A 71,903-nucleotide genomic window follows, 5' to 3' on the forward strand; every position below is an offset into this window, starting at 1 on the left:
GATCTGACACTGGACAGCCCCGGCACCGCCACGACCACGGCCACGCCCTTTGCCGCGACCACGGCCGCGGTTGCCGCCTCCACGCTGCTGCCCGCCCGAACGGCCTCCACCTCGCTGAGCCGCCATGGCGACCGGAGCAGCAGCAACATCACCAGCTTCATCGGCACATATAAAAGCCTGCGAAACAAGAAAATCGGATAGCTCGGGCAGAGACACCGGAGCACCCCTTGTGAGCGACGCCACCAAAGGACGATATTCGGACCGCAAGCCTCGGAATATATACATATTCTGATCCTCTAGCGTCACCGGACGGCCGGCAAGCGCTAAATCCTCGATAAGCACCTGCGCACGGCCAAGATAGTCCGGGATCGAAGCATCCCCCTACCGTAATCCTTGCAACTCGCCCACCAAGGGCACGAGCCCGTGTAGTCGAACCAAGAACCTGTTCGATTGCCAACCACAAATGCCGAGAAGTGGACTTACCGATTGCGAGGTGCATCATCTCGTCGGACAAGGATGAGATTAATAAGGAGAGCACGGCCTTATCTTGACGGAGCCATGCACTCCGAGCAGCGGAAGACGAAGCCGACGAAGGCACGGCAGGAACAGCTCCCTCGGCAGGCGGCACGGCAAGCGCGGTGATCGGCGGACATACCGAAGTACCATCGACAAAACCCAACAACCCTTGGCCATCCAAGAACGGAAGAAGCTGAGTACGCCAAAACAAAAAATTGCGGGATGTCAACTTGATGGAGACGAAGTGATGCGCCAAAGAGAAAGACACCCCCGACTGCAGCGGTGCAACAAGCGCGGCCTCGAAAACGGTCCGTTCAGAACTACCAACAGAGCCGTCATCAGATCCGAGGTGCGCCATTAGAGAGAGGAGAGAGAAACCTGCTGATACCAGATGAGGATACGATATATCTGAATGAATAATAATGAGTCTGTACAGGAGTATATATAGTAGTGAATAGTAAACCTATTACAAGACGAATACTAATAATAATAGGTAACGAACACTAATTACTAATAATAATAGGTAACGAACACTAATGATGATAGAGTCCTAATAAGGAATAATAAATAGTTAAAGAAATATTCCGTTACTAAAATTTACACTGACGGAATGCATGGTATTTAAGAAAAGTAAATGATAAAACAAAGAATAAATTATGAAAAATAATTTTAAAAAAATAATAAAATCAAAATACTATAAACCATTTATTTCAACCAATAAGTCTAACTCTCTTTTAAGTCTAACTTTATTGGCTCTTTTAAAATTATTATGTATATATAAACAACTATTATACTATTTATACGCTATTACTACATTTTCTATTTATAGTCACATATATGACATTTTTCTGACATTATAAAAATTTCTTTAAAACTAATTAAATATAGAGTTTATTGTAGAGTCGGTAGTACTCAAAAGGGGTGTTAGTGAACAGAGCTTTCGGCAAATTACTCGTGTTTGTGTTCGGTAAGCATTCGTTTATGTTCGTTTGTTAAGGTAAACGAACATTAACAAACAAAATTTAGAGCTCGGTTAATAAACGAACAGAGCTTGAACAGTTGTAAGCTCGTTTGCTAAGAGATCGTGAACAAGCTCGTTTGTGTTCGTTTATCAATGTTCGTGAACAAGCTCATTTATGTTCGTTTAATATTGTTCGTAAACAAGCTCGTTTGTGTTCGTTTAATCATGTTCGCGAACGTGTTCACAAACATATATATTATAGTATATTATATTAGTTATGTAGTTGTGTTGTTTGTTTGATTATTGTTCGTGATCGTAGATTATTTATTGTTCATAAACGAATTGTGATCATAAACATGTGCATGTGTTTGTTTATTAAGTGTTTATGAACGTAAATAAATATGTTCGTGAACGTGCTTGTTAATGAACATGTTTGTGAACGTGTTTGTTAACGTTAACGAACACGTTTGCGAACGTGTTCACGATCGAACGTTAACAAACACGTTCGCGAACATGTTCATTAACGTTAACGAACACGTTCGTGAACGTTAATGAACGCTTAACAAACGAACACGAACAGGATTTTCAAAAACCTTAACAAACGAACACGAACATAAACACTCCAAATTCCTTAACAAACGAACACAAATAACCTCCGTTCGTTTATGTTCGGTTCGTTAACAGTCCTAATACTCAAAAAAAAAAAAAAAAATGCAGAGTTAAAAGATATGGAGTGGCTACTAACTACTTGAGCCATGTGGACCATGTGGTATGTAATATTGATGCGTCGCGGTTACGTGATGTTTTAGAAAGTAGTTCAATGTCAACATTAGTATTTAGTAATATGTAATCAAACATAATGAATGTGATGACCCTATACGAGGTTGATGGGGCATGCGTGTATGTTGGGTCAGAGACGTTGTATTACGACGGATCGATCTTTGGAGGGTAATTGTGTAATTTCAGGGAAATATGGGGAGAGGAGGAATTAAATTTGGGTTGTTCAGACAAGGGTGGCACTGTCTTTACAACCATTAATTATAATCAAATAAATGCCATAGTAATTGAGGCGGCTGAGTATAGTGAATGAATGCCATAGGAGTTCAATGCCCATTGTATCTCTCTTTGTTAAATTCAATTTTTGGAAAATCTTCACAATATTATTAAACTTAGTCTAAAACGACATTCAGATTATACACCTACAGCTAACACATTATGTATATTCAGTTATTTCATAAACCTAAGAGTATGATATCTTATAGCTTCACAGTTACAAGTCATTTTAATAAATATGTACCTATTACAATTAACATAATATATACATATTACAATTAACATATTATGTACATTCAATTTATTTATAGTTACATAAAATGTTAACTGCAAATATATAATTTAAATATCATTTTAAACTAAGACCTCTCATTGGCAATACTTCTCTAACCCCAAGTGACATATGAGATAAGGGCAACCCTATTTCTTGATTTTGGAAGAGTTTTTTCAAAAGAAAAAAATTGAGATAGGTTTTTGAATAAATGGGGATAGTGGTTTTTTTGGGTATTTTTTTCCAGCAAATATAGGTTCTTTGTGAGACTCATTAATTGAGAAATAAGAGAACAAAACGTGCAATTTGCGTGTGTCTGGACGCGTAAATGCTGCCTTTTTTCTCTTTTCTTTTCTTTTTTTTTTCCTCCCTCCCATTTTCTCTTTCTCCGTTGGTCTTGTAAAAATCAAAATAAAAAATTTCACTGATGTTGCTCTAAAGGCAATCAAGAAATTATCATCTCGAACGTATTTATTATACTTGACTAAACTCGTAAGTTTTCAAATAAGAAAATATTTGTCAAGCCAACTTAACGAAGAGGGGTGATTATAAGTCTCTTACCATCCTTAAGCCTATACTCCCTTTATCCAGTCGTTATATGGTGGACTATGATCCAAAAACGGCGCCGTTTCTTTAAGTAAAGAAATTCAACTATCGTTACACCTTAACAGATCCCATATTTTTTGTGTGTTAATTACAAAATGCAACTATAGTGTATCTAAAATGAAACTATCTCACATATTGTTTTTATATTATCAAATGAAATGTAATTGAATTGAAATGAAACTGTGGTGTATATAAAATGAAACCAAATAATAGTTTTACATATTTGAGTGTATATTGTCCAATGAAATTGTAGTTATATCGAAATGATATTGTAGTTGTGTTGTATGAAACTAGAGTATATATAAAATGAAACTGAATAATAGTTGAACATATTTAAGTGTAAAATGTCGAGTGAAACTGTAGTTATATCGAAATGAAACTGAATATGTTATACAAATAGAGCTACTTTATGCGGAACGAGTGTTGTTTCTTTTCATTAAAAGATACGGCACAGTTTTGGACCATGGTCCACGGTATAATTTGCCCCCTTTATCGGCAAATTATTGTGTGGACCGCGGTTCAAAACGACATCGTTTTGATGTTTAAAAAAATTCTTTGTTCCGCACGCGTGTTAGAATAATAAACATTTTGGGATAAGATAATGTATTTTATGAGTTAAAATAATGTACTTTATATGCTAGAATAATATATTATGAGTTAGAATAATGTATAATATACTTTATGTGTTAGAATAATAAAATTTCTAGAATAAGATAATGTATTTTATGAGTTAAAATAATATAATTTATGTATTTTTTTTACTGTGATCAACGGTCCATGCAATAATGATTGCCCTTTATCCATCAAGGAGTAAACCTTCTTCCAATTAATTAGATGGATTCTCTTTTTACCCTACCCATCTCTACGTACATAAGAAATCCATATAGTGTTCCCAAAATCCATACATATTTTGTCAATGCCATTACAAACACCAACCAGGACATTGGAACGATTGCTATATTCAATAATAAAAAATCTTGTCAGACTAAGGTACACTTCCGCAAATTATGTTGTGCAATTGTGTGCACTATGCAATTGCAAAAACAACGTCGTTTGACGTCCGACATTTAAAAAAAAAAAAAAAAATCAGTTTCGATTGCCGTTAACAGCGTTATGTTGTGCACAATTTGAATTATATAGTAAATTCATTCTAAATATATAATTCATTCATTCTGGATATATAGTTCAAATTATGTACAACATAACGCCGTTAACGGCAATCGAAACTGAATTTTTTCTTTAAAGTCGGACATCAAAACGACGTCGTTTTTGCAACCGTGTGCACCATGCATGGTGCACACGGTTGCACAGCATAACACTTCGTACAATCGTACACTTCGAAGGCAAATTATATCGTGCACCACGATGCATAATCGATTATGCACCGCGCATCAAAATGACGTCATTTTGTTTAATGAAAAGAAACGACATCTGTTTCCCGTCGTTCCGCACCCTTCCGCAAAAAGTAAATCTGTTATTCAGTTTCATTTTGTATACACTGCAGTTTCGGTTCAACACAACTACAGTTTCATTTCGATATAATTACAATTTCATTTCGATATAACTACAATTTCATTCGATATTTATAGACTCAAATATGTGAAACTGTTATTTAATTTTATTTTATATACACTATAGTTTTATTAAAACACAACTACATGATCATTTTAATATAATTACAGCTTCATTGTACAATATACACTCAAATATGTGAAATGTTATTCAGTTTCATTTTATATACACTGCAAATTCATTTTACCACAACTACAGTACCATTTTGATATAACTGCAGTTTCATTTGATAATATATAAAAATAATACGTGAGGCAGTGTCAATTTAGATATACTGTAGTGTCAATTGATAATAAACATATACAAAATGCGCGCTCCATTAAAACTAATGGTGCCGTTTTGACCGCGATGCACATACACCACGGTCCACGATATAACGACCCACTTCGAACCAAATCTGTTCCAACAAGCTCAATAAAAATTTCAATAATATGAGCCCACCACATTGTAATAGGTCCAATTAAAATCCCATTATAAGAAACTGCACCGCAGAAAGCCCAATCCTTTGCGTTTAATTAATTGTTCTCATTTTATATATATGGATATATTAACAAAATTTTACTAAAATTATTTGTAATTTAATTTTGAGTTTAGTATTAATATATAAAATTTATATATTTAGAAATTATATTAAAATTATTATTACACACAAAAATAAAAGATTAAAAATAATAAGAAAATATTAACAAATAAATAAAGTATAAAGATTCATTTGACCAATGGATAGTAAATATAAAATGTAAACTGTGACAAAGGAGGTAACATTTAACAAAAAATTAAAAATACAACAATAATTTCGTTTTCAACGAAGACCACATACATAGAAAATTCATTTTTTAAAAATTAATTCGTGATTTAATTCCTCAATTTATAATATAAGACTATAAATAGGTTAAGTCTTTACATAGTTGACACGTGTATTTTTAAAATATTTTTTATTTTTGATTTTTTTATAAATTTATTTAATTATTTATTAATATATACAATATTATATATAAAAAAATTAAATAAATAAACACAACCACCGGCTGTCCGATGAAGACAGCTGGTGCCTGAGACGGCCACGACCGTCTTTCAGATTTGGATGGAGGGCGACCATGGTCATCGCCCTCTGGAACGAGGGCAATCTAGTGCTAGGCGCCAGTTTTGTAGTGTTGGATTGCCCAGCACTAGATTGCCCTCGTTCCAAAGGGTGGCGGCCATGGCCTCTCTCCTTCCTAATCTGAAAGACGGCTATGGCCGTCGCAGAATTGACTGTCCGACGAGGACAGTCGGTGGCTATATATATATATATATATATATATATATATATATATATATATTTATTTATTTATTTATTTATTTATTTATAAAAAAATAATTTAAATCTTCTCAAAAAAATATTTAAAAAAGACACGTGTCAACCATGTGAAAATTTGACCTGTTAAACAAGTCACTTGGGACTTAATTCAATAATTTTATAGGTTTTTGGAGATCTGAATGGAGTTTTTTTAGTTAGGTGACCTAATTGCACTATCCGATCAACTTAGGATGCCAATTTAACCTTTTTTTCGTTTCTATATTTGGATAGAAATCATGTATATTTGTTTGATAAGGTTATTAATCGTGTGTATATGCTAACTTTTGTATTTGTGAGATTGTTAATCAAGATTGCCGTTAAATAGGGAAATGATGCATTAAATAAAAATAATAAAAATAATAAAAGTCATTTAAAATTGTGGATATGAATCATCTGTATTTATTTAATTTACTCTTATACATAAAAATATAAAAAGTAGAAATTATATCATATTCCCTTCTTCAAATACCTCTTCATCCTATTTTTTCTTGTCATGTCTTGTCTCCTTCGTCTTCGTGACCCACTTACTCAGAAATTAAAATCTTGTATTGCATGTTACGCTGTTGAAGTACTGTCAAACATTAATTTCTGCTAAAAGCTCTGGTCTCCAACACAAGCAGATCCGGTTTCAAGATTTGGTTGCCATTGAAACTATACTATCATTTTCTCCTGGATCGGAATGGGAAAGAAGAAGATGATGAAGTTCGCTTTTCTGACCAAAACCTCGGAGAAATGGCGGCCATGGCCAAGCTGCGCCATGTCTGGTCATTTAAAAACCCAGTCTTTTCGAGGAGATGGAGATAATGGAATCTTCAAGATCCTGAACTCTGCTTATAACCTAGATTCCACCGGAGACCACGATTCTTCTTCGGTGAATAGTGGGAAGGGTGGAGGGTGTTTGTCAATGGCGTCGTATGAGCAGTTGGGTAGTGATTGCGTAGAGAAGGTGATCCGAGGGTTGAGGTCGGAGAGGCTGGTTTTTAAGCCGGAAGAAACCAGCTCCATGGTGGTGGAAAGCGCCGCCGGCGGCGGCGGCGGCGGGGAGAAGTTTCCGTTGAAGGAAAGCGTGGCGATGGCGATGGACTCGACGGACCCGATTATGGATTTCAAGAGATCAATGGAGGAGATGGTGGAAGCTCACGATGGGGTCAAAGATTGGGAGTTTCTTGAAGAGCTTTTGATTTGCTATTTGAGAATAAACGGGAAGAGCACTCATGGGTATATCGTCGGAGCCTTTGTTGACTTGCTGGTCGGCCTTTCCATCGACGCCGCCGCCGCCACTGACGCTGAGACCACCGCCGCCGCCACCACCGTTGCTTCTTCTTCGTCTTCATCCTCTAGCGGCGATGAACATTGTTTGCTGTCTTCATCAACTATTGACCATAATTCATTCACTTCTCAATTCTCTTTTACTTCCTCTGCCACTTGTTCAACTGGTCCTTATTTTTCTCTGCAAGAAAAATCTCATGAAGATGAGATAATGGAGAAGTCTGCTTCCATAGACCATGCCTCTTCTTCTTCTTCATCACATCTAAGTTAGATTATTCCATCTCCATATGAATACAATGCTAGACAATATATGTACATTCTTTACTTCAATTCACTTTATTTTTTGGGATGGACTAACATTTTTTTTTTTTTTTCCTTCTATTTTATTTTATTATTATTTTTTATCAAAAATCACTGTCAGACAAATTAAATTTATCAATAAAAAACTTTGTAGATAAATTACCGAAATCCATAAGAGCATCCACACTAGTGGATAATAGGGAGATATTTTAGTTTGCATTCTTTCCTACAAGAGATAATAGCTAATGTGGAGGGGAGATAATTGGGAAATATTTATCCTGCAAATGAAGGCATATTGTCAGAAAAATAAAAAAAAAAATTAAAAAAGAAGCAAAGTTGTGCGCGAAACACAGCCTTGGGCAAAAGCCGGGCGCGTGCAGTTGCATCAGGCGCGCCTGACAGCATTAATTTTTTTCTTTTTTTAAAAAAAATCAATTTTCTCTATTTTTTTTCTTTTTTTTTTTTTCTTTCCCCTCCCCCATTCTCTTTCCTAATCACTCTTACATTATCTCCACATTCTTCCCAACTAATGTGGATGCTCTAAGTACTTAAATTTTCATTGAATTTCTATCGTAAAACACGAAAATTCATAAGCATTTAAGTTATAAATTAATGTACTTAATTTTCCATTGAGTAACTCGTAAGCATTTAAGTTTCTTGTAGTAAATGTTATTTTGAAAAAACTTACCCTTGAAATACCTAATCCTATTTCTATAACATACTAAGACAGAGACTAAAATCAGATTGCCAATAACCTTGTGGTCTAGTGGTATGAAGTGGTTCTTCGATATTAACTTTTTATGCTTTAGGTTGAGAAAATAGATACTACATTATAACATATTCAGGAGTATTAGAAGAAAAAGAACTAAAACTAAATTAAAGTGTTTGTTTGAAATTCGATGGAATATTAATTTGGGGCAACATTATATTGAATTATTGACTATATTAATGCTGCAGCGTTATTTCATTGGAATGAGTAAATGAAAAGGAGGTTGCTTCAACGGCATTTGGTTATGACTGCAATGCTGAATTCTTAATTGCTGTTTTTTTTTTTTTTTTTTTTTTTTTTTTTTTTTTTTTTAAGCAATTGAATTTATTATTTAGAATCCAACAGAAAAATAATCAATATGACACTTGTTTATACGTGACTGTGCAACATCACCTGCAACAATGCATACTAACGTTGGGCCATTTAATGAGAGAATCGAAACACATGGCCACCTTCGCAGGAAACATAAATGTTGTGCGATGATGAATGATCACAGCCCTCCCTGGCTAGATCCATTTCAAAATATTGGCCTGCCTGGGTGGTCACTTTCACTTGACACCAACCATTCTGGCATGGGGTGGTTTTTGTTGAGTTATCATGATTTACATCCTCTCAAATGCTCTGTCGAGTCGGGATGTGGGGGGCCCTTAGGGTTGAGGTTCAGCCTTTTGGAAGAATATAATATATATAAACATAAATGTACAGTCCAACTATCAGCTTAGACTTTTAGTTGAGATGGAGCACATGTTTCAATTTGGTAAGAGCCAGACCAAAGGTCCTGGGTTTGAATTTTCACTGTCACCCGATAAAAAAAGATACTACGATGCATGTGCCGGTGACATAAATGTGCAGTCCAACTATCAGCTTAGGCTTTTAGTTGAGATGTAGCACATGCTTCAATTGTTTTAATCTAATATTTTTTGTATGGTTTTTTTTTTTTTTTTTTTTTTGAAATTTGGGTGGTCCAACTGTTTGGCTATTGTTGTCGATCTGAATCTCTGCTAAAACATGATCATACATATAAAACCTAGATTTTGATATAAAAATGAGAAAAAGGTGTATATTATGTTTTATTTCCCTATCACTTTTTACTTTTTTAGGGTACTTCGCTTTCGTAGTCTGTGTATAAAAGAGCCTAGTTTCTTCAAATGTTCGTCTGATCCATGTTTTGATACCATTAAATGGGTTTAATTTATTTAGAGGGAAAATGAGCCCTATGGCGTTTGATTGGGAAGAAGGAACTAGAAAAGAAAGAAATTGTAATTTTGTAGAAAAATAATAAGGTGGAAATAAAGTATGAATTCAAATTACATTATTTGGTATGAATGAATAAAATTATTAGGAATGGAAATGGAAGAAATGATATAAAAACTAAAATGCCCTTGTGGTGTAATAATAATAATAATTGAGGACAAATATGTCAATTTCCCGTTTATGTCGTTAACTTCTAAATATTAAAAAAACAATAAAAAACTCTCTATTTCGGATGTACTAATTGTATAGTAGAATACACATAAACTCCTAACGTAATATACATAATTTAACATAATAAATAATACACATAAACTCTTAACATAATACACATAAACTCTTAACAGAATACACATAATAAACACAAGTGTTAAAAAAAAAAAAAAAAAAAAAAAAACTGTAACGGGATTGGACAGATGGAACGGTGTCCGTCGCGTCAACTCCCCGCACAACTTATAAAACCAACGTCATTTTAGGCCTGGACATATAATGCATTATGCGCCCTGGTACAGAATATAAAAATTGATAACATAATGGAGTGAGATAGTGGGCCCTGGCGTGGGCAAGAGCCCAACTTGCCTACAGCCCGGCCTACAAGCCACCAGAAAGGAAGATTCCTATAAGTTGTAAGTGAGTCTATAGGCTTAAAGACAAGGTAGGGAAATTCCTATAAGTTGTAAGTGAGTCTATAGGCTTAAATACAAGTTAGATGGTTCAATAAAACGATACAAAGCAAAGCTAGTTGCTAAGAATTACAATAGTTATGTTGTGCAATCCTGTGCACCATGTATAGTGCACACGGTTACAAAACAACGTTGTTTTGACTAAAAACGCGCCTCATTTAAAAAAAAAAAAAAATCAGTTTCGATTCCCCTCAAAAACATTATGTTGTTCATTTATTGTGAATATTTAGTTCATTCATTGTGGATATTGTGTTATTCATTCACTGTGGATATATAGTTATGAATTTGTGGATATACAATTCAAATTATGTACAATAAAATGCTATTGCCGGGAATCGATTTTTTTTTTTTTTTTTTTTTAAGTGGGATACACGTTTTTAGTCAAAACGACGTCGTTTTTGCAACCGTGTACACCATACATGGTGCACACGATTGCAGAGCATAATTTGCGTAAGAATTACGTTACAATAGTTTGGTGTGGATTACTTGAAAACTTTTTCACAAACTACTAATGTGTAGATTATATCATTGTTTAGTAAGTGTACACGCATATATCTAGAATTTAGTAATAGTAATATTTTAGTTGTGATATTAAGGGGATTTAGAGGCTTAGAGCAAGGAAAACTGATAGATATTGGCAAATTATATCATGCAGCGCGGTGCATAATAGATTATGAACCAAGCTTCTAATTAAACGACCTCGTTTTGTTTAATGAAATGAAACGGCGCCCATTTTACGTCATTCCGCAAAAAGTAACTCTGTTATTCAGTTTCATTTTGTATACACTGCAATTTTATTTTGATATAACTACAGTTTCATTCGCTATTTGTACACTCAAATATGTGAAATGTTATTTAATTTTATTTTATATACACTATAGTTTCATTAAAACACAACTACATGATCATTTCGATATAACTACAGATTCATTGCACAATATACACTCAAATATGTGAAATGTTATTCAATTTCATTTTATATACAATGCATTTTCAGTTCAACACAACTACAATATCATATTGATATAACTACAGTTTCACTAGGTAATATATATATACTCAAATATATGAAATTGTTATTCAGTTTCATTTTGTATACACTGCAGTTTCATTTCATTTCAATTGCAGTTTCACTTGATAATATAAAAATAATACGTGAGGCAGTGTCTGTTTAGATACACTTAGTTTCAGTTGGTAATTAATACACCAAACATGCGCGCTCCGTTAACTGTAATGGCGCTGTTTCTTGACCGCGGTGTGCACCGCGGTCCACAGTATAATTGTTGATGGGATTTGATGTGGGCAAATGAAATTATGGCCCTGTTTGGTAAAAAGTTGGCCTATAGGTCAATTTTGGCTTATTTGACCACTATTAATTGTTTGATTTAGTTAAAATATCAATATAAATGTTTGGTTAATTAGCTTTTTACAACTCCAAATGACTAAAATTGAAAAAGCTACCCCAAGCAACTTTTTCAATTAGCTTTTTGAGAAAAGAAATTATACCAAACAGCTAACATTTAACAGCTAATTTACCAAACACTTTTCTACAATCAACTAATGTTATCAACTATTTATACCCTCTAATTAACACAATCAGCTAACAACTAACAGCTATCAACTAACAGCCATTTTACCAAACAGGGCCTATATATATACTAGTGTAGACCCATTTCCCTTTTAAATGTGGGACAAAGCTTCCTTTTAAGCTTTTCCCCCTTCATTTTCCAACTCATTATGTTTACTTTGAGAGTCAAATTCTCATTCACCTATTACTCGTTTTGAGTGTACAATATATCAATTTTTTCATACCACTTCAAATAACTTGAATCCACCTATATATTTGTACTTCAAAATAACAACTTAAAATCAGTGGCGGAGCTACATTAGAAGGTAGGGGGTCCTGGCCCCCCACCCCACCCCACCCCACCCCACCCCTACTCTCACCCTAATTTTTTTTAGTAAATATGTATGTTAGTATATATTGATATAGTAGGGATAAAATACACTTTTGGCCCCTCTAATTTAAAACAAAAAAAAAAACAATCTATTATGTTTATATTAATTAAATGAACTCAAAATATATATTAAAGTTCAAATTCATTAAATAAAAAGAAATGAATTAATTAATTAAAGTCACCATTTTTTCTTTATTATCTTATTTCTTTTATCAAGATTTTAATAATGAGGGCATCAAGTATACATTTTTATTTCAAAAAAAAAAAAAATTCCAAATTTGAGATATATGCTTTAGTTTTGTTAGTTATGTTGATTAATTAATTATTGATTTATTGTGTGTTTTAATTATTTATTTATACTTTTAAGATGTACATTTGCTAGTTTAAATGATTAGTTTTGAAATTGAAAAAAAAATAGTATTGATTATTTAATTCGTGATCTTGGTTTTGGTCTTTATCTCTCTCAAATTTTGAAATGTTCAATTAATCAGTAAAGTGAATATCAGTCAATTATGAAAAAAAAATTGGTGACAAAATAATTGTCAAAACTTTTTATTTGATGTAAGTGACAATTTATATTTAAATAAATGTTGTTGTTGTTTTTTTTTATTATATTTTGTGCATGTTATGTGAAAAATTTCTAAAGTAATGATCGACGCCTATGTCGATCGTACTCATCATACAATTATGTATTTCATACCTTATTATACATAGTATAATTAGAAATCATTATCAATAATAATCATAATAATGTATAGTATATATACTAATATGGTACAGTTAATTATAATGTCGACTAACATTGTAAATTTTCTCTACTACATTGGCCCTCCCAGCTCAAGTTTCCCGGCTCCGCCCCTGCTTAAAATATAATTTTTTTTACTAAAACTTTCCAAGAGTACATACATATTGATCATTCTCATGTTGCAAATAACAATATACGTCGTCTATTGTACATCAAAATATTGTAGCTTTAGGTGTCTATTGCTTCTATCATCATAAAATTATCATAGCCTACAAATGCATAACTTAATTGATAGAACAACTCAAAATAAGTTAACACTTAGCAGCCCCATGTTGCGCTACAGACTTCAAATCCTACAAACGACCAATATATATATATATATATATATATATATATATATATATATATATATATATATATATATATATATATATAAATTTGATTTTATTGTAAAGACTAATCGTCTTTGGAGGAAGCGTGAAAAGTTTCTTTAATTAGTTAGTCATGTTATTCATGATGAGAAAGTTTCTTTATTTATGTTGGTTCACATCATGATTATAGGAATTGCCTTTATTTATTTATCACACTAAGCTGTACTGATGTACCCCTTCTCAGACAACACACAAAGAAGAGTTATAGACATATATCTCTAAACAGCAAGGAAAAAAAAAAATAAAAAAAAAAAAGAAACAGTTCAGTGGTCAATTAGTTTATTGTAGTTGGAAACGGTTCATGTACGATTTGTTTTTATGGGGGCAGTACATACTAAAATTTAGGCTGTTAAATTGGTTTCTCCAACCAAAATTGCAGAATGCAGTTCAAGCAAGTTCCTAGATCACTCATGATCAAGCAATAAAAATTGGTAACTCCAACTAAGTTAATCGGAGAATTAATTTTTTTTTGACAAATCGGAGAATTAATTTAGTAATCATAATATAAGATTTTAGTTCAACTTTCCATGAGAATTGTTTATTGACTTTCTTGATTTGAGTTGGTCAGTTATAGGCTCTGTTTGGCAAACCTAGCTGAAAAGTTACAAGCTAGGAGCTTATAGCTGAAAAGGAGGCGAAAACTGAAAAGCTATAAGCTCGGAGCTGAAAATTGAAGAGCTGTTAAGCTAGCTGTTATGATTGAAAGTGTTTGGTAAAATTAGCTTTTTGATAAGCTGATAAATGTAAAAGACTAAAAAGGACATCTTCATAAAATTTAAATTAGTTTGTTTACATATTAAAATTTAACATTTCGTCTTCCAAAAAAAGTAAACACTTTTAAAAATAAAACTATTAGCATGATCATGATCTACCATCCCATAATGAAGTAGCAATATTGTTGCGAATCTCCTTCATCTCCAAAGAGGTGTGACTTAAATTTTCGTTGATGGAAATATTACTACTTGAATCTTGAAGTTCATCGGGCGGTATGTAATCTGGATGCTGCTCAAGCACATTAAACATCATGTCATCTTGTGAATTCTTCCGAATATAATTATGTAGCGTAAATGTGGCCATAATAACATCAATTTGGGTCTCCTCACTAAACTGCGGCATTTTAGCAAGTATCTTCCATCTCTTATTCAATACTCCAAACGACCTCTCAATACAACTTTGAAGAGAAGAATGTGCACGATTGAATGCTTCTTGAGCATTAGTTGGCGGCTCTTGTTCAATTTGAGATTAAAGCCATATTACTAATTTTAAAATAACATTAATAATAATAATAATAATAATAATAATAATAATAATAATAAGAAGCTAAAGTTTCAAACATAATTGTTTAGCAGGAAACAAGACTAAGAAAGGAATTGACGTGAAAGTTGGGATAGGGGAAGAGAAAGGGTTTTAATTCATAAGGTTAAAATATGTCATTACTTTAAAATAATAAGGGTAAAAATGGAAAAAAAAGTAAGGAAGCTAGTAGCTTATTTTGAAACGCTACCTAAAGTAGCGTTCCAAAATAAGCTCTTATTTTAAGCTAGGAGCTTATTTTGAGAACATTACCAAACAAAGCTTATAGCTTATTAATAGCTTAAAATAAGCTATAAGCTCCTAGCTTAGTGTTGCCAAACAGAGCCATAAACAACCTAAGCTGGTTAACTTCATTGTAGTCATTTGTCGGTTAGGATCACATGACAGGTTTCACCCAGAGCACACATTCGAATAGCGGCTACAATTTTCTCATAAATCGAAGCAAAAAAAAAATGTTACTTCCCATAATACCCTTGGCACAATGAAAGATCGATCACTAATGAATATTTCAGATGATTTAAAAGAAAATTCTAAAAATACATTCTCAACCTTTTAAAAAGTTAAAATGTATATAACTATTTTGAGAATCAAATGAGAACAAATTAAACATGGTTTCCTTTAAAATGTGATGATTCATCTCAGTCATCGATCATAATTCATTAATGGTTGAGGGTTTTAGTAAAAATAAATAAAAATAAAGTACCAATGTTATAATTATTGAAAACTTTTATGAGTGATGCTCATTTTATAATTGTTGCAAACTTGAAAGTACCTTTGATTTCTTAAAATGGAGTCTCTTCGTGTATGTGTGTGTGTATGATCAAATTAGAATTGGCGCGCAGAAGAGAACTAGGAACCATTTCACAACCGTCTATATAAAAAGATTTAACGGATCAAAAGCAATTTAAAAAAACGCAAAGTCATTTTTGTAGATAAGTCAAGCTTTGAAGTGCAAGTAAAATGTGTTAAAAGTGCAAGTGACCGGTTCATAGAGTGCAACAATAGTGCAAATAAAATGTGTTAAAAAAGTGCAGGTACGTAACAGTTTCTAATAGTGTGACAAGTAGCTTGTAGCTCAAGTGCAAGTTACGGGTTCGAACCCAAGTGGGGGCATTGACCCTTTGTGCTTTATTAGGTTGAGAAAGTATGTATGGACAGAAACTACATTGTAATAGAGTCAGTATTACTAAAAAAATAGTTTCTCAAAGTGCAACAATATTAATACTTTAAAGTGATTTTACTTCCACATGTTATTTGCACTTTTAACATATGTTACTTGTACTTTTAAGTGACTTTACTTACACCATTTACTTTTACACTTGCACTTATTATTTGTACTTTTAACACATTTCACTTGTACTTCAAATTTTAATATTTACAAAAACGTCATAGCTTTATTTTTTTTTTTAATTTATAAATTGCATAAGATCCATTGATCTTTTCAGATGGATTGATCGTAGTAGTTCCTAGTTCTCTCATGGGTTTTGGTGTGCTTTTTTTTTTTTTTTTTTTTTTTTGTTTAAATTAAAATGTTGAGAAAGTAATTATTGAGAATGTGTTTGTTGAAAACAACTTTATTGAAATAATTAATGAACATGTATGGCACTATCTAACGGTAAATTATAAAGTAGACCATTTTTAGCTAATACACTAAAAAAACAACATATATCAAAATATAATGAACATATTAAAATCGAACTTGTAATATAATAAAAATAATTACAATAGGTTTGATAGATATGGTGTCTGTAGGAATTAAATTTGTAATATTCAAGTATAAGAATCATGTTTTATTCATTCAGTCGCATTTTTGGAACAATTATACTACTACATATCTTTCTTCTATTACAGCTATGGGATACGCCATGAGTGTTAGTTATGATTACATCCTCCCAGATGCTCCGTCGGGCCGGAGTGTGAGGGACTCTTAAGGTTGGGGTTCAATCTTTTGGAAGAATGAGTGTAGTTATGACTTATGAGATATGTTTTTTTTTTTTTTTTTTTGGTCACCAAAAAGGACAAATAAGTAATATGATAAATTTTATATATTCTCAGCCCTAAAAATTCAATTCCTTAACGTCGCAAACAATAAAGTATTTTCATAACATGAGTCCGATCCCTACAAAAGTATCTATATCTATATTAAGAATTTGAAAGTAAAATAAAAATGAAAGTCCATGTATTTTTTTTTTTTTTTTTTTTGTACACCTCATGCCCATCAAAATGAAATTATAATAAGAGTCATAGCTACAGATAGAGTATTACATTTGATCCTAACTACCATTGAAAACATGGATTTGTTTTGTAGAATTTATTTTAGAGCTTATAGCTTATTTTAACCTACAAAGTAAACTATTAATTTTTATATTTTTTTCTCTTTTTATTCTTATTAATTTTAAAAAGAAAAATTATAATTCATGCCCTTAGCTATAGGTCAATTATAAATGTCACCACTCATCAATTTTAAGTGGTATAAATGTTGTTTGTGAATTGTCAAAATGTGGTCATATATTGTCTCAATATATATATTGTAATTTATATTATGCCCCTCATGATGGGCAATATATATATATATATATATATATATATATATATATATATATATATATATATATATATATATATATATATATGATCACATTTTGACAATTCAAGAGCAACATTTATACCATTTAGAATTAAAGTGTGACATTTATAATTTGCCTATACTTGAGGGACATAAATTACAATTTTCTATTAAAAAATAACACAATGTTTTTAAAATAAAAATAAAAATAACACAATATACCATTCATTAATTAAAATCTTAATCTCAATTTATTCCTTTTTAGTACTAGTGTAATTCCTGGCCCGACAGAGCTTCTGTAAGGATGTAAATCGGTTAAAGTACCTACGAGATCCCTGTACTATAGCGTTTTGTTCAATTTAGTCCTTGTACTTTCAAAAATGGTACAATTAAGGACAATAGTTAACAATGTTAATATTATCATTAACTTAGGTTACGTGACGCTGATGATATTTATATTCCTACTCATATATTACTTTATAAATATTTAAAAAAATTTATTTTTACCACCAATATATTAAATTAGTATGTCCAAAATAAATAATTACGACCATGTTCGTAAAGTAGAGGGACTAAATTGAACAAAACAACTTTCCCACACTGTGGGTGGTGAGACTCGACCCTTGGTATTTTTCCTAAACTTCACTCCTATGACCAGTTGAGCTGTCCATACCAACAATATATGTTCATATATACTTAAGTCACTTCATGTCACTTGACCAAGATCATTGGCTCAATTTATCCTTTTATGTCAACAATTAATTTTACCAATCACATTAATTTTAATCTTAACTTATTATTAGCTACTAGATTTTTAGTAAAGTGTGCCAAATACAACCCTTATTTCATGAATGTAAAACCACGTTCTTCTTCCAAGCAAGTAAAAACACACGTTCTCCGGCCTATATATATTGTTGTGCAATGTCGCTTTGAATTATTTCATTACAGTAGCGTAAAGTAAGCTAATATATATCCGATCGGCCATGGCGATAACGGCGTACGAATCCCGTCAGCAGCTGCATTTTATGGTGTTCCCGATGATGCTTCCGGGCCATATGATCCCCCTCATAGATATTGCCAGGATGCTAGCTCGCTGCGACGGCGTCATCGTCACCGTCCTCACCACCCCCGTCAATGCCAAACGCTTCCAGCCGACGCTCGACCGCGAACGCCGATGCGGTTTCAAGATCCGAGAGCACGAGCTCCGGTTTCCCTGTGTGGAAGCCGGGTTGCCGGAAGGATGCGAGAATGCGGACTTGATCCCCAAAGGTCAAAACCTGGCTGCCAACTTCATGGCCGCCGTCGGAATGCTGCGGCCGCAGGTGGAAGAAGCGGTGAAGCAAAGCAAGCCGCCGGCGAGCTGCATAGTCTCCGACATGTTGCTGACGTGGACGGCGGAGGTCGCGGCGGGGCTCAACATCCCCAGGCTTGTGTTCAACGGATCATGCTGCTTCTCCGATGTCTGTGAAGCGAGAATCTCCGACTCCGAGATTCTCGGGAAGGTGAGTTCAGAATCGGAGCAGTTCACGGTCCCCGAGTTGCCGCATAACATACAAGTGTGCAAAGCTCAGGTCAAAGGATGCACGATTGATCCAAATGATTTAGATGATGATCCTAGGAAACAATTGGGTTTAAAGATCAGGTTGACCACAAAATCCTCTTATGGTGTAATTGTGAATAGCTTTGATGAACTGGAGCCTGATTATGTAAAAGAGTATCGAAAAATGCATCATGGGAGAGTGTGGTGTGTTGGACCCGTTTCATTATGCGACCAAAACTACCAAGATCAGGCACTAAGAGGCAATAACAACAATTATGGTGACCAACAAGAGTGCTTGAAGTGGCTCGACTTGCAGGTACATATTTTTTTCTTGTACTCAAGTTGGTCGAGTTGTAGACTTGTAACTAAGGTTATAAGTTCGAATCACAGCTAGAGTGATATTTTGGCGTTCTTGGTTTAAGTTAGTTAACTTTAAGAAACTTAGACTGGTTTACCTTGTTTTTGCCCATTAAGATCACACTGCCTATTCGTTTTTTTTATTTGAATCGGTCAGTTATGGACAACTCTTTAAACCGACCAACATCTTATTAATGACATTGCGAGTTTTCCTTGTCACTCAATATGCTTCGTGTAAATCATGATGTTGATCATATATTATTGATCTTACAACAGGCGTCGGGATCAGTGGTATATGTTAGCCTTGGAAGCATGGCGGCGGTGTCACCACGGCAGATGGTAGAACTGGCTATGGGTTTGGAGTCGAACAAAAGGCCATTTCTTTGGGTGTTGGGTAAAAGAGGAAAGAATGTTGATGCATTTGAGGATTGGAATGTGAGCAGCGGGTTTGAGCAAAGGAACAAAGGGAGAGGGCTTTTGGTCCGAGGGTGGGCTCCACAAGTGCTCATCCTTTCCCACACTTCTGTCGAAGGATTCTTGACTCATTGTGGGTGGAATTCAACTCTAGAAGCCATTTCTGCCAAAGTGCCAATGGTCACGTGGCCACTGATCGCTGAACAATTTTTGAACGAGAAGTTGGTGGTGGAGGTGCTCGGAATTGGAGTGAGCCTAGGGTTGAAGATGTCTGTTGATTGGGATGGTGAAGACAAAGATGATGTGGTTATGGTGAAGAATGAAGAGATAAAGGAAGCCATAGATAAAATAATGGATGAAGGGGGGATAGAGATAAGGAGGAAAGTAAGAGAGTTGGGAGAAATGGCAAAGAAGGCTGTCCAAATAGGGGGTTCTTCTCAACTAAACTTGATTTCTCTAGTCCAAAATGTTTCATCATTTGCACAACCATGAGAACCTATATCATATATCCATCCACCTGCAAGCTTTGTAGTACTTGTTATGTTCGTTGAGTTTTGCTAATAATTAAAATTAAATTCATAACTAACAATTATTTTTTATTGTATTTCGTGCTCCCAATTAAAATAATATATAATTGGATTAGAATCAAATTCATAACCAACAATTATTTTTTATTGTATTTCGTGCTCCCAAGCATCCATATCAGTTGGAGATATTAGGGGGAGAATGTAAGAGTGAGTAGGAAAGAGAATAATGTGGGAGGGGAGGGAAAAAAAAATCAAAACTGATTTTATAAAAAAAATATATAAAAAATAAGCATGCCATTTCTTTATTGGTTCTCTTTCCTCCATCATTAATTTTTTTTCTTGAGCAGAGTAATATCCCAACATTTGCAGATGCTCCCCACCCCTTCTCTCTCTTGATTCTCTCTCTGCCACCATGGCATTTTGGCCTCAAAAGTAGTGAATTCTCCCCCATTTCTCCTCTGATGTAGATGCTCAATAATATATAATTGGATTTGAACCCATTATGCTCTCTCTTCCTGAACTTCGGATATATTGATCTCAAATAACATTATTTTATTTGATTAGTTAATTGGATGAATATAAAAAGCTATTGCACTTATTATAAATAGGGAAAAAGTACAAATAGGCAATTGAATTATTTGAGGATATCAATTAAGCACCAAATTTGAATAAACTCCAAATTTATTTATGAATTTGTAAAAATTAGTAATTAGCATTTTTAGCAGGTTAGCAACAAGTTTGTGCTGATTGGAATGTCATGTGTATTTTTTATTTTATATATTTTATTATTATTATTATTATCTTACTAAGCATTTGACCCTCAACTATAGTTTTTCTATTTTACGCTTTTTCTCTCTTTCGGGATTGTTTGTGGTATTTTTGAATCAGGAAAAGTACTATATGCGCATGTACTTTCTTAAACTGAAATTTTTCTTGATTGAAGTTTATACACTAAAAAATTTCACAAAAATACATAAATATTACACGGGTATAACTATAGTTTCAATTTAAGGAATTACACGCACAATATAAAACAAAGTTTGTCTATACACGGACTAGCTATACCAAATATTTTGACAAGTAAAATATAATGTTAATATAGATTTGCATTGCTAAGCAGAAATTAATCTAGTACTGCCAAAACATTAACTCAAAAGAACTATTTTACCAAAACAAAACGTTGCCAATCAGCACCCCCAACATATCCTACTGCCAAAATGCTTAGTTTTTTTTTTTTTTTTTTTTTTTTTTTTTTTTTTTTTTTTTTTTGTTTTTTGTTTTTTTAGGGTCAAATGCTTAGAAGTTTTTGTTTTTTTATTATTTTTTATTTTTTTAGGGTCAAATGCTTATTAGAGGACAAGATCACTGCCAATGCTGATTAGTCTGTTAGGCAGTTAGTTGGTTAGTTAGGGAGGGACAAGCCTTCAATATAGCTTTTATATTGCTTCTCAACTCTGTATCTTCATATATAGCTTCCTCTTCTTCTTGTAAACGGTTAGTCAGTTTTACTAAATGAATACATCAGTTCTTTTCTTCTTTCGTCCAGCTCTCATTTTGTGATATGGTATCAGAGCTTTGAAGAATCACGGCCTGGACGAATAGACCTCAGGTGAATCTCCCAGAGACCACAGCACCACCGGTCCCAACTCCGGCGACAACACCGACGAGCAATACGAATGCTATTTTCGACCCAAATGATGCGGCAAGTCCTTTTTTCTTGCACCCGAATGAGAACCCTGCCCTAATTCTTGTCTCGGCACTTCTGGACGGACGGAATTACCATCCTTGGGCTAGGGCGATGGAGATGACCCTCCTCTCGAAGAACAAGCTAGGGTTCGTAGATGGAACCGTAGCAATGCCGGACGCCAACGATGTGAGATTCCCCTACTGGAAGAGATGCAACAACATGGTGTCAACTTGGATAATGCGGTCCCTCTAAGCTGAAATTGCACAAACAGTTCTCTGGATAGGAACTGCTGAAAGAATCTGGAAAACGTTGAAATCTAGATTCAGTGAAGCCGACATATTTCGAGTTTCAGATCTGCACGCTGAGATACACCAAATTCGACAAGGTGATCTGAGCATAGGAGCGTATTTTGCGAAATTGAAGGTCCTATGGGACGAATTGCAGGTTATAAGGCCTCTACCTACGTGTAATTGCACACAAAAATGTGATTGTGGTTTATTAGACAAGCTGCAACTTCACCTGGATAGTGACAATCTGTCTGCCTTTCTGAGAGGACTCAATGACAGCTATGCACCAGTGCAATCACAAATCATGATGATGAAACCTTTGCCCTCCGTTGATGAAGCGTTCTTGATAGTCCAACAGCAGGAAAGAAGGTTCAACAATGGAATAATAGGCTCCTTGCATCACTCTACAGACAACTTGAATGCAGGGAGTGTGTTCTTGAGTCAAACTGGTAACATCAACTCAGGTTCAAGGAAAGTTTATCCTAATGGCAACAAGATACCCATCTGCACTCATTGTGGATTTACTGGACATACAGCTGATAAGTGCTACAAACTACATGGGTATCCACCAGGATGGAGACCAAGAAACAGAAGTATAGGAGCAGCCAATCAGATTCAAGTAGCTGCTCAGGTTCCCTTAGAGGATACTGTTTCCCTATCTCAAAGTGAGTACATGATGTTCAAGCAATTGCTCCAAAGAGAGACCACTACTCAGAGTTCACCTTTGAACATAGGAGCCATGCCACAGGCCAACTTGATCTCTGCAAACTTTGTTCCCAATGCTCAGTTTGAAGGTACTTCTGCTATCCCTTCTAGCCATAGCAAAATTCCTTGGATCTTGGATAGTGGGGCAACCCACCACATTGTTTGTGATCATCTTATGCTGACAAAGGTTAGAGAAGTCCAGGGCATGTGTGTTGAACTCCCTAATGGCAACAAAATTGTCATCACACACATAGGAACAATTGTTGTGTCAGAAGAACTTGTGTTGCAAAATGTCTTCTATGTACCTGATTTTCATTATAATTTGGTATCAGTCAGTGAGATGATCAAGAGTTCTAAGTGCAGATTGCTTATGTATTCTGATATATGTATAATACAGGATCAAGCCCTTGGGAGGATGATTGGAATGGCTAAATTGGAAAAGGGTTTATATCATTTGCAGCAACCTGCATTTTTTTCAGTTGATAGATTACAAAGTGTTGAAATAAATGCCTGTAATACTAGTAGTCTGTGGCATGCTAGATTAGGACACACATCTTTCTCAAAAATGAAATTGTTACAGTTGTTGGATTCTGATGTGAAAGTCAATAAAGAATCAGCTTGTGATGTATGTCATTTGTCAAAACAAAAAAGACTACCCTTCCCTGATAGTTCTAGTACCTCTGCTAATTGCTTTGAGCTTGTCCATGCTGACATTTGGGGACCATATCATGTACACACCATATATGGTCACCAATATTTCTTAACCCTTGTAGATGATTTCAGCAGATTGACTTGGGTATTTTTGATGAGAGGCAAACATGAGGCTAGGACCTTTGTTCAGAATTTTTGTGCTCTAATTCTCACACAGTTTGGGAAGAGTGTTAAATGCTTCAGAACAGATAATGGACAGGAATTCAAAATGGATAAATTCTATCAAGACAAAGGTATCATCCACCAAACCTCATGTGTCTATACTCCACAACAAAACAGTATAGTGGAAAGAAAGCATGGGCATATACTATGTGTTGCTAGGGCTCTAAAACTCCAAGCAGGATTTGCAGAATGTTTTTGGGGAGATTGCATTCTACAAGCAGTATACATCATAAATAGATTACCCTCAAGTGCCTTGGAGGGGAAAATACCACATCAGGTGCTGTTTGGAAGCCCTCCTCAGTTCAGCCACCTCAAGACATTTGGATGCTTGGCTTATGCTGCTAATCTCAGTGGGCATAAACCAAAATTTGCTCCAAGAGCTAGAAGATGCTTATTTTTGGGATATCCCAATGGAACAAAAGGATACAAGTTGTATGATTTACAAACTAGGGAGGTGTTCATTTCCAGGGATGTGGTGTTCTATGAGAAGATATTTCCTTATGGATTGCAACATAATTCAGATGATCAGGTATCCACATCATCCCTTATTCTGCCAACAGATGCACACTTATCTGATGACTTGCCAAATGTGGTTTCAAGACCTGGCCCTACACTCCCTAGCAGCTCAGCCATTTCAGAGCACAGTTCTGATGCTACTACTCTTGTGAATCACAATGAAATTCCTGCTTGTGAGAGTCGAGTTGAGGCACATCAACAACAAACTAGGAGGTCCACTAGACATGTGTCTAGACCAGCTTACCTCCAAGACTATGACTGTCAACTACCCAGTATAAGAACATCCCCTCACTCTCTATCTGCTGTGTTGTCCTATGATAAGCTCTCACCTAAATTCAAGGCCTTTGCTCTCAATGTGTTGGATATAGTAGAGCCTAAATCTTATAATGAAGCTATATTACATGAATGCTGGAAATCAGCTATGCAGGCAGAAATAGATGCATTACAAGCCAACAGAACTTGGGAACTCACAACTCTCCCACCTTCCAAGCAAGCTATAGGATGCAAGTGGGTGTACAAGGTCAAACACAAGTCAGATGGAACAATTGAAAGGTGTAAAGCCAGGCTAGTGGCCAAAGGATACACTCAAACTTGTGGCCTGGACTACATTGATACATTCAGTCCAGTAGCTAAAATCACATCTATAAGGACCTTATTGGCTGTGGCAGCTGCAAAGGGATGGGAACTTCACCAACTAGATGTGAACAATGCATTCCTCCATGGTGATCTTCATGATGAGGTATACATGCATCTTCCCCCAGGATTTTTTGCACAACATCCAAGGCAGTTGTGCAAATTAAGTAAATCCCTTTATGGCTTAAAGCAAGCTAGTAGGCAATGGAACTCTAAACTCACAACTGAGCTAATCACTTTGGGATTTAGGCAAGCTGTTTGTGATAACTCTCTGTTCACTAAGGGATCTGGTAACAACTTTGTGGCATTTTTAGTATATGTTGATGATGTGATACTAGCAAGCAATGACAAGGATCAGATTCAGCAAGTCAAGAATCATCTACATTCTGCCTTCCAGACAAGGACTTGGGTAACTTAAGATTCTTCCTTGGTCTTGAGGTTGGAAGAACAAACAAAGGAATTGCTATAAATCAGAGGAAATATGCCCTAGATCTACTAAAAGAAACAGGCTTCCTGAGCAGCAAACCTATGAAAACTCCTATGGTACAGACAGCTAAGTTGAGCCAAGATGAGGGTGAACCATTGAAGGAGAACACTCAATATAGAAGGCTAGTTGGCAAGTTGTTGTATCTAACCATTACAAGGCCGGATATATGTTTTGCAGTCCAACAGCTATCACAATTTCTGGATAAGCCCACCACTTTACACCTTCAGGCAGTACATAGAGTACTGAGATATGTCAAGGCCTCTCCAGGCCAAGGCTTGTTTTTTCCAGCACAATCTAACCTCAAGTTAAAAGGGTTTGCTGATTCAGATTGGGCTGCGTGTGTTGATACTCGACGATCTGTAACAGGCTTCTGCATGTTCTTAGGAGAAGCATTGATCTCCTAGAAATCCAAAAAGCAAGGAACAGTTTCCAGATCTTCATCAGAAGCAGAATACAGAGCTATGGCCCTTGCTGCCTGCGAGATTCAATGGTTAATCTTCTTGCTCGAAACATTGGAAGTGAAAACAGAAGGACCAGCTATATTGTACTCCGACAGCAAATCCGCAATAGCCATTGCTGAAAGTCCAGTTTTCCACGAACGTACAAAACATATAGAGATCGATTGCCACCTCATAAGGGAGAAACTCCAAAAGGGCATTGTCAGGCTTCTTCATGTTTCCACTGATAATCAGACAGCTGATTTTTTCACAAAACCCTTACAACCATTGCCATTTCAAAGGTTTATCTCCAAGCTGGGGCTTCATTCCATATACACTCCAGCTTGCGGGGGGGGTATTAGAGGACAAGACCACTGCCAATGCTGATTAGTCTGTTAGGCAGTTAGTTGGTTAGTTAGGGAGCAGTTACTTGTCCCTTTCAGCCTTCAATATAGCTTTCATATTGCTTCTCAACTCTGTATCTTCATATATAGCTTCCTCTTCTTCTTGTAAACGGTTAGTCAGTTTTACTAAATGAATACATCAGTTCTTTTCTTCTTTCGTCCAGCTCTCATTTTGTGATAGAAGAAGAAGAAGAAGAAGAAGAAGAAGAAGAAGAAGAAGAAATAATAATAATAATAATAATAATAATAATAATAATAATAATAATAATAATAATAATAAAAATTGCCTAGTAGTGATTTTATGTAGGCTTGAGTTTAGGAGATAGTGGGTTGCAAATGGAAAGTCGAACAGGGTTTCCTTGTGTGAGTTGGTTATTGTGCGAATCATTTACTGATTTGCCCTTATTTTTGAGTTTTTTTTTAGCTCTACCCTTATTTGTGAGTTTTTTTTTTCTTTTTTAATGCTACTGGCTCTATTATAATGTAGTATCTCATCCTTATTTGTGAGTTTAGTTGTGCACATGTTCCTTAATTAAGGAAAAACACCCGTGTTTTTCTTTTGAAATTTGCCGATACATTTTTGGACCAAGGGTCAAATACACCCTCCAACTATATACCAAAATTCAATTAGCCCTTGAATTAAAAGATATTCAATTATACCCTTAAACTTGTTAAAATAATGCAATTAACCTATTTGACCCATAGTAGCATTTTCAAGTCACATGCCACGTAAGATGCCACGTCAATTAATATTTTAATGTTATTTTTTGAAAAAGTAAAATTAATTGGTTACTTTTTGGTAACTTGTTGAAAAAGGTAAGGAGAAAAGGTTACGATAGCAAGCCCCTCCCCTGCCGGAGACTTGGATCGAATATAGGAAAACAGGGACCAAAGCCCGAGTTTAAGCTCGGCTCGCGAGGCATCGCTCTCGCAGTGGGGTTCCAAACCTCGCCTCGCTCTTGCGACATGCTATGTTTCCCCTCTCTATTCGCAAGTAAAGGGTGAGTCCCATGCGTAAGTTTGTGGATTGCGGTCTCACACACTAATCCCTACAGGTGCTAGTAGTAGGCCGGCCGCCCTACCTAAACCAATCATTGCACACTTTTATCATGTTTAAGAATTTAATTACAGATTTTTTTGCTCTTTTGTATATAGTTGGATGGTCTATTTGACCCTTATCCCTACATTTTTTAAAATATATGATCTTGAGCTGTCTACGATTTTCATATAAGGTCTCATAGGAGTCGATCCCTATATATATTACTCATTTACTCCTTTTTTTAAGTGTCAAATAAGCCCTTCAACTATAAGCCAAAGTGTAATTAGCCCCATAAATTAACAAAAGCTTCAATTAGGCCATTCTTTACTTGTATCCAATTAAGTCCATAAATTTTTTAATTTGTGCACTTAGCTCAATTTGTAGGTAAACACAAGGTAATAGCAGGTCAAATTGATTTTTTTTATAAGTTTTATTTTTGAAAAAAAAAACTGAAATGTTGGGCGGAGAAGCTGGTCGGTCACCGAAACTTTTTTTTTTTTTAATTATTTTAATTAAAAATATATTTTTTATTTTAATTAAACTTTAAAATAAAAAAAATACTTGTAACTTTAATGTAATATGTTAATTAACCTAATTGCATAAAAGCGAAAAGATTAAGAGTCTATTTGAAGTTTTTGTTAGTTTAAGGGACTAATTGCACTTTGATCTATAGTTGAAGGGCCTATTTGAGTCTTATTATTTTTTTTTTTGAAAAAATTGCATCTTTGGTCCCTGAGTTATACCCAAGTTCCGACTCAGTCCTTGAGTTATAACCGTATCTATTTTTAGTCCCTCAATTATGAACGAAGTGGCACATTTGGTCTCCGCCCATTAAATCTGACGGAAAAATTTAAACATATTTAAAATTGAAGGGGTAAAGTTGGAAATTCACATTTTATTCTCCTTCTTATATCAAAACCACTTTCACAACATTATTTTTCATTTCTTAGCCTCTTATTTTAAGATTGTTCAATTCTAAAAAGTATTTCAATAACTTTAGTATGACTTGTTTGGAAACTGGCTCTTGTATGACAAACTTAAGACTTAGCAACAAACAAAGAAGCACTTGATCATTGTCTTCAGACGTGTGGAACACACTATCCTATCTATTTTCAATTTTCTTTACTAAGCAAAAAATGTAATCAAATCAGAACTTTTGAGATACAAAATGATGTCAAACTTTTATGGTTTTTAAGAAGACAGATGAGGTGATGGGTATATATATATATATAATATAATTTTTATATATTCTCAGGATATACGATTCTTGATTAAGTTACTGCAGAGCTTACGAAAGAATTTTACGTACTAAAAATCTTAAGTTACGCCGTTGGTGAATTTGTCATAAAATTAACTGAGAAATTTGATATCTTCTTGTATTTCAAAAGTTATGGTTTGATTACCATTATGTTTAGTAAGGGAAATCAGAAACTTTTAGGATGGTGTGTTTTACATACTTGAAGACAATTAAAGTGTTTTCTTGTTTGTACTGAGTCACATGTTTCTTATACGAGATTCAGATTACTGACAAGTCATACGAAGATTATTTAATTGCTTTTGGATTTGAAGAACCTTGAAATAGAATGTTAGGAAGTTCAAAATAATGTTTCAAAAGTGATTTCAATATAAAAAAGTGAATAAAATGTAAATTTTCTATTTTATCCTTAAAATTTTAAATATTTTAAAATTTTTCTATCAATTTTAATGATAAGGGAATGCACCACTTCACTCATAACTGAGAAATTAAAAATAGACATGGTCATAACTCAGAAACTGAGTCGTCACTATCATTATAACTCGAGGACCAAACTCGCAATTTTTACTCCTTTATCCCGTTTTATGGGCGACATTCAAAAGAGACAACAGAAGTGAGAAGCCTACTCTACTCCATTCCACTCGACTGGCCACTGCGGCTGCTTATCTACATAGTTATACACCTACCCCTTATCCGCCATAGAACCTTGTTTTCATTTAGATAGGGAGCGCCCATCTTCCACATCTTTCCTCATCTTCTATTGCGCTTCCTTCTTCAATCTTCAATGGCTTGCACCGCCACTTCTACGGCTCTGATTTCCTCCAAGCCTAGGGCAACCATTTCCCCCAATTCCTTCTCTGCTTCCTCTCACACCCTCGCTCTTCCCTCCTCCTTCACTCCTCTCCGCCACTGCAACCCCTTAGTCTCCCGTGCCCCTCGCTCCGCTCAGCCCAAACATCGCAGCTTTGTCGCCCGCGCCTCCGTAAGCTTCTCTCTTTATTATTGCGTTTGATTCATTGATTCTCTTTCTGTTCTGTGTGCTGCTTTTGTGCCAATAGGTGATGCGCTGAATCCCCAAAAATGGCTTCTTTTTTTTTTTATTTTTAAAATCAGAAACAATTGGGTGTTTTGTAAATATCTGTTAGCTGATTGGGATAATGTATTTAACCCCTGGTAGAAAAGTGTTTGGTAAATAGCGGTTAGCTGATTACATACAAAATGACTTTTTAAAAAAGCCGTTCGAAAAAGCTAATTTGAGAAGTTTTTTGAATTTTAGCATTTGGGAGCAATTAGTTGTTACAAAAGCTAATTAATCAAACAACTAATAGTGGTCAGATAAGTCAAAATTGACTTATAGGCTAACTATTTTACAAAACAGGGTCAATATCTGAAAACAAAGAAAGATATTACATGAGTGCCATTTTCTTACAAAAAAGATATAATCAGAAATAATATTATACTATATGGAAAATTCTTACAGTTAGGCCAAATAAGCAGTAATTTGCAACTTAGATGCATCAGTGCCATGTTCTTCTTCATTTCTGACTCAACTAATGTTTCCTGTTTCTTTTTCCACAGAGTGAACTTCCATTGGTAGGGAATCAAGCACCTGACTTTGAGGCTGAGGCTGTTTTCGATCAGGAATTCATCAATGTAATATATTTAACATCATGCCCTTAAGTATTTACTTAAACAGATTGCACTTTGCTCCCATATCAGTTTTCTTTCTTTCAGTATTGGTCATGTATATCATTTTTGCATCTTTGTCTGAAGACATCTGTTTTCCCTTTACCTCCCAATCATATTAATTCTCTTAAATCTGGTGTTGGTGTGCGTATCTTTATCAAACTTGATTATCAGAGATTGCCATCTCCACTTGTAACTTGAATTATTGTCATTGCAGGTTAAACTTTCCGAATACATTGGGAAGAAGTATGTGATTCTCTTTTTCTACCCACTGGACTTCACATTTGTTTGTCCAACTGGTAATTCGTCAGATATTCCACTTGCATATAATGAGATTGAACCTGAAATGTTTGCTGCTGAACGTGTTCTCCAAACTATTTTGCTTCCATATTTCTGCAGAAATCACTGCTTTCAGTGACCGCTATGAGGAATTTCAGAAGTTAAACACGGAAGTTTTGGGTGTATCCATAGACAGTGTTGTAAGTTTGTTTTTATCCATTGGTTACATTTATGTTTCTTCCAATATTGTTTCCACCTGATGTGTCATCTCCAAGATTTGGATTTTATCTTTTCTTGGTTATGGTTGTTTATATCATTGTAAATCAATCATCTTGTGTTGACTTCTTTACAGTTCTCTCATCTTGCATGGGTCCAAACTGATAGAAAATCTGGGGGTTTGGGCGACCTGAAGTATCCGTTGATTTCTGATGTGACCAAATCAATTTCGAAATCTTACAATGTGCTGATTCCAGATCAGGTATGAGTTTTTTGAGCCTTCCAGAGAAATAACTGCCCCCTTCAAAATCTGTGTCAAGGAACCTGGCTGAAATGGACCGAATAGGCTTAATACCATGTTATAATTTAAGATTAGGCTAAGGTCACTCAATTGGACTATAATGCACATGGGTCAAACCACACTAAAAGATTGAATTCAACATATTAGCTAGTCTAACTCATGGCCTTATAAACCCATATGTTCTCCCTTATTTTATCAATGCGAGACTCTTAACAAGTAGTTTCAACAATACCTTTACTCGTGTATGTATTCCCTTGTACAAAACTACAACAGAATATACACTCACGAGTTACAGAAGTTATCTGACCACCTATGCGGTGCTGTTGTAATCACTCGCTTCCTCGTGTTCCAGGGAATTGCACTAAGGGGACTCTTCATTATTGACAAGGAGGGAGTTATTCAACACTCTACCATAAACAATCTTGCCATTGGCAGAAGCGTTGATGAAACATTGAGAACCCTCCAGGTAAATTTATCTTCCTTGCCCCGTTTGTGTAATTTGGATCGTACACTACCTCTGGGCGCTTATGCTCGACTGTTGCTGCAGGCATTGCAGTATGTCCAGGAGAATCCCGACGAGGTGTGCCCAGCTGGATGGAAGCCTGGGGAGAAGTCGATGAAACCCGACCCCAAACTGAGCAAGGAGTACTTTTCAGCTGTATAAGTAAATGGTGCTTCAATACCACCCACCATTCAGCCGCTTTTATTCACAGTTTAGCAAAATGTTGTAGAGACTAGAGATCGAGTTTGTCCTGTCATTTGAATTTTGCGCATTCTGTCGAAATAAACACCTTATCTATGAGATGTATGTTGCATTTGAAGTTGAAAATGTATTAGTTGAACTGAATGCCAAAACATGTTATAGCAATTTAAGCCAATTAAGATCATGGGGCGTGAATAAGTTGATGGAGGTCTCTTTTTATCAAGTATAAATGTGATTAGTTCCAATGTGCAGGGTTTTAGTGTACCATGATTGAAGAAATTTGTGGGTACAAATATGATTAATTTTAATGTGTAAGGTTTTAGTGTACCATGACGGAATAAACTTGTGGTCATACTTAAAAGAGTTAATTACCGAAATGGTCCTTTGACTATAGTGAAATTATTAATTTGGTCCTTGACTATTTTTTTAATCAATTAAGTCCCTCAACTTTAAAAATCTTAACCAATTTGGTCCTTCGTTTGTTTGACCGTTAGTCAACCGTTAACTTGGGATCAAATTGATAATTTCGCTATAGTCAAGAGACCATTTTGGTAATTAACTTTAGGGGTGGACAATTCGGATTAGTTTTTTCGAACTGAACCGTACCAAACCCAACTGAACTAGTTTGGTTAGGTAATATACCAAACAACCGAACGGTATTGGATTCTTGTATACTGAACGGTCCGATAAAAAATCGATCCGAATTGTTCACTAAAAAATTGAACTGAATCGAATACTGTTTGATTTTTTGTTAAAAAAATATTATAATAATAATAGTAATAGTAATAATAAATAAATAAATAAAAAGTAAATCCAAGTCCCTTGCTGCTTGCTCTGCCGTTCAGCTCATATTCACACGGGTATCTCTCGTAAATGTTTTATTTGATTTCTTTATGGTTTGTTATCAAAAGTTCTATATTATGTGTTATGGTGTTTACATAGTTCATATCCAAAGTCTAATATATAACAAAATAACAATCCAAAGTTCAAACAGTATTCGATTCGGTTCGGTTTTTACCGAACAATTCAGTTCGGTTCGAGTTTTTACCGAATCGTTCGATATACAAGAATCTATTACCGTTCGTTTGTTTGATATATTTCTAACTAGTTTGGTACGGTTCGGTTCGAGAAAACTAAACCGAATTGCCCACCCTTAAAGTTAATTACCAAAATGGTCCCTTGACTATAGCGAATTACCAATTTAGTCCCACGTTAACGGTTGACTAACGGTCAAACAAACGGAGGACCAAAGTGGTTAAGATTTTTAAAGTTGAGGGACTTAATTAGTCAAAAAAAATAGTCTAGGACCAAATAGATAATTTCGCTATAGTCAATGGACCATTTCGGTAATTAACTCTACTTAAAAGTTAAAAGTTAAAAGGTTTTAGGGTTGGTCTTATTTGGTAAATGGCTGTTAGCTGATCGTGTTAATTAGATGGTATAATTAGTTGATAACATTGGCTGATTGTAGAAAGGTGTTTGATAAATTAGTTCTTATCTGATAGTTGTTTGATATAATTTCTTTTCTCAAAAAGTTAATTGAAAAAACTGCTTTGAGTAGCTTTTTGAATTTTAGCATTTTGGAGTACGTACAAAAAACTAATTAACTAAATACTTATATTGACTTTTAAATCAAGTCAAACAACTAACAGTGGTCAAATAAATCAAAATTAGCCTATACACTAACTATTTTACCAAATGGGGGCCAAAATTTCTTTTAAATGAAACTCCAAATATGAGAAAGTCTAAAAAGAAACAAAGAAATGGTATTGAGGTTAACATTGACGGAAATATACAATATTGGAGAAAAAATTGATTGGGGACAAAATGTGACAGGAATTTGATGATCAATTTGTTACGCATTAATGGTCTGTTTGAAAATTAAAAAATGACTTTTGTAAGTCATTTTTTTTTTTTTTTTAAATGTTTGGCTATCAATGAGAAAATAAGTCAAATAAAATGTTTATTCCAATCAATGCAAAAATGACATATTTTGACGGAAAGTGTCTTTTAAGATTTTTACTCAAGTGACATTTTTCGGATTTCTATTTCATGCTCAATTCTTTGATTTCTCTCTCTCCCTTTGAGGGAATAAAATGGGCAGGTTGGCTTATTCATGTGGTTTTTATTTGAACTGGATTTGACTAGTTTTGGTTAAAATATGAGTCAATCATTATTGTGTGGACCACAAATAAAAAGTATATTTATGGTCCAAGGTCCAAAACGGTTTTCGGCACCCGTTCCGTATAATTAGTTTTGTTTGTATAACTAAACAGAAAAAATATAATTTTGAGTAAATACCTAAAATGGTCCATCAACTATAACAAATTGGTTCTCGACTTTCAATTTCAACCAATTAAGTCCTTAACTTTGCAATTTTGACACGATTTGGTCCTCCATCTATTTGACCATTTGTTGACCGTGATCGACGGTCTCCAGAAGAACTTTCAGCTCTCGTCAGAGCACGTGGAGGCCTTCAGGATGACGTTGTACTGGTTCGGAAACAAGTCGTCTTAATCGCTCTAGTACGAGCTCAACTACATTGAATCCAAAGGGAGGATGAAGAAAGGCGACCGAATTTGGTAGATTGCTTTCGGCAGTGGATTCAAATGTAACAGTGCGGTCTGGAAATGCAACCGGAACCTTAAAAACCCGACGATGGACCATGAAATTACATATATATCATCAAAAATCACAGTCAACAAACGGTCAAATAGACAGAGGATTAAATTGTGTTAAAATTGCAAAGTTAAAGACTTAATTGGTTGAAATTGAAAGTCGAGGATCAATTTGTGATTTTAGCTATAGTCGAAGGACCATTTTGGATATTTACTCTATAATTTTCTTAGTTTCAGTAAAACAAATTATAAAAAAAAAAAAAAAAAAAGTTTCAACCAAACACTAAAAAATGAAAATATTTTTTAAAAAATAAATCATTTTCTAAAAAATATTTTCTGTACATATTTTCAAACATAGCTTAATGTGGAAAGATTAAAAGTTGAACTAAATATATAAGTACAATAATCGATGAACCACAGCTTGCATCACAGTAATGTTGCTTTCAAGATTTCCGATGAACATGGAATAATTAAGCTGAAATGGTCAACATTAAACACAGATGCATGATTATTGGAAGACATTGTTTTCGAAAAGGACTAAACACTTCTTGGCCCATTGGTAAATGACGGTTAACTGATTGAGTTAACTAGAGGGTATAACTAGTTGATAATATTAGTTGATTGTAGAAAGATGTTTGGTACATTAAGTGTTAACTGATAACTGTTTGGTATAATTTCTTTTCTCAAAAAATTAATTAAAAAAATTGCATTGAGCAATTTTTTGAATTTTAACAAAAATGAAGATTGAGTTTCTCACAGGTTTTTGGTGGATTCCGAGCTGAGCCCATGTGATGACTTCAAGTAGTTCTTCAATGGTGCCATACCCACCTAAGGATGGGGAGAAGAGTACAGTAGTTATGTGTGGGGAATTCATTATTGAACCATGTAGAAATTCATTCATTTAACAAAAGCTAATAAGGGTGCAGGGTGAAGAGACCGGACGGTCGAGTCAGTAGCTGTTCACACTGATTGTTCAGTTCTTTATCGTCACGTTGTAACTATGGGAGATCCACTGCAACTAAATTGTATGTTGGTGTGGCAATTGACGAATGCAATGACAAAATGACCTCGTTTACTTAATTGCTCTTTATTCTTTGTTTCTAAACAGTTTAATTTGATTGTACATTTTCTGGCATCTAAAGTTACAGCTCAGGCTAATTCTTTGGACTAGTACACTGTCTCTCCTGATTTTGTTCTCCTTTGTTATTTATTTTTTATTTTTTTTACACTAATATAAAGTTCAACGCTGTTGCTTTCAAAAAAAAAAAAAAAAAGTGTGTGTTTGAAATTCGATGGAATATTAATTTGGGGCAACATTATATTGACTATATTAATGTTGCAGCGTTATTTCATATGTTGCAGCGTTATTTCATTGGAATGAGTAAATGAAACGACGTTGCTTCAACGGCATTTGGTTATACCTGCAATGCTGAATTCTTAATTGATTTTTTTTTTTTTTTTTTTTTACTTAAGTTCAAACTCACAACCTTCCAAATGGAAGTTCAACCCGGGTACCATTAGATCATATAATTTTTTTTTTTTAACAAGTTGAGAAAGTATAGATGAACTGATATTACAATGTAATAGACTCAATAATATTTTTTAAAAAAAAATTGCATCTCTATCTCTATGTATATTAAAGTGTGAAAGCATTTATTTATGTATTCACATGAATTAATTTTTATTATATATCAATTCTTATTTTAATTACAAATATATATATATATATATATATATATATATATATATATATATATATATATATATATATATATATATATATATATATATATATATAAAATCCTCCTATCTCATTTTTCCACCCAAACTTTTGTAGTAAAACTTATTTGGTAAGCAAAACTACTACTACGTTTTTAGTGCCGCTGGATCCAACGGATTGGACCTGTTGATGGAGACCCTGGTAACATTGGCTACAAAGCTGATTTCGTAATTTTCCGGCGGCAAGGAAGGGCTGACGTTTTTCTTATCGAAAATAAAACACCTCTTCTCCTCACAGGCAACAAAGCGCTTTGCTGAATCGGAAAGTGATTCATTTTTATTTTTTTTCTCTTTATTCCTTTGAGATAATTACAAGATGTATACGATGAACGAAACAAAACCCTTATTTCAACACCAAAAACACAGAAGTTAAGGATAGAGATCGAGGACTAAGTCACGAATCTAAACTACCAAGTATTATTTAGTTTTTTTTTTTTTAATATAATAATTGTGAATCAATATAAAGTAGCCAGATTTGTCCAAAGATAAACGAAATTTAAAGGTCAAAAAAACTGAATAAACTAACTACAATTAATACAAAATTATATAAACAAAAATCCTCATCCAGATCTAGAGAGATTTCAGAGACAAAGTTGAAGATAAAAAGTAAAAAATCACCAATTTCACAGTGAAATTGATGATTTTTTACCTTTTATCTTCAACTTTGTCTTTGAATTTTCTATTGAAATCTAGACTTTAATGGAAAATTCAACAAAAGTGAGCAAAATCGAATTTCAAATCGAAGCAGCTAAAGGCACGAACTTTGTTTAAAATATAAATAAAAATAAAAAAATTTAAACATATCGATTTCTTGGAAAAAGGCCCCCGAAAAAAAATCTAATCTAACAGTAGCTTAAAATTGAAAAACAAAATTGCCCCTAAATACCTAGAAATTATTATAGTAATTTTATGTTAATCTCTATTTACATTCTTTCATTAAATTATTATGATAACGACGGTGGTTTTGATAATTTTATAGGATTTTCTGAAACTTAGAATTAGTATGTTGATTTCGAAGTTTGTACATGTTATTCAAGTTTCTATGTTTTTTATCTTCCTACTTTGTTATTTTCTAGAAACGGTGTGCTCTAGTTCGCCGGGTTCGCTCGTTTGGGTGCTCAAACGTCGAACCGTTGTACGTTTTATTCTGGAAAACCTAGGCCACAACGCTCCTAGCACTTTTGGGAGGTGGCAAATAAGGTTTTAAGGAAAGACAGGCACTTCGCCAACTCGTACTATTCTTTCTTCCTTCTCCTTCTTTCTTGTTTTGGATTATGCTTTTAAGCAAAAATCCGTTCTCCATCTTTTGATATATTCGTTGGATTGGACTTATAATCTGAGGATTATTAGTTCCAATTTTGGTTGATATATATTGGTATATCTTTTTCGTAGATATACATGTATATATAACCTTTGGGTCCGTTTTATATATATTTGTGTGTATATATATATTTCAGATAAATATCCAATAATATTTTATATACTTGTGTGTGTATATATAAATATTATTTTTGGGATATTAAATCGATTTTGGTTCATTATCACCGACATATACACTTATGCACTATACTAACCATACAAAATTTAAATGCTACTTTTTAAATTTCTAAATGTAATTTTTAAATTATAAATCTATCAATATATATATTATAATTAGTGAAATTATATTATAGAATTTTCTCCAAGATTATGTGGTGTAATGTTATTCGGATTGAACTTTCATTTGAAAGGTTGTGCGTTCAAGCTCCAACTGAGGGATGCACGAGGATCATACAACACCTTTTTTTTATACGTGTCAAATAGAACCCTTCTTTCATGAATGTAAAACCGCGTTCTTCTTCCAAGCAAGTAAAAACACTACAGGTTTTCCTATATATATTGTTGTGCATGCATTGAATTATTTCATTACAGTAGCTTAAAGTAAGAGAATACATATTCGATCGGCCATGGCGATAACGGCGTCCGAACCCCGTCAGCAGGTGCACTTTATGGTGTTCCCGATGATGCTTCCGGGCCATATGATCCCCCTGATAGATGTTGCCAGGATGCTAGCTCGCTGCGACGGCGTCATCGTCACCGTCCTCACCACCCCCGTCAATGCCAAACGCTTCCGGGAAACGCTCGACCGCGAACGCCGATGCGGTTTCCAGATCCGAGAGCACGAGCTCCGGTTTCCCTGTGCGGAAGCTGGGTTGCCGGAAGGATGCGAGAATGGGGACTTGATCCCCAAAGGTCAAAACCAGCTGGTTGGCAACTTCATCGTCGCCGTCGGAATGCTGCGGCCGCAGGTGGAAGAAGCGCTGAAGCAAAGCAAGCCGCCGGCGAGCTGCATAGTCTCCGACGTGTGCCTGACGTGGACGGCGGAGGTCGCGGCGGGGCTCAACATCCCCAGGCTTCTGTTCCACGGATCATGCTGCTTCTCCGCCCTCTGTGGAGTGAGAATCGAGGAGTCCGAGATTTTCGGGAAGGTGAGTTCAGAATCGGAACAGTTCACCGTCCCCGAGATGCCGCATAACATACAACTGTGCAAAGCTCAGGTCGAACAATGCACGACTGATCCAAATCTTTTAGATGATGATCCTAGGAAACAATGGGCTGTAAAGCTCATGCCGGCCACAAAATCCGCTTATGGTGTAATTGTGAATAGCTTTGAAGAACTGGAGCCTGATTATGTAAAAGAATATCGTGAGATGTATCATGGGAGAGTGTGGTGTGTTGGACCCGGTTCATTAGGCAACGAAAACTACCAAGATCAGCCACTAATAAGAGGCTATAACAATTATGGTGACCAACAAGAGTGCTTGAAGTGGCTCGACTTGCAGGTACATATTTATTTCTTGTACCCTGACCTAATATATGCTTATGGGCAACTTCAATCAAATTGATTCAGTTATGGACTTGAAAACCACAAGGTTATAAGTTCGAATCTCGAGTGGCCTATTTATTGTTTGAATATGAACCAGTCAGACATTCGTTTAAATCATGATGTTGATAATATATTATTGATCTTACAACAGGCGCCGGGATCAGTGGTATATGTTAGCTTTGGAAGTATGGCGTCGCTGTCACCACGACAGATGGCAGAACTGGCTCTGGGTTTGGAGTAAAACAAAAGACCATTTCTTTGGGTGTTGGGTAAAAAAGGCAAGAATGTTGATGCGTTTGAGGATTGGAATGTGAGCAGCGGCTTTGAGCAAAGGAACATAGGGAGAGGGTTTTTGGTCCGAGGGTGGGCTCCTCAGGTGCTCATCCTCTCCCACACTTCTGTTGGAGGATTCTTGACTCATTGTGGGTGGAATTCAGTTCTAGAAGTCATTTCTGCCAAATTGCCAATGGTCACGTGGCCACTGATTGTTGAACAATTTTTAAACGAGAAGTTGGTGGTGGAGGTGCTTGGAATTGGAGTGAGCCTAGGGTTGAAGATGTCTATTAATTGGGATGGTGAAGACAAAAATGATGTGGTTATGGTGAAGAATGAAGAGATAAAGGAAGCCATAGATAAAATAATGGATGAAGGGGGGATAGAGATAAGGAGGAAAGTAAGAGAGTTGGGAGAAATGGCAAAGAAGGCAGTCCAAAAAGGGGGTTCTTCTCAACTAAACTTGATTTCTTTAGTCCAAAATGTTTCATCATTTGCACAACCATGAGAACCATATCTCATTTATCCATCCACCTGCAAGCTTTGTAGTACTTGTTATGCTCGTTGAGTTTTGCTAATAATTGAATTCAAATTCATAACTGCATGTTTTAAATAATACGGAGTATTTATCGTGGACATTATTATATAAATTAAATGTCATATTTATGTCTCCATTATTGTTTTTCGTTACGATTTAATTATATATATTCCATGTATTATGTACTCATATTTGTGTGTTGGAATAAGAGATCAGAGTTACACCGATGTTCATTTTCTCTCTACTCCTATTTCTCAAAAGAAGTATGTGGAGGGGATTTTGAATAAGTTTGGAATGGAGAATTATATTGCAACTCAGTTAGTACACCTCTGAAGTGGGTCTGAAACTTATTCGAAATTCGGGAAGTGAAGAATATTGGCAGCACTCTTTACAGCCACAAGGCCTGATATTATGCATGCTATGAGTTTGATAAGCAAGTATATCGAGAATCCAAAGGAGGTTCATTTTTTGTCTGCTAAAAGAATTCTTTGGTACTCTTAAAAGGAACAACAAATTATGGGATGTTATACAAGAAAGGTGAAAAATCAAATTTATATGATTTTATTGATAGTGATTATGCAGGAGATCAAGATGATAGGAAAAGCACATCTTGATACACTTTTATGCTTAGTTCAGGAGTCATTCATGGTCTTCCAAAAACCAACCAATTGTCACTTTATCAACAACATAAGTGGAGTTTGTAGCTGCAAACACTAAAAAATTAAAATATTTCTTTTAAATAAAATCATTTCTAAAGAAAAATATTTTCCATATTTCAAACAAAGCTTAACGTGAATAGATTAAAAGTCTAAGTAAATATATAAAAAGTACAATAATAGATGAACCAAAAGCAGAAAAAAAAAAAAAAAAAAAAAAACTCAAAGTAAAAATAAAAATAATAAGTTTCCTATACTCCAAATGTATTAGAATTTAGAAAGGGCATATCCCTCCCAAAAGCAGTAAGAGCACATGCTGCACGCCCACCGTATACAACTACATATACAAATGGCACAACCACCCAAAATCAACCCCCCCCCCCCCCCCCCCCCCCAAAAAAAAAAAAAATTGTCTAATAAGCATCTTTTAATTTCTTTTTCTTCTTCTTTTTCTAGGATTTGTTCTTCTGTGACTGAAAGGACAACATTTTCAGGCCCCTAATTTAGTCTTCAATTCCAACCTCCTCCCAGATCAACTTGGACACTATTTCATCATACTGCGGAACATATTCCTGCATGCCAAAATGCATTTCATTAATTATAAATAAACTTTATAAGTTTAAGACAAAATAACAATAAAAATAAAAGTTGCATGCCTAGAGGTGGTGGCAACTGACAAGATAAGTACACAAGTTCCCATGAGAGTTTTTTTTTTTTCTTTTTTTTTTTTTGTTTGAAATAGAATGATGAGAGATGTTGTTAATAAGGTTGTAGTTGCAGGATGAATTCACACGTACCTCAAGTTGTGTGACCAACTGTTTGGCAGTTGGAGCCGACACGATAATGCCACGTGCAGTTGGGGAGATAAAGCCTTCATCAACGGCCTTGTCGATAAACGACAACAATGAATTGTAGTAACCATCCACATTCAGCAGCCCCACCTAATATTCATTAAACAACAATAATATATTAATTAACCCTAAGATCATCAGTTCAGACTGCTCAGATCTCTTAATCAAACTTTATCAAAATCTTTCCATGTGAATACTCTCATGCATCACAGTAACGTTGCTTTCAAGATTTCCGATGAACATGGAATAATTAAGGTGGAATGTACACTCATAGGTTCAAATGGTCAACATTAAACACAGATGATTAGTGGAAGACATTGTTTTCGAAAAGGACTAAACACTTCTTGGCCCTGTTTTATAAATGGCTGTTAGCTGTTAGCTGATTAGATTAATTAGAGGGTATAACTAGTTAATAACATTAACTGATTATAGAAAGATGTTTGGTACATTAACTGTTAGCCGATAGTTGTTTGATATGATTTCCTTTTTCAAAAAGTTAATTGAAAAAAGCAGCACGAAAGAGAAGATCGAGTTTCTCACGGGTTTTTGGTGGATTCCGAGCTGAGCCCATGTGATGACTTCAAGTAGTTCTTCAAGGGTGCCATAACCACCTAAGGATGGATGGGGAGAATGAAGTACAGTAATTATGTATGGGGAATTCATTATTGAAGCATGTAGAGATTCATTGATTTAACAAAAGGGGGGCAGGGTGAAATAGTTACCAGGGAGGGCAATGAAGGCATCAGCTTGCCGGGCCATCTCAGCTTTCCTCTGATGCATATCTGATACAGCTCTTACTTCTCCAATTGTTTCCCCAGTTATCTGTTTAGCCCCAAACAAACATCATTATTATAATGTCTGCAAAAATAATTTAATTTGCTTTTCCCTGTCCCCTCTGCTGACTAAAGTAGGAAGTTTTGGATTAGGATTTCAACAATTTAATGGATAATGCTGAGGACTGTTCATATATATATGAGTTTGAGTTAATTAGACGAAATCTATTGTGTGATGATGCTAATGTAGTACCAAAAAAATTAGGTAAAACTAACGACATCTCGATCCAGGTTTCAACTTAATTAGTTTAAAGTCAATAAAATGTCTCATCAGAATCAGACAAGGCAGGCCATATTGTCCTACATACATACAAAAGAAGGTAAACTATGATTTGAAGTTTCAGATTATTACCTCTCTAGGCATGAGGCTCCTTGGAATCACTCTGCAATACAACCATAATAAACAACTCATTATTGCACTCAAACTCCATTATATTCTCAGTTCATTAACCTTTCAAGAAACTACCTCTCATGTTAAAGAAAAGAAGAAAAAAAGTTCCATTTTTTTTGTGGCGAGGAAAACTCACAAACCATTATCTGATGTATCGATGTTCACTATAAAATATGAGTTTTTACTTTCTCAAAGGGCAAGAGAGAGACACATAATAATAACTGACAGATCAGAAACTTGCATTTGATCCCATGATGCATGTTTTACTTCATTCTGAGCCAAATTATTAATGAAATCCATTTGGATAAAACTAGGAAATATTTAAAAAAACATAATAATTGTCTTTCCTCTATATGAAAGAGAGAGAGAGAGAGAGTACCCTATAACATGGCGCCCACCATCATGAACTGCCTGAGAAACAAGACCCATCAGACCCACGTTCCCACCTCCATACACCAAATCAATCCTTTTCTCCACCTTCACAACACATTGAACAAAACAATGTCATCAACACGTGTCAGATACCCATTACTCCACATCATTCCTGTAGACTTTTTGTGTTAGGAGAAAAATAATAGTGATTATCCGAAGGTTTACACTGAGTAACATAAACCCTACTTTGTGATCCTAGCGGATAAAAGATCATAAGGAGTAAATAAGGTAAACGAACCTAGCTAGGTTGTCTATTCAATCATGTGGACTTTTGCCTACACATATCCTTGTTTTCTTTAAACAATAAAAATACTAGTATTGAAATCATCATACTAGTTGGGAAAAAAAAAAGAGAGAATTTTTTTTTTTTTTTGTCAGAGGATGAGGTGTCCTGAGCATGTTTTAACTGTAGGAGCCATCTTTAAACTCGTACCATGTTTAGAATAATTCTCATTCGCACCGGACTGTTCCAATTAAGGGGCAAAGTGCTGATTTTTTCCATATAAGAGGAGTTCGAACTCCCGACCTCTCTTAAGGGATGAGAGTGCACGCACAGTCGCCAACCAATTGGGTTAAAAAAAAAAGGGGGGAGAATTTCATACAAAGATAATTGCACATGCATCATGCATGTGTATTTGTGTGTGTATATGTGTGTGTGTAATGGGATGGGCAATAAACCAATTCAAAATGATGGAGGCAGAGAGAGCAAGGTGGATGAGGGGAGTGATGATACCAATATGGCACGTTTGGTCCCCATGAAAAGGCAACAAATGTTTTTAAAAGGACAAAGAAAACCCATAAAACTAAATTAAGAAGATCATGCAAGAAGGCTGCTCTAAACTGACAGCCAGGTTACAGCTAACAATCCCTTAAACCCCCCAACTCTCACAAACCTCTCCATCCATCTCCCCCTTTCTCTCACTCAGATCATGCCAAACAACACGCATAAACCCTAAACCTTAATTCCCTTCCAATTTCCAAACTTTACATCTTTCTTTTCTATTCTTAACAGAAGATCTGAAAACATATAAAATAAGCACAAAATTCAACCAAGGCAAAGAGAAAGTTCCAGTCTTTGAGACTCTGGCATGAACATAAAGTGTCACAAGACAAGGGTTCTTGAATTTAAGCAATTTTGAGTCTGCATTTTGCCAAACTTCTTCTGCAGATCAGACAAGGAGAAGAAGACTCCCAAAAAAAATTGGTTTTGAAAATACAGTTCAGTAGCTCTGATCTTATTGAATTTGTTATGAAAAGATTAAAGAAAAAATGAAATGATACCAGTTCTTTGCCTAACTCAATTGCAGCCTCTTGGTAGGTAGTTTTCTTCCCAGAACTGCTCCCACAGAAGACACAAATTCTCATGAACCTGCTGGATGATCTTTTCTCTGCCTCCATTTTTTCTTCTGTGTATATATGTATAAGTATACAGAATTAAGCAGTATAAAAGAGTACTAGTCTGTGTGTATATATATATACGGAGTAAATATAATAAATTAATAATAGTAATAATAATAATAAGATTGTTGGAGTAGAGACAGAGAAGGAGAATGGGGGGACGGGAAATGAGAAGCAAAGTGAGGGCCTTTTATAGGAACGCACCAACCCTGTTTGTTTTGTTGTTTTATAATACATACGTCTTTTCCCATTAACTTTTGGTCTTTCTTTACAAATTACGACTGTGCGACTATTGGCTAAGCATGTTCAATTGTAGCTGTTCAAACATTTATTTTGTTTTATGGAGAAAGTGAAAAATAATAAGTATACCTTTGCTCTGTTTGGCAAACCTAGCTGAAAAGCGATAAGTTAGGAGCTGAAAGCTGAAAAGCTATAAGCTCTGAGCTGAAAACTAAAAAGCTGTTAAGCTAGCTGTTATGATTGAAAGTGTTTGGTAAAATTAGCTTTTTGATAAATTGATAAATGTAAAAAGGCTAAAAAGGACATCTTCATAAAATTTAAATTAGTTTGTTTACATATTAAAATTTAACATTTTATCTTTAAAAAAATTAATATTTTGAAATATAACTATTAACATAATCATGATCTACCATCTCATAATGAAGTAGCAATATTGTTGCGAATCTCATAATAATAATAATAATAATAATAATAATAATAATAATAATAATAATAATAATAATAATAATAATAATATTTGCGGTGAAAGTTGCGGATAAAGGAGAAGAGAAAAGAATTTTAATTGGGAAGGGTAAATTATGTCATTATTTTAAAATAATAAGGATAAATATGGAAAAAAAAGTTAGAAAGCTAGGAGTTTATTTTGAAACACTACCTAAGGTAGCGTTTCAAAATAAGCTCTTATTTTAAGCTAGGAGCTTATTTTGGGAACATTACTAAACAGAGCTTATAGCTTATTAGTAGCATAAAATAAGCTATAAGCTCCTAAATAAGCTTTGCCAAACAGAGCCTTAGCTTAAAGCTGCTTAAATCTATCTATCTCATTTTATATGTTATGTTTATTATCCAGAGGTTAAATTAATTGACTCTTTCTTCTACACTTATTTTCTCTATGATTTTTTAAAATAATTTTAATTTCATTTTTTGGTACCTAATAGTACCTTTAATACAACTAGTATTTTCACCCATGCGTTGCACGAAAAGGATTTGTTATAATATTTTAAGAATATTTGGATCGATATACAATTAGATAAATTATAACAACAAATATTATATAGTGCAATTCATGAAATGAGTTGGATTGATTAGGGTTTTTTTTTTTTATCCTTGCATGAATTCGAACAAATAATTATCCAATTACCAGTGTGATGCGCGGATATAATTTTTTATTATATATTTAGATAAAAAAAATTAAAGATGAAAATTATAAACAATACTAATATTTGAAAGTTTACATTTATTTGATTATAAGATTAGTGTAAAATATCACTCAATTGATTATGTATTAACGTTTACCTTTTTTGAATTAACGTGTATTCTTTATATATATATATATATATATATATATATATATATATATATATATATATATATATATATATATATATATATATATATATATATATATATATATATATATATATATATATATATATATATATATATATATATATATATATATATATATATATATATATAGGGAAGGGATCAGGTGCATTTGTGGCTTCCCGTGCGGATGTGCGGTGGATTAATGTGCGTGAGGTTTATACTTAATGTGCGTGAGATTTGTACTCAATGTGCCTGAGATTTGTACTTAATGCGCGTCATGTTAATATGTGTGAGTTTTGTACTTAATGTGCCTGGGTATTGTGTTTAATGTGCGTGAGATTTGTACTTAATATGCGTGCGTATTTCAGAATTACGAGCTCAGAATGAAGCAGAACAGAAACTCACGCACATTAACGCTCAAGCTTCTTGTTACTTCTTCCTTCAATTTGGCCATGGATTCTAGATTATCAGCTACCTTCAATGCAGTTGAATGTTTATATAAATGACGCACGCACAGTAAAATTTGCACAACAGCTAAGTGTGGTTTTCCTGTTGTATTATTCCCATAATTCTTAATCACCCTAGCTCGCCACCGCATCATCGTCATCAGGGAGGGGGCAAATGGCTACTGGGGATGGGAAGAAGCTGACATCAATATTTTCTGCTGCATTTTACACATTCACGCACATTAAGTACAAATCCCAGGCATATTAAGCACAACCCTCACGCACATTGAGTACAAATCTCACGCACATTAATCCACCGCACGGGAAGCATTCAACCGCACGAGAACCTTTCACTATATATATATATATATATATATATATATATATATATATATATATATATATATATATATACACGCACACATATAAGGAATACACGTTAATTATTCCTTAATTCAAAAAATATACACATTAATAATATTTTCATAATTAATTAGTTTATATTCCTAATATTCCTTGTAATATTAATTAATTTTTGGTTATATATGGAAATATTATTATAGTAATATAGACTATTTAGTTATAGAAATATTATTAACGTGTACATATTTTGAAGAGTTAATACCCAAAATCGTACTCGTCTATAGTGGTTTTCCTCAATTTCGTCCTAAACAACTATGGTGACCTAATATCGTCCCAGACTTTTGTGTTTCGCTCAATTTAGTCCTCAATTTATTATTCTGTTAAATTGGTGTTAAATAAAGGGACAATTCAGTAATGTCAATATTGATCTCTCTTTACTTTCAACTTGTGAAGTGCGAAATTCTTTTTTCTTGTACGAATTACACCCAGAATTACTCCCGGACCTGCAAATCAAATTTTATATTCGCAGTTTTAGGAGTAATTCTGGGAGTAATTCATAAAAAAAAAAAAAAGATTTCGCAGTTCACATGTCTATGAGTAAAGAGATGCCAATATTAAAATTACTGAATTGTCTATTTATTTAACACCAAATGGACAGAATAACAAATGAGGGACTAAATTGAGCAAAAATACAAAAGTCTGGGACTAAATTGAGCGAAACACAAAAGTCTGGGACGATATTAGGTCACCAAAGTCGTTTGGGACGAAATTGAGAAAAACCACTATAGTCGAGGACGATTTTGGGTATTAACTCATATTTTGAATTAGGAAATAATTAACGTGTATTCCTTATATGGTATTATGTAATATAAATATTACCAAAAATTAATTAACATTACATGAAATATTATGAATATAGACTAATTAATGAATTAGGTATTAACGTTTACCTTTTCTAAATTAACGTGTCTTCCTTATATGGTATTATGTAATATATATATATATATATATATATATATATATATATATATATATATATATATATATAAACTAAAAATTAATTAATATTACACTGAATATTATGAATATATACTAATTAATTATGAAAATATTATTAACGTATACATTTTTTGAATTAGGGAATAATTAACGTGTATTCCTTATATGGTACACACACACACACGTTAATTCAAAAAAGGTGTGTGTGTGTAACCAAAAATTAATTAATATTACACGGAATATTATGAATATAGACTAATTAATTATGGAAATATTATTATGGTAATAATAATGTAATATAACACGGAATTTTTTGAACCAATGCATAAATGAGTCAATTGAATAAAAAATATTTTATATATATCTATGCTACACCTCACGGTGAAAATCTCTTATAAAACGAATACAAAGTACTGCATTATTTACAATCTACATACATTATAAGTGAATTATAGATCTTTTTTTTTTTTATTTTTTTCATTTTAATATTAATATTAATATTATTATTATTATTATTATTATTTTAATTAATTAATTATTAATTGTTTGGGTGGAAGAGTTTGGGCAGGAAACACAAATGAGAATTTTGTTTTTAATAATAGTATAGAGATTATTATTATTATTATTATTATTATTATTATTATTATTATTATTATTATTATTATTATTATTATTATTATTATTATTATTATTATTATTATTATTATTACTATTATTATTAATGACTTACAGACCAAATTCCATTTCTTAGCCAGGACCTTGTGGTCCAATGGTATCAAGTTGCTCCCTTAAAAGAATTCAATTCTCCTTTTTTACTGCAAACCTTGTTATTATTAAGTGAATTAGGGATCCTTTAAGTTTGCACGGAAAAACACAGATGATGATTTTTGTTTTAATAATAGTATAGATATAGATATAGATTAAGTAAATTAGGGATCATTTTTTATTTTTCCTTTTTTACTCTTAACATTATAAGTAAATTATAGATCCTTTTGTATTTTTAAATTTATTATTATTATTATTATTATTATTATTATTAATTAATTATTAATTACTAATTATTTGGGTGGAAGAGTTTAGACGGGAAAATTCAAAGGATGATTTTGTGTTTAATAATAGTATAGATTAAGTGAATTAGAGATCATTTTGTCATTTTTCCTTTTTTTTTACCCCTAACATTATAAGTAAAATATAGATACTTTTTGCATTTTTTTCATTTTATTATTATTCTTTAATTAATTAATTGTTAATTATTAATTGTTTGGGTGGAAGAGTTTGGGAGGAAAAACACAAAGTCGGATTTTGTTTTTAATAATAGTATAGATTTTTAAATATATAAATTTCATACATTAATATTAAATTAAATAGGGAAAATGGTCATATAAGCCCCTAAACTTTACCTGAAAAGTAAATTAGGTCCCTAAACTTTTAAAAAGTGCAATTACACCATTTAACATGTTAAATTGAGATAATGAAATCCAAGAGCCGGTAAATGACGTGCTATTACGGGTCAATTTCGTTCAGACATCACATCCAGGCAAAATCTAGCAGTCAGCGATAGCCGAACAGTCGCCGGTCGCCTTCTACTAGCGAAGGCGACTAGTTGGTTGCCTTCTACCAGCGAAGGCGACTAGTTGGTCGCCTTCTCCAAGGAAGGCACCAGTGGTTGCCTTCCCTGGCGGAAGGCGACCGGTCGCCTTCCATGGAGAAGGCGACTAGTTGATTGCCTTCCGTCGGGGAAGGCAGCCAGTTGGTCGCCTTTTGCCGAAGAAGGCGACCAACTGGTCGCCTTTTCTTGTAGATGGCGACCGACTACTGTTTGGTTGTCGCCGACTCTTCTTGTTTGACTCAAAATTTATTTCCCTTGTATTTAATTTCAAAATTAAAAAAAAAAATCAGAGAAAAAAATACTTTCATTAAATTTTATAAAATTTCATTTGTTTATTATCTTTTATTTGTATTTTTCTTTAATGAAGTTACAACTAGGTCAAAGAGGCACAAGGATCGTCTTTAATTTTTATTGACAATTATACTTATTACAACTTACAAGCCAAAATAAAAATAAATATAAAATATGATGCAAAAAATATTTGAGTAGTATTTGTTTGTTTGTTTGTCTGTCTGTTAGTGGTTCATTGCTTGGGTCACAAGCCAATTCAAGGATTTTGATCTTGCCAATTTGACCAAGGGACTTCTTCCCGTGAACCAAATTGTCTAGAAACAATACATACATAATTAGAAGCCAAAAATAATTGGAATAAAGTTCAAATTGGTCACTGAACGTAACTTGAAAATGCAATTAGGCCACTGAATGAAAAAAAAAAAAAAGTGCAATTAGGTCACTGAACACTCCAAAAATGTGCAATTTCACCTGATAGCAGGTTACCCTCAATTTTAGCAGGTTATCTGCTTACGTGGCAGCTGAGTTGACATTTTTAATAAATTTTAATAAATTTTAATAATAAATTTTTATTAAATTTTTTTTTTAAAAAAATAAAAACAACTTTATTTTATTTTTTATTTAATTTTTTCCAATTTTTTATAAAATTTATTATTAAAATTAATATTAAAAATTATTTAAAAATTATTAAAAATGTCAACTAAGCTGTCACGTAAGCAGGTAACCTGTTAAAATTGATGGTAATCTGCTATTCGGTGAAATTGCATACGTTTGGAGAGTTCAGTGGCCTAATTGCACGTTTTTGAAGTATTCAATGACCTAATTGCACTTTTTTTTTTCGTTCAATGGCCTAATTGCATTTTCAGGTTACGTTCAGTGGCCAATTTGAACCTTATTCCAAAATAATTTTAATGTAAAAAGTTCAACATTTATCAACAACTTGATCTGATCTTTATATTTTCAAGACTCGTAGAAAATTCTCAACATTTTTTTTCACCGACATTATTGGTATCGTTAAACTTAGATTTATGTAATAATTTATTATTATTATTTTTTTAAATGCTACTAGCTCTATTACATTGTAGTATCTGTTCATATACTTTCTCAATCTACTGAAACACAAAGAGCTAATAATACCTCCACTGAGGCTCGAACTCATAACCTTCCAAATGGAAGTCCAACCCGGGTACCATTGGACCACATAGTCCTGGTATGTAATAATTTATTTTGAATGTTCTCTTTTATAATTTTTTTAAAAAATGACATTTCAAACTCGTAACAAAAATTTTCATAATTTTATTTTCTAATTGTATTTGTATGTATTACGACTCCATGTGTCTTGTTATATTGTAACTCTTCTCTTGTATTTATTTGTTGTATCGATCTTATGACTCCGACCTTCTAATCAATTCAGAATATTCAATTCTCATCTGGTATCAGTAAGCTATGGTTATTTCTATGACTGATCAATCTTCTACTCATGACGGCTCTGTTGGTTCTTCTGAACAAACCGTCTCGGATGTTGCTGTTGCATCCTCGATTTCTACGCTACGAACTCACCATTTACAACTCACCACTTTGTTAGTATCAAGTTAACTATAAGGAATCTCTTGTTCTGGAGAACACAGTTGGTTCCTTTTTTGCGTGGCTAAAATCGCATGGGTTTTGTTGATGGTTCTGTCCTAGCTAATAGTACGTATGTATAGCACATCATTCATTCTAATTGATACACATTAATATAGTAATCCGTCTGTACACGTGAGGAGGACGGGACGTGTTGAAAGTATAATATATAAATAATAATCTAAAATGTTTCATAGGATAATTAATGTTGCATGCAAGACACATGTAAACACTCCAATTCTTTTGGAGTGCGCCAGTAGTTATACAGCTGAAAGCTAAGTGGCTTAATTAATTAATTAGTTGGTAAACGATACGTATATGTACCACGTGACAAGTACTTTATAATACAACATCATATGATGATGGCATTTAAACTAATTTAATACATTATTATCATACCCTATTAGCATGTTGTCCTACCTAGCTAGCTAGACAATCACAAATTAATTGGTCAGACAATTTCAAGTTGTGTTTGTGTGTGTATAACACAATATAATATAGGCATGACAATATATACTCATTTTCTATGTACAACTTGAGCAAGCCAATTATAATTATATGTTGGACAAATCTCACTTTAATCTCTCTTATTATGGAAATAATTAAAACAGGTCTGAATTAAATAATCTTAGATTTAAAAAATGAATAAAATAATGCTCGAACGATAAAGAAATACCTCATTCTTTCTAGAAATTATTGATTGTTTAGTATAGTGATTGCATGTTTGTAAGGAAAATACATGTCCTTTTGAGATATACAATACATATAGGCCCTGTTTACTTGGTAAAAAATTAGTCTATAGGTCAATTTTAACTTATTTGACCACTATTAATTGTTTAATTTAATTAAAATATTAATATAAATATTTGGTTAATTAGCTTTTTGCAACTTCAAAAGGTTAAAATTTAAAAAGCTACTCCAAGCAACTTTTTCAATTAGCTTTTTGAAAAAAGAATTTATACCAAACAACTATCAGCTAACAGCTAATTTACCAAACACTTTTCTACAATCAGCTAATGCTATCAATTATTTATACCCTCTAATTAACACAATCAGCTAACAGCTAATAGCTATCAGCAAACAGTCATTTTACCAAACAGGGCCATAGTATTTATATATTGACCCTGTTTGGTTATATAGTTAGCTTATCTGCAAATTTTAGCTTACTTGTTCACTATTAGTTGTTATTTGATTGAGTTAGTGAGTTTGGCTAGTTGATAGCATTAACTGATTGTAGAAAGATGTTTAGTAAATTAGTTATTAGTTGATACTTGATTATATGCAATATGACTTTCTCAAATACTTATATTGGTGATGAACAGATACTACATTGTAATCGAGTCAGTAGCATTAAAAAAATAATATTTATATTGATTATTTAACAAAGTCAAACAACTAATATATAGTGATCAAATAAGCTAACTATGTTACCAAACAGCCTAAAAATAAAAAGAATGACCAAAACAATTCTATAAAGACATGACTTTCAAGATTTCATGTCCATCAATAAATCTTTAATGTCAAAGACTAATTAAAAGTTTCACTATAGATAAAACTCAATCAAGAACAAAATATGCATATCAAATTATGAATTAATTTATTTACATCGCGAATATAATTTAAAAATTAAAAGTGCTATTTTCTTTTATATTTTTGAATTACTTGTTTCTTTTTATTTTTCTTTAATACATCAAAAGATATAAATTAATTATACAGTAAAGAACTGAATGCTTCTTGCAGCATCTTTGTCCAAAAGTTGCAAGATACTGTTGGGTGGCCCATACAATATATAGAAATCTCCTTTCACTCTCCATCTGATCTTGTTCAAGATTTGAACATCTCTTACTCTCTTTAAAGTGTACGTGATTCATACATATCAAATGGATGGTGATGAATGAAATTTTAATTATAATTTTTTTGAATAGATAAATGTAATATTACAATTATAATAATGTATTTATATCAATCCATTACAATTAAACATCATCTATTATAATAATTTATTATAGTCAAACATACCAAAAGCCCATTAATAATTTGTTAAATACAACATGTGCCTTGTAAATGTACGTACAATATAGAAATTAAACTCTTTAATGTAAACAATGATGGTTAGTTACATTTATATTGTGCATGAAATAAATATTTAACATCACAATGTGAAGGACCGCATCTCGTGTAAACATAAAAGTTCACAACACAAACTACAAAGGGGTGTTTGGTAAGGGGTTAGTGTGTTTGACTAGTTGATAGTATTAGCTGATTGTAGAAAAGTATTTGGTAAATTATCTGTTAGTTGATAGCTAATTACATGTCAAATGGTTTTCTTCAAAAATCCGATCGAAAAAACTACTTTGAGCAGCTTTTTAAAATTTAGCATTTTGAAACAATAAGTTGTTATAAAAAAACTAATTAATCAAGCACTCATATTTATTGTTTAATCAAGTCAAACAGTTAATAGTAGTTAAATAAGCCAAAATAAGCTGATAGGCTAACTATTTTACCAAACAAGGTCAAAGTGTAAATCTTATGAGCTAAAAGTATCACTTAAAAACTCGAAAAGTAAACTTCATAACTTTTATAAATTTTAAAATTTGCCTTTCGAACTGCATTTTTACCTATCAATAAAGTACGGTTTTGTAATTTACATGGTACATTTTTTAGTTCACATGTTCTTATTTGAACGCACGTTCTCATGTGATTCATTTTTTTCCAAAATGATACATGAATTATTTTATTATTTAGTCGTTTTCTCCTTTTTTTTTTTTATTTTTTTTATTTTCATTAGTTCCGGTTATTTTCCGTGCAAATCTCACAATGTAAAAAAACCATTGTATTTCTATAAAATAAAGCAAAGTATTTAGAGTGGAAACAAGAAAACGAAAGCGGGCCCCTTATTAATTACTAATAATAGTACCATCTCACTTTCTCTCAGGTACTCTGGAAAATGAGTAGTGCCACATTAAAAAAAAAAAAAAAAAAAAAAATGAATCCAAGTCGTTTTCTAACTTGCCCCCAAGTTTAACTTTTTACTTTTTTTTTTTTTAAGCAAATGAGTTTAAAAGGTAATTAACGATAGGCATAAAATAAATCTCTTTTACTTGGAGCAAAATTTTTTTGATTGCTACTAACTCTATTATAATGTAGTATCTACAGCAAAAATTTAATTGAGCTACAATATTAAAATAGTGTTTAATTCAACTATTAATTTTCTTTTTAAAAAACTATGTTTTTGAAGCTAATAGCTCCACTGACTAATTGACTTCTAAACTACTATACGTCCTTTAATGCTCAGTCAGCAAATTTGTGCATAATTTCCATGTTTAAAACTTACAATTATTTAATTCAAAAAAAAAAAACCTACAATTATTAATTATATGAAAGTGTAAATCTTACCCTAGTCGATAAAGGATCACAAAGAAGTAAACCAATCTAAATAGCTCATAACTGATCAGCTCAAACCAAGAAGAAAGGATCACAAAGAAGTAAATTAACCAATCTAAATAACCCATAACTCGGCTCACATCAAGAAGACCAATAAGTCACTCTCACGGAAACTACTTCCTAGAGCATATGCATGACACATCAATCCTATGCCCAGCACCTTGCTGAGACTCAAACTCCTGGCTTAGCTTTGATACCAGATAAAGCGCTTATCACTACGCTAAGAACTATAGCTAGTAGCGAAGGTGTAACTTTAACTATTTCCTTATACCGCCACACATTTTCGAGACGTTGGATGTTAGACTTCATCTATTTAACCCTTTACTGATCTTTGCCCAACATTAATGCATTACTAAATCATGCATGTGAGCAAAAACAATTGTACGACGTCGTATCATTTGTTTATAACGTCGGCAAGAATGACGTCGGAAAAAACCCAACGTCGTATGCCTCAAATAGCCAACGTTAAAACTTAAAAGTGTTGTTTGTAGCAGTGTATTTTCTATTTTCTGGCCACCCCGGAGGGCCTCGTATAGCATCAAAATCTATCTGACATGGCTCCATTAACGTTTAGCAGGTGCAATCAAACAGGAAAACAAAAAAGACCAACAGATATTGGTAAGGAAGATACTTGTCCCACAATTATATTATTGGATTGATCAAAGCCCACCCATGGTCGCACACGCACGAGGCGTTTGTTATATTGTGTTCAAGACCAAAACCATCCATTCTAGCTCCAACCTAATTTAATATTTAATTTGGACCTTCATCGTCAACCATCAATGGCGTACATTTGGTGGTTGTATCCATGCTCATTCTAGTTATTAGCAAAGGGTAGGGCATACATGCATGACTCTACCGACATGTTACATGTTATCGAAGAAAATATCTTCTCCTAAAATGTTGAATCCCAACCCCATGGGCCCCACATCCCGACTCGACAGAGAGCAGCATTTGAGAGGATGTAAATGATGGTGATTCAATGACAGAGTCAAATGTCGGTGCGCACAAGGGATATGTCCACTTTGGACATAATTACCACCTTAGTCTTTTAGTTTTTCCTAAATACTACCTACTAGACCAGTGAGCTAAGCTCGTACAGGCATCAGAGCAAATATCTACACTCCCACGTTCGCGGATTATTGGAAAGTATGTAGATAGGATTTTACGATATTGATGTGAATTAACAATAAATAAGTAAAAATTTTGTCGAAATATTACCGGCCATTTTCTAGTATTTATCGGAGATGGTCTTACTCTTGTTTTATTTAATTAGCTAGAAGAAGAAATGTGAAAGTAGAAAGAGTGAAATGTGAGTTGAGTTGACGGCGGCAATAAATTGTGGCGGGCGGCAGTAGGGATGCGCCGAAATGTAGGCAGGCAGACGAACGTGGGAGTAGCTGATGGCCGGCCGGTCTGTTGACCAAACAGTGCAAACCAAAAAGGAAAAGGTATAATACAAACACCCAAATTCAAGCCTCAGAGTTTTGAATGGGCCGGGGTACGTGACACCCCTCGTGCCAGCATTTCTTAGTCAACAACGTGTACTCTTCAAAATCATTATTTTCTTTATATATTTTTGCATTTTATTGAGTGTGTGTGTCTATATATATTTATATATATATATATATATATATATATATATATATATATATATATATATATATATATATAGATGAGATCTACTGCGAAGGAGGTTCCAGATGAAATATGCAGTGAGATCTGAGTCATTGATCAAATCTAGAGCAACGGTTTAAATTAATGAAATAAAAAAAACGCGTGTCCTGTAAGCTATCAGAAGCAAAGTGCAAAATGGCGTATCTTAAGTGTTAAAATTACGCACCTTAAGTGTTACAAAAACGCACTTTAAGTGATACATTAAAATCACGCACCTTAAGTGGAGAACTTACGCATCTTAAGTGTATAACTGACGCGCCTTAAATGTTAAAATGGCACACATTAAATGTTAAAAGGATGCACCTTAATTAAGCTTTGAAAAGACACACCTTAAGCTTCACAACGGCACACCTTAAGCTTCACAACGGCGCACCTTAAGTTTCAATAATAGCGCACCTTAGGCTTCAGAATGACGCACCTTAAATCTTAAAATGACGCAGCTTAAGTATTAAAACGACGCACCTTAAGCACAAAAATACGCACATTAAGTTTCAAAAATACGCAAAATGATCAAATTGCCACCACATTTTTTAAACATTGTTCAATCTGGACGGTTGATTTTGACAAAATGAACAACTATCATCCACCCGCACGTTTCACTTGGACATCCCCTCTGCATTTGATCTCTATACCTAGAATAATTGGTTGGAATACATCCTTAATAAATATGATAGGAATCACAGGATGTCTTGGATTGAAACACTAATAAAGTTCTATAATTTTTCACTGCGTAGATAATCTTTATACGGAGTTCTAAAAAAATGTTTAAAATTAGATGAAATTATAAAATTGAAAAAAAAGATATATTTTAGGAAAACGAGTGGGGCACAGGGTTGGGCTGCTTTAAAATTGGACATGGCCAAGGCTTATGACAGGATGGAATGGGATTTCCTCGAGGGGATGTTGAGGGCATTGGGTTTTGAGAGGGGTTGGGTGGAGTTGGTTATGTTGTGTGTTAGAATGGTGAAGTATTCGATTTTAGTCAATGGGGAAAATGTGGGGCGGGTTTGCCCTTCTCGGGGCATTCGACAGGGTGATCCTTTATCCCCGTACTTATTCATAATTTGTGCAGAAGGATTTTCAGTCCTTTTGCAACAAGCAGAGTCAAGGGGTGATATTCATGGAGTGAGGGTGGCCCGGGGAGCCCCGACCATCACTCACTTGTTCTTTGCTGACGATAGTCTACTTTTTTTCAGGGCAAATGAACAGGAAGCTATTACTATCAAGGGGTGCCTTGATTATTATAGCTTGGCATCCGGGCAGCTCATTAACTTTGATAAGTCCAGTGCGGTGTATAGTTGTAACACGACGACAACTACTCAGAACTTAGTCTCCGATTTTATCGGGGTACATGAAGCGGCGGACCTTGGTCGTTATCTGGGCCTCCCGTCAATGCTGGGCCGAAATAAAACGACCGTATTCCGGTATGTGAAAGAAAGGATCTGTGCACGGATCGGGTCTTGGCAGAATAGACTACTTTCGCGTGCAGGTAAAGAAGTTCTTCTCAAGAGCATTGCTCAATCACTTCCTATTTTTACCATGTCGGTCTTTTTATTACCGCTGCGTGTCTGTGATACATTGGAGAAAATGTTCAACCGTTATTAGTGGGGTGGTGGAGGAACAGGAACTAGAGGTATTCATTGGCTGAGCTGGGGTAGGATGTGTGTGCCAAAAACGAAGGGTGGACTGGGCTTCAAAAAACTCCACGAGTTCAATCTTGCTCTCTTAGCCAAGCAAAGTTGGCGTCTCCTAGTGCATCCCGACTCGTTGGTCTCCCGCGTGATGAAGGCCAAGTATTATCCAAAAACGGATTTTATGGAAGCCAAATTGGGAGGAAATCCAAGCTATATATGGCGTAGTATCCTAGCCGGACAGCCGATTTTTACACAAAGGTGTGGCCCGACGAATTGGTGACGGGCGTGACACTAAAGTTTGGGGTTGGGACTGGATCGCGGGAAAAGCAACTACATCTCTAGTCACGCCTTGCGTAGAGGAATTAAAGGAGGCTACAGTGCATAATCTTCTGGATGATCAGGGGCGGTGGGATGAAGCAATTGTTCGCGACATTTTTCTACCGGATGATGTGCCCAACATCCTCGCGACCCCAGTGAGTGTCCAATTTCGGGACTGCTGGCGGTGGATAGGTGATATTTGAGGTATTTATACAGTCAAGCATGGGTACATGTTGCTTACGGAAGAGGTCAGTCATGGGGATGGGCACGAGTTCAAGGCTTGGACTGCTTTATGGTCCTTGCCAATACCGCCTAAGGTAAAAAATCTATTGTGGCGCTACGCACGTAATATTCTGTCTGTGCATGACAACCTTCGCTCTAAACATGTTTGGATCGGTGGGGGTTGTCCTATGTGTGGTGCTGTGACGGAAACAGTTGAGCATGTGTTCGGCTCTTGTATTTTTGCGCAGGAGATCTAGCTAGATGGAGACCCTCTACAGGGAAGAAGAATATTTAGCTGGCTGGATTCAATTATCGGGCATTCGACTCAGGAGGCAGCAGTGAAACTAGCTGCTGGTTTTTGGACCATTTGGCAAGCACGAAACGAAGCTGTATGGCAAAACAATCCTCAGACAGTGAGTACTTCGCATTTGCTTATGGAGAGATTACAGGCAGCTTGGAAGGAGGCTTACAGTCGCCCAACAGTGAGGACTAATTACTAGCGACAAGCTACAATTTGGTCCCCTCCGCCAAGGAATTATTTAAAATGCAACATTGACGCGGCCTTATCTGGGAATGAGGCACATTATGGAGCTGTGTTACGCGATCACGATGGACGGTTTATTGCAGCGCGAAGTGGAAAGCTGTCAGGAATGCAGGACCCGTACGTGGCTGAAACTCTAGTTGCCAAAGAGGCGTTGTCTTGGTTGAAAACTCGACCAGAACGGAACGTTATTGTTGAGTCAGATTGTTTAAATTTTTGCAAGGCTTTTAATTCTCGTATTTCAGATTTTTCATATGTCGGTTTAATTGTAAAGCAATGCGTGTCGATTGCTAAAGACATTGGGAACGTCAGTGTTTCCCATGTCAAGAGATCAGCGAATGGCATGGCTCACGAGCTTGCTCGAGCAACCGATTCTACAGCTGATTCTAGGGTGTGGAATGTTATCCCGCCTACTTGTATCTCGAATTTGTTAAGTCATTAATGAAGTTGGTTCGTTTTCGTTCAAAAAAAAAACTCCAAAAAATGAAAGTACTGAAGTTAAACAATTTTATATTTTTATATACAAAAAAAAAAAAAGAGTTAATTACTATTTTGGTCCCTCGACTATGATGATGTACCAAATTGGTCATTAAAACAGATCGCCACTTAACAGCCGAACTGACGGAGGATCAAATCGGATACAAAATCAATAGTTGAGGACTTAATTGGCCAACATTGATAGTCGAAGACCAATTTGGTACTTTCGCCATAGTTGAGGGACCAAAACGATAATTAACTCTAAAATTAATATGATAACACATAAACAAAATCTTTAAAAAAAAAATTAATTCCATTTTTTGTCATAAATTAATAGGTGGACATTCTACTTTTAATCACTTTTTTCAAAATATCCACCTTTGGTCCTAGTATTATGTGCCAATCAGGGCCAATTTTAGATTTTTGTGGCCCCGTTCTTGTAAATAAATGAGACCCTATCAAAAACGTAATCTTTAAAACCAATAGCGTAATTTTTTCTAATAATAATAATAATAATAATAATAATAATTGATACTGCTAATTATACGTAAGCAATATGAAATAACTCGAGACCAATTAAAGCAAGTAAATGTCTTTATTGATCACGGTAAATGCCCTAAGTACAATCCACTTGGTTGCTCTGAGTACCGACTGACTGCAGTCGGGATTCTCTAACAACAACCTATCGATCGTCCAAAAGTCCCTTACACTGTAGCTACTGTGGGTATTTATAGCCGCTATGCAGGGGATAGGATTCCAGCCGTTCGGCATGTCCTCCATGTAGCCACCACGTGTCATCCTCCCGGGTGCCCTGCCTGTCGATGTAGAGAGCCGCCACGTGTCCTTCGTCAGCTCTCTCGCCAAAGGGCTACCGCTCGGTGGTTGACATCATCGCTCGGGAAACTCCCGGTCGGACCCCGACCGGGTTCTTCACAAGGAGCCCGACCTGTTACCTGCAAAGACAAAGAGAAAAGGACAAAGGCATCTCGGTCGTGGTGAAGCTATGTCGGTCGGGATATTCCCTACCAAGAGCCCCCCAGCCCGGGCCTTTTTGATCGTCCGGGAAAAAATGGGACGGGATGAAGAAGCCCAACCATCGGCCACTAAACCGACCGGCCAGCTGTCATTCCCCTCCTCGCCACGTGTCGGCCACTGCCGGCCTCTGCGACTGCAACCGTCACCTCGGAGTCAGCGCTGGTCGTGTCACGCAAGTGGATGATTTTCCCGCCCAAACGCTCTCCTATAAATAGGCCCCTGAGGCCTTTATTTGAACTTTCCTCAATTTTCTGAAGCAGTTGGTACCCTCAGAGAGTCCCGAGCATCAGTTCAGCGAACCAGTCGAGCAAAGCCAAGCTTCAAGTTCTCTCCAAAGTACCAGCAATCGGTAAGCTCTTGATCCCTCAGCTTTTTACTTTGTTTTTAGCTTTGCGTAGAAGTAGGATAGGACTAACTTTGGGCTAACCTCCCGACCCTGTACTAACCCCGACCGACCTTTAGGTAGAAAACATGTCGGATTCGGATAGCCAGAACGCCTCGATCGCAGACTACGACAACGCAATCGAGCACAGCAGCGAGGAGGTGGACATCATGTCCTACTCCCCAGAGGTCGAACAACGACCACAGCCCACTCCCGACCAAGCCCCCGAGCCGGCAGGATCAACAAGCTCGTCTGGGACCTCGGTGTCGAGCTCCAGCGGGTCGGGGAGCGAAGCAACGTCCACGAGCGGACGAAGTCTCCCGGACGAAGGCGTTAGGGAAACGCCTACGAGGGTAATAGGGGATTACCCTCGAGCCGAGCCTGAGGGCGGAGACCGGGCCAACGAAGCCGAAGCGGATGAAGAGGACCCGACCGGGCCGGCGCCACCGGGCGGGGACGGGTTTGAGTTCCTCAACAGCGAGAGCGTTGAAGGCCAGAAGAGCTTGCTGACAAAAGGAGAAGCAAGCAAAATTGCGGCAACTCTTGCTGGTCGGGTCGAGTTCGACACCAGCAGACAGCTCGGAAATATCATCGAGCGGCACCAGGGGAAATGGATCGGGCTGCATTACGATTCGCTAATGGCCCCGATCACATTCCCCTTCTCCAGCCTCCTTACAGCATTCTTGGGCTACTACCAAGTTATGCCCGGGCAGATTTGCCCGAACGCGCATCGGATCATCGCCTGCTTTCCCCAGATCTGCAGTCGGCACGACGTAGCCTGCACGATGGAGCTCTTCAACTTCGTCTACCAAGTGAAGGTGCTGGCGGCTGCGCATGGGGGAGGATTTCTGATGATACAATCTCGAGCGGACAAATGCTCGATCGAGGGGCTGCCCGGGAACAACCGGGGGTGAAAAAACCGGATCTTCTCAGTGAAGTACGATCCGTGGATCCTCCCGGTCGAGAGGGTCTGGAGCCAGCGTTTCCGAAGACAAGTCATCCCAATCGAGACCCAGGCCCTCATCGACGCCGTCACCAAAATCTCGGGCGAGATTTACGAGTACCACATTTTCAAGACGCCCGAGTCCCTCGAAGCGGCTGACTTGCCCGAGCCCGTATATAATATACGTTATAAGTACAAGCCCGAGCCCCGGGGCGTTACGATCGCAAAGATGCCCGCTCGGGGCAAACGAAAGGGCAAAGGTGTGACATTAGCCCTTTTCTCCGAACTCGAAGGCCCGACTAGGCCTTTAGCTCGACCTAACCTACTTTGTTTTGTTTTGCAGGAATGGCCGGTTTCGGAGATGAGGATGTCCCGGTGCGCCCGGTGGCCAAGATTTCCCTTGGCAAAAAGAAGGGCCAAGCCAAGCCGGCCGGGGAAAAGGAGATCCCGGTTGCCCGACCCATTGGGGCGTCGACCATCACCACGACCGAAGGCTTCGTGGTGGACGCCTCAGAGGTCCTGGTCTCCCGAGTGGCGGTCGAGAAGGGGAAAGAGAAGGTGGCAGAGAAGACCACCTCAGAGACCGGGGCCTTGAAGCGGCGCCGGGAACAACACAGCCCGACCCCATCGGGCGGGGGCAGCAGAGGCGGATCTTCGATCCTTGCTCGGATCGGGAACGCCGGGTCGGCCAAGGAGGACTTCTCCAAGCTGACCCCGAGCCAGGTAGCCGAGAAGATCGGCTACGACTTGGCTGAGGTGAGCGTATTTTCCTTCTTCTGAATTTTCTCGAAGTACTGCTGTCCGGCTAATACGGTCGTTCATATATGCAGATCTCCCGAGCGGCCCAGTTTCTTCAACAACGGGCCCTTCAGGCCAACGAAGCTGAGGCCTTGAAGAAGGTCGCCAACCGGCGGCTACAGGAGATCCGGGATCTGGAGGCTCAGCTAAAGAAGGTCAAAGCTGAGCGGGACCTCTCCGAGCAGGTCGCCCAACAGGCGATCGGGGAGGCAGCCGAGCTCAAGGCTCGCCAGAACGACCCGGATAAGCTCGCCCAGCATCTTTTCCAAGACACCAAATCGGGCGCTCGCTTTCTCCAGTCCGTTCGAGGCACAGAGGTCGGGGAGAAGCTGATATGGACGTTTGGCCGGTGGGCTTATAAAACCGGTCAGCGGAAAATGCGTGATCAGACCAAGAAGATCATGGAGCAAGCCCTTGAAGGGGATGATCTGCAGTTGGTCTTGACCACCCTCCCCGACGAAGTAGCCGACCCGGGGCCAGCACCTTTTGATCCAAAGGATCGGGCCGCGGCGAGTGGGGCTGAAGCCGGCCCGAGCGGGGAGGAAACGCCGAGGAAGGGCGATGCCGAGGCGAAGAAGTAGAGTAATTTTTAATTCTGCTTCTTTTGTAAGTGACATCAATCGGGAGCCCGGTCCCGAATTTGTACCGGGCACCCCTTTAAATCAATGAAATTCATCTTTTTTAAACTTGCGTCGCTCGTCCCTCTTTCTGTATCTTTATTTTTGTTCATGCACAGGCCGACCCTTAATGCTCGATCTCATGGCCTTTTGGCCCGGTCTTGCATTACTCGACTCGCTCGACGCTCGAGATTTCAACGTCCAACTGGCCAACCTGATCGGGTTTACCCGATCTCCAGGCCTTGTCAGAAATCTTGAGATTACCCAAGCCTCTACGTCCGGGATATCTCCGAACAACGGACTTAAGTCAACGTCATATTGGCCAACCCGATCAGGTTTACCCGATCTTCAGGCCTTGACGAAATTTTGAAAATAGGTAAGCCCCCGATAGCCGAGTTTTCCCGAGCGATGGACCTACGGACACTCCCTTATCCCAGCCCCCACATTATTGTGCGCTCGAGGCACGAGTGGGTGCAATAGTGGACAAGAGGTGATCAGATCGGGGAATTATGCTGTGTGCTCCTGGCTTCCCCGACCGGTGGCGTGACTCGAATGTTCGCCGATGTGGAGCGTGTCTGACCGGTCGATAAATTCGCCCGGTCGGTGTAGCTTGAAGATAAATTGATCTGCGTGCACCGAAGGTAAAGAAAATGACCGACCGGGCCGCCGCATGCAAGCGGTCAAGCAATCACCGATCGTATATACATTAAGACCTTCCCGCTCGCAGGCGGTTAATATCTACAAACATAGGAACTTAACTACAGACGACGACCGGGACCTACACACAGGTCAAGCCCCCTCTTCGTCCAAAGATTACAAAAAAAATAGGCTTAATGCCTAAACATAACGAGGTGCTCAGAATTCCAAGTCCCCTCGATTACCCGACCGGTTGTCGTCTCCAGTCGGTATGTACCCGGCCGTATGATCGCGCTGATGATGTACGGCCCTTCCCAGTTTTGAGCTAGCTTTCCGCCCTCTAAAGGTTGACTGGCCTCCCTTCGTCGCAGAACATAATCTCCAACCTGAAAATAACGAGGGTTGACCCGAACGTCTTTAGAACTCTTAACACGCTTCTGGTATTCGGCCATACGCCGAGCGGCTAGCTCTCTTTTTTCTTCGACCGCATCGAGGTCTACGACCATCGCATGCTCATTCTCCTCCGCATTATAGGTTCTCTCTCGATCAGTCGGGATCCAAGCCTCGATCGGGAGTCGGGCTTCAGCTCCATAAACCAGGGCGAAAGGGGTCTCCAAAGTAGCTTCCCTCGGGGTCGTCCGATAAGTCCATAAGACATATGGCAACTCATCGGCCCAACTACGACCTGCCGAATGCAGCTTCTTTTTTAGACCTTCCAAAATCGTCCGGTTTGCATTTTCCACTTGACCGTTTCCCTGCGGGTAAGCCACCGACGATTGGATGTGAGTCGTCCCGATCGTGGCCAAAAAGTTCTGGAAGTACTGGCTTACGAACTGGCGGCCATTGTCACTGATGAGATGTACGGGCACGCCAAAGCGGGAAACCACATTTCGCCAGAGAAAACGAGCACATTGCTGAGAGGTGATCGTGGCTAGGGGCTCGGCTTCTATCCACTTGGAGAAATAATCAATGGCGACAATCACGAACCTTCTCCGACCAGAGAGCTGAGGGAAGGGGCCCAAGATATCCACCCCCCACCTAGCGAAAGGAATTGCGGTCGTGATTGGTTGATAGAAGGTTGCCGGTCGTCCAGGCATCCGGGCGTACAGTTGGCACGTCTCGCATTCCCGAGCTAACTTTTCATAGTCTAGCTGGAGGGACGGCCAATAGTACCCGATCAGCATGATACGACGGGCAAGCGATCGGCCTCCTTGATGCGAGGAGCAAATTCCCGAGTGGAGTTCTTTCATGACCAAATTGGCCTCAAATGCGGTCAAGCAACGCATGAGAGGGCCTCCATATGATCGCCTGTAGAGACGGCCGTTCAAGACTTGGAACCTCGGGGCTCTCAGTCTGGCTTTTCGAGCACGCTGAGGGTCATCGGGAAGTCGACCGTGCTCGAGGAATTCCTTCAGATCAGTGATCCAATTGTCTTCTACCGGTTGGATTGGATTGACCGGTAGACGATGGATGCTGTGTCTCGGGATCACTAAAATCTGAGCTATCTTCGACATATGTTCCGGGGCGTCTTGAGCCAATTTAGATAAGATATCTGCGTCGGCATTATCCAATCGGGGTATATGTCGGACGGTATACCCCCGGAACTGAGCAAGCTTCTCCATGGCAAGGTCTCGGTATAGCTGCAAACGCTCTCCATTGACTTCATAATCCCCGAGAACTTGCCCGACCACGAGCGCGGAATCCGTTTGAGCCCGGATGTATTCAGCCCCCAAATCCCGAGCACACTGTAAGCCATTAACAAAGGCTTCGTATTCGGCTTCATTATTGGTCGGGTGGAACTGATACATGAGAGCAAAATAAACCTTGAATCCTTCCGGGCTCGTGACCACCACCCCTCCTCCTGCTCCTTTCTTGCTACTCGACCCGTCAGTAGCCAACGACCACCACTCAGCCTCGGGATCCGCTACCTCAGGGGGTCGGGTATCCCGGGCGGTGCACTCGACCAAGAAATCAGCAAGGGCCTGACCTTTGATAGCTGGTCTTGGTCGGTATTCGATCGCGTATTGTGTCAGCATTAACGCCCACTTGACTAGGCGGCCGGATGATGAAGCGGTTCGGAGGACTGGCCCGATCGGCTGATCGGTCAACACGCGAATTGCTCGACCTTGGAAGTAGGGAGCCAACTTCTTCGCGGCAATGTATAAGGCGTAGACGACCTTCTCTAGCCGGGAGTACCGGAGCTCGGGACCATGTAGCGCGTGGCTTACATAGTACACCGGTCGCTGGACCCCTTCCGGATCGGTTCGGCACAACACTGCGCTTACTGCGCGATCGGACACGGCGAGGTACACGTCTAGCTCTTCTCCGAACTCAGGCTTTGAGAGCACGATCGGTGACATGAGATATTCCTTCAGCTCATCAAAAGCCGCTCGGCACTCTTCGTCCCAGACGAATCCATTAACCTTCCGCAATACCTTGAAGAAAGGTAAAGCGCGCTCGGCTAGCTTGGAGAGGAACCGGCTGAGGGCTTCCAACCGGCCGGTCAATTGCTGGACTTCCCGAACGGTGGAAGGTGGTTGCATGTCCAGAATCGCCTTTACTTTGGCCGGGTTGGGCTCAATTCCTCTCTTGGTCATCATATAGCCGAGGAACTTGCCGGTCTGAACCGCGAATGTGCACTTGGTCGGGTTCAGCCGCAACTGGTACTTCCTCATGATCTGGAAGCACTCCTGGAGATCCCGGGTGTGGTCGGATCGGTCCCGACTCTTGACCAGCATGTCATCGATGTAAGCTTCCATCGTTCGGCCCAATAGATCGGCAAAGAGCATGTTGACCATCCTCTGGTAGGTCGCCCCTGTGTTCCGGAGACCGAACGGCATCACTCGGTAACAATACAGCCCGTCCGGGGTCACGAAGGCTGTCTTGCTCTCATCTTCATGGTGCATCATGATCTGATGGTATCCCTTGAAGGCATCCATGAAGCTCATTAATTCGGCCCCGGCCGTCTCGTCGACCATCTGGTGTATGCTCGGTAGAGGATACGGGTCAAGCGGACAGGCCTTGTTGAGGTCCGTAAAATCGATGCACATCCTCCATGCTGGGGGCTTAGGAACAAGAACGATATTTGCCACCCACTCGGGATAAACCATCGGGCGGATGTGCTCGATCGCCGCCATCTTTTTGACTTCTTCTCTGACAAATTCGTGGCGATCGGAGGAAAGGTGTCGTGTTTTCTGCACGACCGGCTTGGCTGAGGGATCGACGGCCAATTTGTGACAGATGACCGATCGATCGATCCCGGGCATGTCTTCAGGCCCCCACGCAAAGATATCAGCATACTCCCGGAGTATGGCCAAAACTTCCGCTCGAAGCTCGGGGGTGAGGGCTCGGCCAATCTTGATCTTCCTATCCGGGCGGTCCTCAGACAGGGGAACTTCTTCTATTTCTTCGGAAGGCTCAGGTTGTTCCTTCTGATCCTTAGCCTCCTCCTTGGCTATGGTGTTCACCCGGGAAGACGGACCGGAGTTGCGTCTATTAACCGCTCGGGTGTAACATTTCCGGGCGGATTGGACATCGCCACGGACCACACCGACCCCATTGGGGGTGGGGAATTTCATGCACAGGTGAGGCATAGAAATTATCCCACCGATCTTCATAATGGCGGGTCGGCCCAAGATTATGTTGTGGACGCAATGGAGGTTGACCACAACAAATTCCAGCTCCGTTTTGATCGATTTTGGAGGTGCGCCAATCTCGACCGGGAGCGCTATTTTTCCCTCGGGGTAAATTAAGAGCCCCGGTAAATCCTGACAGTGGTACACCGACCGGAGTCAGCTCCTTCCTGTCGAGGCCAAGCTTCTCAAAGACGTCCAAGTATAGGACGTTCACACTGCTGCCCGTATCAACCATAACCCTCTGGACTTCTGTCCCCTTAGCGTCAATCGTGACCACGAGCGCCTCCATGCCGTGGTCACTGCTGCTAGGTTGGTCTTCGAGGGTGAAGGTTATGGGCTCCATCTCCTGCCTCTTCCCGGTCTCCTGGGAATCCACTATAGCGACCGGGCAATTAGTCCGCGGTCGGGAAGCATCTTCCAGTCCACCAAAAATGACATGGATGGTAGGCTTTCCGGACGGGCGGCTACCAGACGGAGGGTCAGGGTCCCGTCGGTCATCATGACGATCGTCCCTTCGATCGTCTCTTCGGTCCTGACCTGGTCGATCGGAGCGGTGATGAGAACGCCTGTGATCTCTCCGATCGGTATTCCTCTTGTTGTCTTCTCTCTTCCCCACACACTTGTCCAATTTTCCCATGTTAAGCAGATCTTCCAACAATTGGCGTAAGTGGGTACACTCCTCGGTGTCATGCCCGGCGCATCGATGGTAAGCACAGTGCTTACTCTTGTCAGGGCCGTCTCGATCGGGATGGGGGAGTTTGATGAGATTGCAGGATTGGGCGTACTGCATGGCCTCCGCTGCGGATCGATTCAAGGCCGTAAACTCGCCAGGCCTGGTGCGGGATCGGGGGTTATCATCTCCCGACCGATGTTCCGCCCGGCCGGCCGGTTTACGGGACGAGGAGCCGACCTCCTGCAAGCGCTTTACGGCGTTCGCCTCGCCGGCGTTGGCATAGTCTGTGACCCTCCGAAGGGCCTCCTCGTAACTGGTCGGGGGATGTAGGATGAAGTCTTGATACAGATGTCCCGCCCGGAGAGATATGTGAAGCATATGGGTGGCGGTCGCATCGTCCATAGGCTCGACCTCCCCGACCGCTGCCTTCCACTTGGCGAGGAAATCGGTCAAGCTTTCCCCTTCTAATTGCTTGGCCTTCTCAAGATACATGTAGGGCTTTCTCACCACCTTGGAAGTAATGAACTTCCTCACAAACTTGATCGCCAAGGTGTCAAATCTGTCGCTCGAGCCCGGTTGTAAGGTCCGAAACCATTCTGCTGCTCGACCGGTGAGCGTAGAGTAGAATGCCCTACACATTACGGCGTCTGAAACGCCCTTCATCATCATGTTGCTGTAAAAATCATTCACATGGGCTTCAGGGTCTGCCCGTCCGTCATAACTCTTCTCTCCAGAGACCTTCAAGTCGAGCGGGTAAGGCTGGGCCATTACCGCTGCTGTGAAAGGCGTCTGGTGCAGGGTCGATTGGTTGACCGGGGGTGTTGCAGGGTACGCATTCCTGAGCTGCGCAACTTCCGCCTGGAGGTTATAGAGCAATCCTCGAGTTTCATTGAGCTCGGCGGCTTGGACGGCTTGGGCTGTTTCCCGAGCGCGTCGTCGTCGGTGTGATCTCAACCCGCTATGCCCAGATGAAGCCTCCTGACTAGCCTCCTGCATGTGCACGTCTTCCGGTTGGCGATTCGGATCTTGGGGTCCCAATCTTTGCCGTATTTCCGGTCGAAGACGGTCAAAAGCTACCGCTCGGGCAACTTCTTCAGGGTCCTCCGCTTGGGCGGGAACCTCTTCTGCTTGCTGGGCCTGCCGTGGTGCCTCCATCGCAACAGCACCCCCCGACCCCAACCGCGAACGAGCCGAGCGTCGAGCCCGGGAAATGGGCTGATGCTGCGGCTCTACCTGAGCGGCCGGGTATACTGGAGGGGCGGCGGCTGGAGCCGTGTACGCAGGCGTGAACGGTGGGTAACCAACCGGAGGAGTGTAGTACATCGGTTGGCCTGGCCAATACCCATACGGTTGAGGTGAGACCGGGTACGGATACTGACCGGGATACATCATTGGTTGCGGGTATTGCTGACCGGGCGTCTGAAATCCCGGTTGTATGTAGTTCACCGGCTGTTGGGCGGCCGGGTATGTGTTTGATGGATGCGGGGGCGAGAGGTTGAGGTTCAGATTGACCGTCTGATCTTGCTGTTGGGTAGCGTGATGGTCAGATGAGCTCGCCGCATCGGCTTGGTCGTCGGCGAAGTTGTTGTATGCCCACGGATACATTGTTGCCAAGAGACCGAGTGCTCGTCAAGACGTAGCTTTGTTGCACCGGTCCCCACAGACGGCGCCAAAATGATACTGCTAATTATACGTAAGCAATATGAAATAACTCGAGACCAATTAAAGCAAGTAAATGTCTTTATTGATCACGGTAAAGGTCCTAAGTACAATCCACTTGGTTGCTCTGAGTACCGACTGACTGCGGTCGGGATTCTCTAACAACAACCTATCGATCGTCCAAAAGTCCCTTACACTGTAGCTACTGTGGGTATTTATAGCCGCTATGCCGGGGACAGGATTCCAGCCGTTCGGCATGTCCTCCACGTAGCCACCACGTGTCATCCTCCCGGGTGCCCTGCCTGTCGATGTAGAGAGCCGCCACGTGTCCTTCGTCAGCTCTCTCGCCAAAGGGCTACCGCTCGGTGGTTGACATCATCGCTCGGGCAACTCCCGGTCGGACCCCGACCGGGTTCTTCACAAGGAGCCCGACCTGTTACCTGCAAAGACAAAGAGAAAAGGACAAAGGCATCTCGGTCGTGGTGAAGCTATGTCGGTCGGGATATTCCCTACCAATAATAATAATAATAATAATAATAATAATAATAATAATAATAATAATAATAATAATAATAATGTGGTAAAATGCTGCTGTGCGCAAAGAATTTTTTTTAAAAAAAAGGCAAAAGGATTAAAAAAAAAAAAAAAGGTGTGTGCAAAGCAAAAGGGTTAAAGAAAAAATGGAAGATGCGCACAAAGTTGGAGCAGTAGACATGATTCAAACCTATGACCTCCGAAATGAAACACTAAAAAAACACATTTTTATCACTCCTCCATGGGGTCTTTTAAAATTAATTGTAATTTTATTTTGTTTTAATATCTTAACTAGCTAGGAAAAAATTAAATACTAGACCCTCTAAAATTTTGGGCCATGTGCTATTGCACAACCCAAAATTTGGCCCTGGTGACAATGACCATTTTTGTCCTCTATCAACAAAACATTTTAAATGTATGTTGTTAAATACAAGAACATTTCGGTCTTCAATTATAGATTTTTTCAAAAGAATAAACATAACAATATAGCAGGTCAACCTATTTTCTATTAAAAAAAAAAAAAGCTCAAAATGTCATTATAGTTGACATTTCAACGATTTTGTTGGTGAATGACAAAAAATAATCATGCCATATAATACTAAAACTAAATAAAGATTTTCTGATGAAAAAAAAAATTAAATGTGGGTTGCCACATATAAATCTATGATAAAAATACAATTAACTTATACAAAAATTTATAGAAGTAGTGTGGCAACGATAATGTAATATAATTTCTCTAAAATCATGTGTGAGAGGTGGCTACTAACATCAGCGATCTTCTTATCACAGTTGTCATATATACTCCGTATAAAGCTATTAAATTCCCAGTAGATTGGATTCAAAGATTCTGAACCATAATTTATTTTCTTGAAATCCCTTTTTGAATCATGATATGGATTTTGCTTATTGAATTGTTGGATTTATGCTAAGGAAAATATATCAAATTTTGGATGTATGATTAGACGTGACTAACTTAAATAGTTAAATGTTTCAGTTGTTTCATATATATGAATTCACTAATTTTATTACAAAAACTAAAATATAAAACTTGAAAAAAAAAAAAAAAAAGGTTGGTAAAGAACAACATTATTACAATTTGATGTTACTATAAATAGTGACCTTAGTAGTGAGATCATTGAAGCATTCAATTCATGAGTGATTGAATAAAAAAATTTAGTTTAAGTAACCTTTGA

General features: G+C 37.1%; 7 protein-coding genes across 7 annotated transcripts; 6 read left to right on the plus strand and 1 right to left on the minus strand.

Annotated features, from left to right (window-relative positions):
* Positions 1-6,997: 6,997 nt before the first annotated feature.
* Positions 6,998-7,858, plus strand: LOC109153231 (transcription repressor OFP13-like). The gene has a single exon (XM_019301083.1). It carries the CDS (start codon positions 6,998-7,000, stop codon positions 7,856-7,858), a length of 861 nt encoding a protein of 286 aa, XP_019156628.1.
* Positions 7,859-18,463: 10,605 nt separating this feature from the next.
* On the plus strand, positions 18,464-20,519 carry LOC109150142 (UDP-glycosyltransferase 73E1-like). Its single transcript, XM_019298056.1, has 2 exons — positions 18,464-19,460; positions 19,778-20,519. The coding sequence occupies exons 1-2, from the start codon at positions 18,588-18,590 to the stop codon at positions 20,405-20,407; spliced, it is 1,503 nt and encodes a 500-aa protein (XP_019153601.1). The 5' UTR covers positions 18,464-18,587; the 3' UTR covers positions 20,408-20,519.
* Positions 20,520-22,678: 2,159 nt separating this feature from the next.
* On the plus strand, positions 22,679-23,557 carry LOC109150175. The gene is made up of 2 exons (XM_019298082.1): positions 22,679-23,210; positions 23,519-23,557. Exons 1-2 carry the CDS (start codon positions 22,721-22,723, stop codon positions 23,551-23,553), a joined length of 525 nt encoding a protein of 174 aa, XP_019153627.1. The 5' UTR covers positions 22,679-22,720; the 3' UTR covers positions 23,554-23,557.
* Positions 23,558-29,366: 5,809 nt separating this feature from the next.
* Positions 29,367-32,143, plus strand: LOC109150163 (2-Cys peroxiredoxin BAS1, chloroplastic). Its single transcript, XM_019298071.1, has 7 exons — positions 29,367-29,747; positions 30,344-30,418; positions 30,669-30,750; positions 30,851-30,930; positions 31,083-31,208; positions 31,600-31,713; positions 31,795-32,143. The coding sequence occupies exons 1-7, from the start codon at positions 29,550-29,552 to the stop codon at positions 31,909-31,911; spliced, it is 792 nt and encodes a 263-aa protein (XP_019153616.1). The 5' UTR covers positions 29,367-29,549; the 3' UTR covers positions 31,912-32,143.
* A 6,078-nt stretch (positions 32,144-38,221) lies between these two features.
* LOC109150157 (UDP-glycosyltransferase 73C1-like) lies at positions 38,222-40,086 on the plus strand. The gene is made up of 2 exons (XM_019298064.1): positions 38,222-39,169; positions 39,365-40,086. Exons 1-2 carry the CDS (start codon positions 38,294-38,296, stop codon positions 39,452-39,454), a joined length of 966 nt encoding a protein of 321 aa, XP_019153609.1. The 5' UTR covers positions 38,222-38,293; the 3' UTR covers positions 39,455-40,086.
* Positions 39,680-39,994, plus strand: LOC109153245 (anthocyanidin 3-O-glucosyltransferase 4-like). The gene has a single exon (XM_019301104.1). It carries the CDS (start codon positions 39,680-39,682, stop codon positions 39,992-39,994), a length of 315 nt encoding a protein of 104 aa, XP_019156649.1.
* Positions 40,087-41,084: 998 nt separating the features above from the next.
* On the minus strand, positions 41,085-44,739 carry LOC109150168 (cytokinin riboside 5'-monophosphate phosphoribohydrolase LOG7-like). The gene is made up of 7 exons (XM_019298077.1): positions 44,469-44,739; positions 43,135-43,232; positions 42,717-42,747; positions 42,254-42,353; positions 42,072-42,142; positions 41,478-41,621; positions 41,085-41,252 (listed from the first exon to the last, which is right to left on the minus strand). The coding sequence occupies exons 1-7, from the start codon at positions 44,583-44,585 to the stop codon at positions 41,184-41,186; spliced, it is 630 nt and encodes a 209-aa protein (XP_019153622.1). The 5' UTR covers positions 44,586-44,739; the 3' UTR covers positions 41,085-41,183.
* Between the last annotated feature and the right edge of the window lie 27,164 nt (positions 44,740-71,903).

Source organism: Ipomoea nil, unplaced genomic scaffold, assembly GCF_001879475.1.
Source record: "Ipomoea nil cultivar Tokyo-kokei standard unplaced genomic scaffold, Asagao_1.1 scaffold0268, whole genome shotgun sequence".
Lineage (NCBI taxonomy): Eukaryota > Viridiplantae > Streptophyta > Magnoliopsida > Solanales > Convolvulaceae > Ipomoea > Ipomoea nil.

Excerpts from the sequence above, each read along its gene's own strand:
- LOC109153231 (XM_019301083.1), top strand. The coding sequence starts at position 6,998 with ATGGGAAAGAAGAAGATGATGAAGTTCGCTTTTCTGACCAAAACCTCG.
- LOC109150142 (XM_019298056.1), top strand. The coding sequence starts at position 18,588 with ATGGCGATAACGGCGTACGAATCCCGTCAGCAGCTGCATTTTATGGTG. Across the intron at positions 19,461-19,777 it reads TGAAGTGGCTCGACTTGCAG|GCGTCGGGATCAGTGGTATA; the intron begins GTACATATTTTT and ends ATCTTACAACAG.
- LOC109150175 (XM_019298082.1), top strand. The coding sequence starts at position 22,721 with ATGATGATGAAACCTTTGCCCTCCGTTGATGAAGCGTTCTTGATAGTC. Across the intron at positions 23,211-23,518 it reads TCCCAATGCTCAGTTTGAAG|GATCAAGCCCTTGGGAGGAT; the intron begins GTACTTCTGCTA and ends TGTATAATACAG.
- LOC109150163 (XM_019298071.1), top strand. The coding sequence starts at position 29,550 with ATGGCTTGCACCGCCACTTCTACGGCTCTGATTTCCTCCAAGCCTAGG. Across the intron at positions 31,209-31,599 it reads ATGTGCTGATTCCAGATCAG|GGAATTGCACTAAGGGGACT; the intron begins GTATGAGTTTTT and ends CTCGTGTTCCAG. Across the intron at positions 31,714-31,794 it reads AAACATTGAGAACCCTCCAG|GCATTGCAGTATGTCCAGGA; the intron begins GTAAATTTATCT and ends CTGTTGCTGCAG.
- LOC109150157 (XM_019298064.1), top strand. The coding sequence starts at position 38,294 with ATGGCGATAACGGCGTCCGAACCCCGTCAGCAGGTGCACTTTATGGTG. Across the intron at positions 39,170-39,364 it reads TGAAGTGGCTCGACTTGCAG|GCGCCGGGATCAGTGGTATA; the intron begins GTACATATTTAT and ends ATCTTACAACAG.
- LOC109153245 (XM_019301104.1), top strand. The coding sequence starts at position 39,680 with ATGGTCACGTGGCCACTGATTGTTGAACAATTTTTAAACGAGAAGTTG.
- LOC109150168 (XM_019298077.1), bottom strand. The coding sequence starts at position 44,585 with ATGGAGGCAGAGAAAAGATCATCCAGCAGGTTCATGAGAATTTGTGTC. Across the intron at positions 42,748-43,134 it reads GGTGGGCGCCATGTTATAGG|AGTGATTCCAAGGAGCCTCA; the intron begins GTACTCTCTCTC and ends GTTGTATTGCAG. Across the intron at positions 42,354-42,716 it reads GGAGCCTCATGCCTAGAGAG|ATAACTGGGGAAACAATTGG; the intron begins GTAATAATCTGA and ends GGGGCTAAACAG.